General features: G+C 41.7%; 2 protein-coding genes across 4 annotated transcripts; one reads left to right on the forward strand and one right to left on the reverse strand.

The window, feature by feature from the left end:
* Positions 1–11,712: 11,712 nt before the first annotated feature.
* On the forward strand, positions 11,713–15,710 carry LOC143110414 (uncharacterized). Of its 2 annotated transcripts, XM_076273306.1 has the most exons (7): positions 11,713–11,832; positions 11,965–12,028; positions 12,169–12,293; positions 12,665–12,734; positions 13,054–13,284; positions 13,893–14,069; positions 15,300–15,710. In XM_076273306.1, exons 1-7 carry the CDS (start codon positions 11,761–11,763, stop codon positions 15,530–15,532), a joined length of 972 nt encoding a protein of 323 aa, XP_076129421.1. In that variant the 5' UTR covers positions 11,713–11,760; the 3' UTR covers positions 15,533–15,710. The 2 variants fall into 2 exon arrangements, with proteins under 2 accessions (XP_076129421.1, XP_076129422.1); XM_076273307.1 differs by lacking the exon at positions 12,169–12,293.
* coq8aa (coenzyme Q8A, genome duplicate a) lies at positions 15,699–55,662 on the reverse strand. Of its 2 annotated transcripts, none has more exons than XM_076273305.1 (15): positions 55,571–55,662; positions 49,035–49,217; positions 45,030–45,407; positions 44,298–44,364; positions 35,394–35,474; positions 32,723–32,848; positions 28,219–28,304; positions 27,735–27,875; positions 26,660–26,741; positions 25,763–25,856; positions 21,583–21,724; positions 20,577–20,684; positions 20,323–20,388; positions 18,304–18,390; positions 15,699–17,474 (listed from the first exon to the last, which is right to left on the reverse strand). In XM_076273305.1, the coding sequence occupies exons 2-15, from the start codon at positions 49,197–49,199 to the stop codon at positions 17,181–17,183; spliced, it is 1,917 nt and encodes a 638-aa protein (XP_076129420.1). In that variant the 5' UTR covers positions 49,200–49,217; positions 55,571–55,662; the 3' UTR covers positions 15,699–17,180. The 2 variants fall into 2 exon arrangements, with proteins under 2 accessions (XP_076129420.1, XP_076129419.1); XM_076273304.1 differs by having other exon boundaries at positions 55,568–55,662.
* Positions 55,663–56,682: the final 1,020 nt, after the last annotated feature.

Genomic DNA, 56,682 nt, shown 5'->3' on the forward strand with positions numbered 1-56,682 from the left:
CAATTGTACTCTGTAGGAAGTGTTGTAAAAGTTCATACTTCACAAAAGCTAGATGGACGTTGGAGTAGGCCTATTTTGTAAGAGGTAGTGTGGATCATAAAAGGGCCTCCCCGGGCATTTTTTTAAAAATTCTGGCTGTTAAATAGACTACACAATTTTAGCGCAGTTTGGGAGGGACAGAAACAGAGCAGGGCCCGTCTTGGTAGCTTATTTCTGACTCCCGTGACGTGAACACTGGCTACCTGCAACTGCATAGTGTTATCACTTCACTGACACTATGGAGACATATTTCACGCCAACAATAGAGATGAAAACTAGCTTTCGGTTAATGGAGATGCAGATCATCTGCCTAATTAATTTCTTTGCGCAAGAGGCCACATTCTACGTTCATTTCAGCGAGATGAGTGAAATAAATGTTTTTTTTAAGCTCCCATCGCCGTAGGCTACTATTTGCTACGATATTCATCTGTTAGAAATAGAACAAGTTGCTATTTCTTTTTTTTTTCATGCAGTATATTAGGCTATCAAATCGCTCGTTTGAACAGTAACAGTAATCCACTTCATTCGTGGTTTTAAATATAGTTGTTTCTGGCCTACCCACGAGAGGTTCAGTTTGTCAGTTTCACTTGCGCAGACACGTAGGCCTACATTGACACGCTACATGGACACTCTACTAGGCAATTTAATGTTATGCTTCTATATTTTATGACACCAAAATTAAGAAGTATGCTATATCTTGATCGGGAAAACTTTTAGTTTATTTTTCTTTCGATCCGATAATAGCCTGCTGCAAATTAACAGACAGAAGCACGGCAGGGCACGCCCCAAATGAAAATTAATGAATGGAACCTGTTCACCAAGTCACGATGATCAGCTATCCAGCAGCTGTGTGTGATGTTTAGCCTAGGTTGAGTGTAATCTTAGGTAATGTCATGTCATTTTGGAGAAGTAATATTGCCTGGCAATACTACACTGACATGACGACGGCTAGGCCTATGTCTCCAGGCATTTTGGTGTTAAAGTTAACGTTAGTTTGCTTTGCATGTGAACATGACATGACTTGTGATGTATGACACGAAGCAGTAGCCTAACATTCCCTTGCACTAAAATTAGCATTACACATAGCCTAATTTAGATATTAAAATAATATAGCAAATTATAGCCTAATTACATACTACAATTATAGCCTTATGATATATTACAAAAAAAAGTCGAGTCCTTGATGAGTCATCGCGAGTGCAAATGCACGAGTCCGAGTCCAAGTTCGAGTCATTCAGTGCTCAAGTCCAAGTCAAGTCACGAGTCTCTAAATTTAGCTAATGACTCGGACTCGAGTTCGAGTCTCGGAGTCGAGTACTACAATACTGGCAAGTGTCATAACAAAGGATCTGAATACTTAAATAAATGGAATATTACAGTTTTTTGTCTTTAAAAAGAAAAAAAAACACTCCAAAACTTTTTTGTGTGGTGATGGAGTAGGCTACTGTGTGTAGATTGATAGGGAGGGACATTGAATCCATTTTAAGATGAGTCTGAAACATAACGAAATGTGGGAAAAGTGAAGCACTGTGAATAGGCCTTTCCGCACTGTGCGGTAGCCTATTTAATTATAGTGGATGGAATCCACTATCTTGAAATCTCCTGGCTTCTTCTTATTATTATTATGATATATTTCATTTTTTCTTTCTTTTTCGCATGGCCAATTTTCCGTCAAAGATTTCCGGAACAGTGAAAGACCGGAATGCACGAAACTTGGTGGGCATGTATCCCCACAAGGATAGCATGGAACCATTGTTTTTCGTTTTGATCTGTAGCCCCCCTGCTGGACTGGACCCCCCGAAAGGAGCGTAGGGCGGACACAGTTTTTCTGTGAATATCTTGAGAACCGTAGGGTTTTGGAGGACCACCTTTTTTTTGTATGTTGATCTTAAGGGGCCATGTCAACCCATTCCATAACCACTCATTTCATGTATAGCGCCACCTAGTTAAAAACTAAAAAGTAAAAATTAGGTGTTGTAATCGCAGGTATCTGTGACCTAACATGGTCAAAAATGCACGAAATTGGAAGTGTAGGATCATTATGACACCCTCTGAATGCACGCCAAGTTTCGTGGAATTCCGCTCATGGGGGCCATACAATAAATTAATTTATGTTACTGTACACCAACTGGCCTGTAGGTGGCCGGACACAGTTTTCTGTGAATATCACGAGAACCGTAGGCTCTAGGAGGACCACCTTTTTTTAGTAGGTTGGTCTCAAGGGGCCATGTCAACCCATCCCATTACCACTCAATTCATGTATAGCGCAACCTAGTTAAAAATTAAAAAGCAAAAAAATAGGTGTTGTAATCACAATATCTCTGGCTGACATGGTCAAAACTAACCTGACTCTCACCAGATGAATTTCGTTCCGCTTAGCTCTGCCTAGCTTCACTCACATCCATCTGGGACCTCTTCCGTTGAGAGTGATTTCTGCACCAGATTTTATGGTAGAGCCAATCAGGACGCAGGGCATCATAGATGTGACATAGCGTAGAAGCGACTGTGAGACTGTTATCAGCGTCACGGGTTGGCTTCGATGTGAGTGGTTAAAGTAGCACGTCAATAGATGATGGACAAGTGGCTTATCCAATCATATGCAAGCATTTTTTGATTAGGCCCAGCCTTCTGAAGCAATATTTCAATGGATTGATCCCAGATGGATGAGTGGAGCTAGGGCATAAAAAAAAAAAAAAAAGGTTTGGTTCCTGTTGGTTGTCAGTTGAGGCCATGGGTTGGTAGGGAATTTTTTCCCAGTGGCAGTAAGGGATAGGTAGAAAATCTGCTCCTCCAGGATTTCGCGAGTTTTTTTGAGACTGTTGCGACCTAAAATGCCTGGATGGATGTTGCTGTGTTTTTAGCTGTTTCTTGTGGAGGAAGTGAAAATTGCAAAAATAGTTGCGATTTTTTTTTTTTAAATGTAGGGCAATTAAGGTTAGTAAGACCAAAATCACACTGATCATCTTGATGCTTATTAAAAAAGGATAATCAAAGGTAAACAGTAAGGATTACAGAAAATCAAAGTAGGCCTACTTTATTTGTGAAAATGCTTTGACTGAGGCCTAAAGAGATGGCATCATGTCATATGTTTCAATACATTCATATATTTTGTAATTCATATTAAGTTCATATCTTTTTAATAATTCATAGTCTGTGGCCTGCATAATTACTAATAGCAAGTAAGTATCTAGTAATTTCATATTGATTTAAACTATTTGACTACACTTCTGTTTAATGTCATTACATTGGTGGTGTACGTCTAATTGACTGCCTTCTCCTTTAAGGACGCGAGAGTAGCATTTCTGAGTGGATTGGAAGGCTTGCATCTCACTGTGTTCGGCTACGAGTGTAAATCACTTTTTGCATAGTGCATTACGATATGTGGATGCAATTGGGAATGTCTTCTATGTCATTAGTTAAAATAAATGTTAAAAAAACAACTCGAATGAAATCATTCTTGGATCATAGAAGAGGTAAATGTCTTGCAATTGTATTAATTTCTATGATTTTGGTAGCACTACTCAAACTAAGCCCACAAGCTAGCAAACATGACATAAGCTAAAAGGACATATCCAGGTAAACGTTTGCCAATGGGTTGCATAGCCTACTCAAATGTCAGTAAACCAAGTAGGCTTACTTACTTTCATAGCCTAGGTAGGTTAGCAACACCAGGTTGTAGTGATGGGGACGAGACCGCCTATGCCGAGTCCGAGACAAGACCGAGTCTTTGAAGGGTCGAGACCGAGTCGAGACCGAGTCCGTTGGTTTTCAAATACAGTCGAGTCCGAGTCAAGACCGAGCCTTTGAGGAAGCAAGTCCGAGTCGAGACCGAGTCCTTTAGGAGTCGAGACCGAGTCGAGACCAAGACCATAAAAACATGTCAGTTTTCATATTCATGATTTAATATCACCCCAATTAATAATCAACAGTTAGGCCCAGGCTTGGAATTTCACCATTTTAGGGGCAAGGCCACTTGGCCTTCAGTTGGGCATATTTGGTGGGGGGCACAAAGGCCACATGTCAGGGCACCAAGGCCAAAGTTAACTATACAGTAGTAGGCTATAAAAATAATCAAAGTTGTATAGCCTATTCACAGCAGTAGACCTGAATCACTGTATGAAACATTACAAAAACATGAAACATGACATATTACATAGAACTGTAAATCATCTGATCATCTAATATTTAGATGTCTAGGCTATATTTAATATTTATATTTATTTTATATTTGGCCTGTTATGGAATCATGTATTGAACAATTTAAGCACAGCTCAGCTTTAAGAAACTGATGCAACCTAGATGCATGCTTAGCATTTTTTTTATCATTAAGACTCCTTTCACAAACTCTTACTCAGCTGTATATCCTCTGATTTTATTATTTACCTATATCTAGGCAATATTTGTAACATTTATTTTGTATTTGGCCTGTTATGAAATCATGAAGAACGATTTTAAACACATTTTGAAACCTAAAGACCAAAGTTGGAGACATGAATGTAGACCTTGCTGCAGATTACATTTTTAATTTAACCGGAATACTCTGGAACGGCTTACTGTACAGGGGACTGCTTTACAACTTTGTGTTCGGTAAGGTCTGCTGTTTATTCTGATATGGTTTGTCATGTGTTGAACTAAGGGTTCGTCAAGTATTCCACCCAGATGAATGGGTAGGGAGATGGGTGTAGCACCTTATGTAGATGTTATGATTAAATGTAATTATATTATTTACTTTTCTCGCGAACCGTTCACCACAGCAATTAGCGGCTAACATTGTTTAAAAGCTGAGAAAAAGCTCTTTCATGTGATGTGATACATGTGCCTGTGTGATGAGTAGGCTTAGCGATTGCGAGTATTTCAACTGAGAAGAATGGGTGAATTTGGACGCACTGTCTGTCTTGCCATGCACTGTCATTTTCTCCACTGTGTAAGACTGAATTAGTTTGCGCTGTGATGCTAAGATTATTTTGACAGGCTATAGGCTAAATAAAAATCGCTATTAAACTGACGCAAAGCAGAATATTGAAAGAAGGGGGCACCAAGGCCAACAAGGGGCAAAGACGTGGCCGCCGTGAAATTTCATTTTGATTTTTTTTTTTATATGAACATAAAAAAATACGTTGGTCTCGAGGACTCGGTCTGAAATTACGAGTCCTTCTCCCACTGTGGTCCGAGACCGAGTCTTTGAAGGAACAAGTCCGAGTCGAGTCCGAGAAAGCAGAAATCGGTCTCGAGACCGGACTCGAGTCCAAGACCGGACTTGAGTACTACATCACTGCCAGGTTGAGAGATGCAAGTAAGCAGATTATTAATGTTAGCCTTCTATTTATTGTAATCAAAACTGCAGAGGAACACGTTAGGGCAGTCTTTGGTGTCATATGCAGAAGGTGCAGAAGTGTGCCATCTGGCTCAATATTCTGCGCGGGGGACTGTTGTGGTAGGTGAAATTTCACGGTGAAACTACGATGATTGGTCAAATTTGCAAAAAAGTTGCGGTGTTTGGACAAAATTGCGAGTGCCTTGGTAAATGACAAAAACAATCGTCTTCGTGAACAGCTGTGCATAGGCTACTTTGTAAAAGAGAGAATACGCTCATCCCTATACATAACGCAAGGGGTAATTAATGTAATTAATTTTATTTGTGGATTTATTTAATGTAGCCTAGACTATTTAGTGTTATTTCTTCCCCAAGCTCATAAAATAAATTTGGGTCGCACATAAATTGACATGGTCGGTTCCGAAACCGGAACCCAAACATTTTTTTTTTATGCCTAGGCAGAACGAAATTCATCTGGCGAGAGTCAGGTTAAGTCAAAACTGCACAAAATTGAAAGTGTAGGATCATTATGACACCCTCTGAATGCATGCCAAGTTTCGTGGACTTTCATTCATGGGGGGGCCATACAATAAATTAATTTATGTGTACATTTAGTGACCGTACACCAACAGAGTTTTCTGTGAATATCTTGAGAACCGTAAGGCCTAGGATGACCAATTTTTTGCATATGTTTGATTCCAGGGGTCATGTTAACCCACTCCATGCACACATGTGCATAAACAGATATTCACACACACACACATACAGGGTGCGATTTGTGTAAAAACCAGAGGGGGGGATGATTTTGAATAAGTTTGTAAACCCCCCCACCCCACCCCAAAAAAAAAAAAAAAAAAAATGAACGAACGATTCATAGCCTAGTAATGTCATGGCTAATAATACCCTATATTATTTTTGCCACCTTTGTAACATTTTAGTTTTAGGGCCCGTCCACACGGAGACGCTTTTTAGGTTAAACGCAGAGGTTTTGCTTCGTCTTGGCCGAGCGTCCAAACGAATCCTGTAAACGCACTGCCCGAAACCGCACTTTTCTGAAACCTGGTCCCAGAGTGGAGAAATCTGAAACCGTAGCCCGTTTGAATTCGTTTAGACAGCGAAACCGCACATCCTGCTTGCGTATCGATGATGTCATCGCCACACCTCAGCTGCCCCGGACTTGCACTTATAGTATTGCCTAACAATACTAGTTTTCATACATGACATTACCTACGATTAGCCTACACTCTGCGCAGCGCCGATAGCTTATGACTCGGTGGACTGAACACTGTTTTTCCCGGTGTTTTTTTTAATGCATTCTAGCTACTGTCAGTGACGCGAGAACTTAAGTTATTAGGAAAGTGCGGTGTAAGTTTAGGCTACATTAATTTGTGCGTAGTGCCAGTGTCATTCATTTTTTTTACATGTCTTCCAACATATATACATGCATTCACAGTCGAGTGAAATCAGCATACAAAGACGCTTAGAACTCACGTTAAGCCGATGGTAGCACACTGAGTGCGAATGCGCGATTTGATGCAGGCAAAAGTATTGACTGTTACTAACGAAGGTTTTATAGCAATATTATAAATGTGGCGACAGAATAGCCTAGAACTTGGGTAAGCCTTGCGTTTAGTAGCCTAATTGCAGTGATAGCCAAAACTAGGCCTACCTGTGTTAGCCAAATAAAGGACGGGACTGCACCCTTCACAAACCGTAAAATAAAGTTTATTAGTTTTACAGTTGACTACAGTTGACAGTTCACCATCAGTCCACACAAACAATTCTGGTTTCCTTGCACTAGCCATTTCGTCGTAGCCTATTCTGTCTGTTTGTAAAGCCTACAGCGTGAAAGTTTTGGTAAATTACTGTAAAGAAACAGTGCCACCTATAGGCCTGGGATATGAAATAACGTGTTGAGTCGTGTTGAAATGGATCCGTTTGGACGCAAATATTCTTGATACGGTTCCAGGGAAGACGGAGGAAAAAAAGATCGGTTTGGTACGTGTGGACTAGGCCTTAGTTTACCGTGGTGTATGACTTTAAACAGCGAGTGTGCTTGGTATGATGATCAGCTCCTCTAATGCAGGGTAGGACTACGTTTTGACAAGCATACAAATTCACCTTGTTCTTGCCCCATCTGAAATGACTTCTCTACTTTTGCTGCCTCCATCCTTTCTGTATTTGTTGTGTAAAAAAACGTTGTATATGATGGCACTGAAGTCTTAAGTTAGTGAATTGGCTAACAGTGTTAGTTGGTAAACAAATAGCCTAGGCCCTACACATTGCGCTACACGCTGCGTAGGCTACGTGCATTCTCTCTCCTGCTGATTTGCGTTCAGTAGCCAAGTGCGTAATATCGCAAAAGTTGAAAAAATAAATGTGTTTATTGTAGCCTACAGAAAATAAATAGCCTGTCATACTGTCAGTTAATTGCCTACAGTGGAGTGAAGAGTTTGGAGAGTAAAGTTATAGGGCAACTTGAAGTTTTATGAAAATAATTTACGAACCAGAACATAAAGACCATGAAGCTTCTATTTCTTGCAGCTGTTAAAACACCCGCTAGATAGTTTAAATACCCACCAACATTCGTTTTTGCAGTACAGATTATTTCTAAAAGTTATTTGTCTACTACTGGCTGATTTATCTAACGAGTGCTTTCTCGTTCGTCCTCCGCAAACTACAGGTGTTTCGGTAGAGAGCCATTGATTAAGCGATGCCAAGCAATTTCTGTAACACTTTTTGTGACATTCAGCAAATATCTCCTCATTTAATGTAAGTTCCTTCGGACAATAGGCCTACGTTCTACTCTACGTGCAGTCCTCCATCTCAGTTGCATCAGTTTTCTAATTTTGAAGGTTCTAAAACATTATGCTTCACTGAATCCTTCTCGATTTCTTTCATTTGTCCAGCTAACTTTTCCATTGAACCTAGCCATTTATGATGGATTACACACTCGACATTCTGAAATGTCGTGCACGATCAAGGCCAAATAAAGTTATCACGCAGCCACTGTGTCAGCAGCATCAGTGCTGACGGTGGAGGTGCGTTTCTGATGTCAGATTATTATGTAGGCTAGCCTACTAGACTGTTCTTAGTTGCAGCCAGGGCCTGAAGTTAACTTTTTTGGCCACCAGCCACTGTGGCAGGTGAATTTTAAAATCCACCTGCCACAGTGGTTTTTTACCAGCCAAAATTATTTTGTGCCCAAAATAAAGGTGAACGACTCAGAAAATGCATAAGAATGGTTCTTGAACTTGTACAGAATACACATTACAGTACTCAAGTAAAAGTAAAAAAGTACTTTGTTAATAAATTACTCAAGTAGGTCTAACAAGTTACTTTTTTGTAGGCCTACATTTTTATATTTTTGATGGACCTTTAAAGGGATACAAAAGTATCCTTTATGCCTATTTGCTTTTCTCCTCCTCTGTAGGCTAATCATATAGTCAAACATATTTTAAAAGCCCAATTCAAATACATTTTATTTAATATACTTTGTCATAGCCAGAATAAGCATTACGTGGCTATGGATTGAAAAGCAGTCTTCCAATACATTGCAGCTGATTCTTCTGCTTTGCATTGCTAGAAGTCTGGTTATAACTCCACCATACAGACAATGTAACCTAAAAACAATGGCTATATTATGGGTAGACCTATATTTAGGCTATAATAGCCTAGGCATATCCACTCGGGCAGAGCGACAGAGCAGGCTATCTGTTTTCTCAGCCGACCGGATCATGTCATGTCCTGCAACATAAATGAATGCTAGGCTTTTTCTAACTTGTATGCTCGATTTCCAGTGCATTTGATTTGCTTGTAAATTAAGTTGTAGGCCTACTTTCCTTGTCCAATGTGATTGTTAACGATGCTGGCCAGAAATTAATATACGTGAAAGTTTCCGTGTCATGTCATAGCCTACCTCTAGTCTCGTTGCTACTCTGGCAGCCTCGCCAGAAGATGCAGCAACTGTACGTCATTGTGTTAACTGAGCTGTTAGCTAGGCCAGGCATTACTTTTATAATCGTGGGCTAACGCATTCTGAAGCCCTGTTTCTTTTCTCCTGGGAGAGGTGCGCTTTTCCCTCTTCGAGATACTTTCTCCAATAATAAACTTGTACTCGTAATGTAAGGCAATTGAAATGTAGCGGAGTAAAAGAGTAGATTATTGGCTCAAAAATGTACTTGAGTAAGAGTAGAAGTAGGCTACCGTTTTAAAAAAGGAAAGATGTTTGCCGTTCCTCGAAAAAAAAATGTAACGCGTTAGGCTACTACCCACCCCTGCAAATGGGTTTGATCTCGCTTTCTCCGAGCCTACAAACGGCAATCTGGACAGTGCATCTCCTTGCTCAGTGTTGTGTTGTCTTATTGGCTACCCGCCAACGTGGCAGGTACATTGACAGTTTCACCCGCCAATCCCAAAAGTTACCCGCATTTGGCGTGTGGGCGGGTGCCAATTTCATGCCCTGGTTGCAGCGCTTTACTTATATGAAGTAGCATAACTGACTCACCATGGTTGTTAAAGATCCCATGGCACTTATCGCAAAGAGTAGGTGGTTCCCTGATTTGACACACACACATGCGCAGTTTTGCGCACACATAAAGACACACACACATGCGCACACACACACAAAAACACGCACACACACTACACATGCAAACACACATACATGCACACACACGACATGCACAAACACGCACACACACACAAACACACATACACACACACACACATGCACCCACACATACAAACACACCTACATACACTCAATTACAAACACACAAAAAAGGAACAAAGTAGGAAATTAACACAATTTGACAAGCGTGACTTATTTTTCTGGAAAAAATGTGCTGGACTGGGCGGCGGTCATATTTTGTACCGCTCTGAGGTACATCTAGTTAATATAACCTTTTCTTTTTACCTTTTCAAGAATGAATGCGGCTCTAATCACTTAAAGGAGAATTCCGGTGTGATTTTGACCTAAAGTGTTTTGAAAAAAAAATAATTCTGTGGAAATGCATGGATTACAGTTTCTTCCAGTAGCAGCAACTGGAATCCATGCATTTCCACGGAATTATTTTTGGAATCTGATCCCTTATCATACCTGTTCATTCTTACTCGTCGCTCGACTTATCGTGACTAAATTCAAGATGGCTGCAAACGCTAAACTTCGAGAAGATACTGTCTGTATATATCGTCTTGTAAGTAAACTACCAGTGCTTTTTCAAAGTTCTCAATGTCTCGTTTTAAATGTCAGGGCCCTTGGAAGTCTGCCAATGAAGTGTGGAGATACATTGAGCCTCGTAAATGGTGTAAAACAGTGATTTATTTGCATGGCTATGCCGATGCCGAGGCACAACCATTGACCGCCTTGTTGGTAGCATCGGCTAACTAGCGCCAGATTTCGGAGTGCAGGGGACAAGCCGAGATGGGCTATGAGACATACGTTCACACTCGGTATCATGTTTCAAAACACTTTAGGTCAAAATCACACCGGAATTCTCCTTTAACGTACAGACATGTTGAAATAACCGTTCTGAAGGTCTGGAGTGGGGCAAGAGAGTTGTTGTTTCTCATTTTTTAAAAAAGTTTATACTTTTTGAGAAATAGGGGATTCAAAATGTTAAAAAGCTCATTTTCCCCCCATAGACTTTGAATGGCTGTGATGTCATAATGGCCTAAAGCCAGCTGCACTCGTTAAGCTCCCAGAGTAGTTCCCGGGCTAATCAGAACACTGGCAAAGGTGTCACCTGTGAATCCAACTGTCTCAGCTTCTAATGCATACAATCCTAAAACTACACATCCTGTTTAAGTATTTCCCGTGTGTCACAATAAAAGTCACAGCCATATCTCATGCTTTGCACATTATATCTCCAGAACGGCTTGAGGCATATACTTCAAATTTGGTACAAGTGTTTGTATGGACTCAAAGATGAAGTGAGTTGATGTTGGAGGTCAAAGGTCAAGTCCATGAATACTCTGAGCGCGATATCTCAAGAATGCCTTGACATACATGCCTGAAATTTAGTATGAGTGTTTGTATGGACTCAAAGATGAAGTGAATTGATGTTGGAGGTCAAAGGTCAAATGTCAAGGTCAAAAACACCTTGAGTGTTATATCTCAAGAACGCCTTGACACAAGGTATTTTGGTACGAGGGTTTCAAAGATTAAGTGATTCAATGTTTTTTTTTCCAGGAATCTCCCCACCAACATTAAGCCAGCAGCTTTCCATCCACTATTGTAATTCCTCTGGCATTACATTTCTAGTTTCATTTTTGATTTGGCAGTATTTGTGAAGCTAGGGAAAAAATGTGACGGAACGATTGGTTGGCTGTGAATATAAACATAACCAGCGTACACTTTCAGTTTCATTTCGTCAATAACGCCGCGCCTCCGATAGCACAGCAAAATGTTTAGCAGCATTCGTTCATTCGTTCAAGACAGCGCAAATTCACTGTTCACACATCCAATGTCTAGAAAGGTAAGTTTAAAAAGATGAAAGGTCCTGTCTGTTGCTTAGCCTACGTAGTTGCTCTCCCGAACATGAATGGATGCAAAAAAATGCTGTTCCTCGACGACTGGCCTACACACTCAAGTTTCATTTTTTTGACAGGAAGCATGTACTCTGCGGGAACAAATAAAACAACTCTCAGGTGACGCAGCTCGTGTATTTGATGGTAGGTGCATCTTAACTAGCCAGTCTTGTTGCATATTCTCTTATCATGTCATGAACTAACCTTTTACACAAAAGTTAGGCTATCTGCTTCCGTTGTGTAGAGAGTTTGGAAACCAACCATATTCATTTAATTTGTCTTAGCTGCAGGCCTTGATGAATCAGGCATACTCACTTTGACAAGGCAAGACTTAAACGAACTACTCCCTGGGCCTCAGAACTTCCAGATTCGGCGAAATATTGCGGAGTTGATCAACTCAGCTACACAAGTGAGGGAAGGTGCAATCCATTTAATTTATAGCCTGTCTGGAATTACCAGTTCAAAAAGTAGGCTATATTAGGCTACTCCTATCACTCATCATTTCAGGGGGTCACCATGTCTCGCTCTACATATAGGCCCCTATTTTCTTTACAGACCAAACATAGGGGTGTGTGGTTATTTTAATTTCTGCCATTCAAATTATATATAAATTTAGCTTTTTTTTATATATATATATATATATATATATATATATATAATTTAGACAAATTATTGTTTAGGTGTGGATCTCATTTTATTTTTGTGCATAGGCTTGCTATTAATTATGTTATGTTTTTATGCATGAATATTAATAAAAAAATTTTGTGAATTGGTTTCAAGGAGTCACCTGTTTCTTCGAGCTCCTTAATTGAAAGACTGAAGGATGTGATTTCGAGAGAGGATGTTAAGCGTAAGTTTTTTATTCAAGTAAAGAAGGCCTTATGTACAAACTATCTATACTATAAATTAACATATTTGCAATGAAATAGATCAAATTTCATTTGCAACTTTCCCTTACTTCTCTTACATGTATTAATTTATCAGCTGCTTTTATATGAAGTGACTGGTGTACATTTCAACACTGCGTGAACACTGTTATTTGTGAATTATGATCACATGACCGTCACATAATCAGTGGAGTTGAACTGTAGGAACTTGTCATGGTCTTATATTCACATGATACCTAACTACCACATATACTGATAAAATGTTCTGTACGTACTTTCTAGATTTGCTCGTCTCTGGCGGACTCTTGGAGGACTACCTTCACGTTCTGCGCGATGCTGAGACGCGGTTGGCGTGCTCCCTGGACTGTCTGCGGCAGCATGTGAAACTGCTAGAAAGCCTGCGAACTCTATCGCTGGAGGAGCCCAGCAGCGATGTGGCAGCTGCAAAATGCCCACCACAATCTCACAGTAAAGATCAAGCGCAGCCTCGTCTGAACAACTCAACCACTCCAGGTAAATAAAGAACTGTGCCATTATCACAGTGCATTTGTATTCAGACATATCAACATATAGGAACCTCAATGTAAGGGTAGAAGATATAAATGGTATATGGTACAAATTATACAAATTTTACTATACCAGCAACATACCTGCAAATGCTAGATAGCAGGGTATCACTGTGGCCATGTAAAACATGCACACTGAGATGATACAAGAAGTTATTTTGGAATGCAGAAGCAATTATGCCAATACACTGTATTGCCATTGGTTGATGACAGTGTATGGGTGTGGGTATTTAAGATCTGTGTGCAATATATACTGCTCAAAAACTTACAATACAAGAAGGGGCGGGATATGTGTAGACAACTGCCATATTGGTGTTACGAACTAACCCCTTATACATTTCTTTGGAGGATTCTTTGAGTGCGGTCTCCTCATTTTAAAGTCTCTGATATACCGACCAGCCCGACCTCAATTTATTTCCATTTTATCGCAGGACTTCACTCGGTCAACTCAAATCTGCTTATACAGCACTTTACATGCTGCATGTTCTGTGACAGTGCACTTTATGTTCTGTGGCAGTTGTTTCAATTTAACGTTTTGTTTGTGCCTTCGTCTAGTGAAAATCCACTCACTGATGTGTGGAAAGACCCTGGGTTTCCACAAGGACATGCTCCAGCGTCTAGGTGTGCCCACACTGGAGGTCAGCTTAGAGGAATGCCAAGTGGTCCTTGTGTTTTGCCCAGTGTCATCACGAGCTGGGACAAACATTGCTGCAGCAATGAAAGATGTTCCTGGTAAGAGGTTATCTCTGTCTCACTCCCTCTCTCTCTCTCTCTCTCTCTACACACACACACACCAGTGTTGCGCGGGTTTGGTCACAAGCGGCCCGCAGTCGCCCGATATTTTAATCAACCCGACCGCAACTCGGACCGCGAATATTAATTAGGACAAAATTATACCCGACCCGCGATCCGACCCGCTTATTTACAAAATGTGTGCTTTTGGTTATAGGCTGCATGCAGTGTGACAGTAGGCCATTTCTGTAAAAACAAACAAATTTATTTACGAAACTTGATGCAGTAGAACTACACGCAGTAAGCATGCAGGACATAATGTTTGCGCAGGAGAAAGAATAAGAATAAGAGCGCAAGCACGCACGCAACGCACAAAGGATAAGAACACTAGGATAAGATTTGAAGGCCATGGACATACATCTTTCTTTCGAAAACAGAAATGGTGAGGCGAGGTAGGCAAGAGAGATACATTGCTGGTCAAAACGTTAGCGTAAGAACTGGTTTATAATGCTGAATGAAACACAAAGCTTTACTAAAGCACATCCACTGTTTAAAGTCACAAACACAACGAACTAAGGTAACTTTTATGCATGCGCGAACCTATACATACCGGTAGATATGGCTGTGTAGTCTGTGCCATAACATTTATTCCTGCAGGCTGCCCGTTTTGGCTGTCATACTTTTAAATGGCTTCGCAAGAAGTAGGCCTAGACCATAACCATAGCCTATATCGCTTTTCCTGAAGGGGTGTCTTTATTATTTTAACTCGCGTCTTGCTTCTTTACTGTTGACTTTACTGTATTGATGCTTTACTGTATTGATGCTAGCTTTCTCGTGATATTTTAAGTAGGCCTATTTGTAGAAAATATATATTTAATTAATTTTAACTGACCCGCCCGCAAATGACCCGAATATCATTAAAATATTTTGTTTATGACTCATAACCGCGGGTGACCGCGGTCATCCGCGGGCGACCGCTTAATTTCGGGCAGACCGCGCAACACTGACACACACACACACAATATATATATATATATATATATATATATCCAAAATGTGTTAAGGCCTCTATTATGTTTAGGGTGACTTGGGCCTTGTTAAGATTTGTATCTCCCTCAATTATAGAAACTAAAATGGTTATGCTTCCTTCCTGTGCTGGTTCATTTGTTTTGTTTGTAAAAGCATCATAAAATGTCATGTGTATTTCTTTTCTCTGATGTTTCCCAACAGGAAACAAAGATGCCATCCTGTTGGTAATGCATTATACTAGTAGCCCCAAGCAAAGTGTGACTGGAATAAGACCAAGTCTCCCAGAGAACGTCAGAGAGGTTGTACACATATTTTTCCATGATTCAATGGGAGGGATTCTGAACTGTGAACCTAATAAGCACGCAGTTGCAGTCATTGAGTCTGCTTTGAAACATTACACAAATACAATTGAAAACATACATATCATTGAATAACAAATCTTACTCAGTTTCTTCTGAGTTTCACCGATGTACAAACATTCTAGAACTACCTAATACTGATTAAACTGGCTAAACCAGTTATGACAGACTGGTATGACTTTTCCCCTAAATTGTTTGTTAGTATTATCCAAATAATGAACACAATAAAAATAAAACAGTCTTTCAATGCAAAGGTTTAATATCATTCCTCTCAATGCTTTGTAAGAATGACATTGACGCTGTATGAAAATTAAAAACCATTCTTGCCCACAATTTTCTTTTGTGTATTTAAGTCATTATGACCAATACTTGATTTTCTAGGGAGAAATGTCCTAGAACTGCTGTAGGCACATTCGCTTTTTTTTTTTTTTTTTTTTTTTTAAATCTCACCTTAAAAATAAGAGAGGAAAATTCAACAACCAGTTTCGTTTTACCCTTTGTTGTTACATTTCATGACTACTAACAAAGAAGTTACTCATTGGTTACATAAATCAAACACACAAAACCAGCACATTGGTTGCTGATGCTTGGTACAGTAGTGTTTCTCATCACATAACAATTTCATAAAACAAACAAACAAAAAACCTGAAGGAGGTCTATCGTACTCTGGTGAACATGAGGGTATCTTTCACCGGTTGGAGACACAATTGACAACCACGGAATACACATATCTTTGCATATCCGTGCTAAAATATGCAATTAACATCATCAATGAGGGTTGTTTAAAAAAGGAAGTCAGGCCTTGGAAGAAAAGATACCCTGACTCCCTCCTGCACCATCTTTTACCCTTCCCTTTCCAATACTTAGAGAGAAAGCGCAGTAGAGTCCTTTCAGCGCAGAAAAAGAGGTTGCATTCACTAAAGCTTAAAAGCGATTGTGCGCATTTCATGCGGAACTGTGCCGTTGTCTCTCTCCTCCTCTTCCTCCATGGAGAACTTGGCCATTACCCCTACAAACACTTTCTTGTGTGCAGATTTCAGTAAATACGGAAAAAAATGGAAAATACTGCCCTTCCCATGAGAATACGAGTCAAACAAGCTGCTTTTGCTGTCCTCACAAGATGGGGTTGCCAAACTATGGCAAAAAAAGAAAAAGCTGCAAGAAAAAACAGCTCGAGGTCCATTATGATATGTATGGAGATTCAAACTACTCAAAAGTGTTAAAATATTCCCACACTGCAATTAATCAACTTGGTTACTCTACGTGGACCTTTTCTGTGTAGGCACGTGGACTCCAATTGCAATTTGCAAAACGCTTTCGTTACAGCACCTTGTCCAATCCCATTGACAAGGTGTGAAAATGTTGTACTTGTACCACAGAGGATAATACGCTGCTCCCAAACAACGCGCAAAATGCACACAAACACACACACACACACACACACAAAAGATAAAACAAAAAAAGATAATGCTTTAGGGAGCATGGGAAAGGAAAGGAAAAGAACAAAAGAAAAACTAAACAAATTAAACAAAACAAACAGAAAAAGAAACAAGAAAGTGCTATCTCTATACATTCAATTCACAACCAACCCTCTTTACGTGGGTCTAACTTCCCGCTTCCCAGAACGAGTTCCCGAACCAGCCTTCCCTCCTGGGGTGCGATGCGCTCACGCGTCATGGCGATCGCTTGGCTCCATGGCAACCTTCTCTGTTTCCGCCAGCGGTCACTGGCTTGGTCCCTGCGGGCGCTGGGCCCAGTAGTCGCTGTAGGCCTTGTCGAACATATTCTTGCAGCTCAGCTTGGCGTTGAGGCGCGAGCAGATGAGGAAGGAGCCGCCCATCTTGCGGTGCAGCGAGTAGGTCTCCTCGGGCGGCGGGGTTAGCCGCTGCTTCAGCATGACCGGGATCAAGTTGTGGATGCGCTCGGTGGTGCTCTGCGAGCCGAAGTTGAACGGCTCGTCCGCAGCGAACGCCTCGCCCAGGATCATCACCGCGTCAACATGGGCGTTCTCCATGGACTGAGGGAGAGGGGAGAACACCTCAGATGAGTGGGGGTCTATATGCAACATTGGGTACATACAACACCATTTACTAATTTGGGCTCACTTACAAACTTCTTTGTTTTGATGAAAGCAAAGTTGGAGTCAGTGGCACACAATAATTATTTCAATCAGGGTTCCCACTCTAAGTCAAATGTAAAATTCCATGACTTTTCCTGACAAAAAAAAAGAATTTCCATGACCTACTATATAATGAATGGTACAATATACCAACCAAAGATTTCAGAGCAGCCGCAGAGTGTTCAAGAATCTTTTACTTTCTTTTAGAGTGGGAGATGAATTAATGCATAGGCATTGAATAAACAAAGTTTGACTAACTACAACTACTCAAACAAGCAGTAAAGCTAATAACCAGATATACACCAATTCGGCAGGGAAATATCTGTATTAATGTCTTTTGTCAAATCAATTTTAAACTGCTACAACAAAATTCCCTGAAATTCCATGACTTTGCCCAAGAATGATTAAATTCCCTGACTTTCCATGTCTGGAATAGACTTTCTAAAATACTACTACTACTACTACTACTCTTGGTTAACATATATTTGCATACTGTGTGTTTGTTCATTTGAAGTGTGTTACATTTTTTTGGAGATGATAGGCTCTGTGTGTTGCATCTGTGTGGACATTCCTGTACATAGGAAGTTCCTGACAGAGACATTGGGAGTGTGTGTGTACTGTATGTGTATTTGTGTGTGTGTGTGTGTGTGTGTGTGTGTGTGTGTGTGTGTGTGTATGTGTATGTGTGTTTCTGTGTGTGAGTGGGGACTCGTATGTGGGCTCTCACCTTAGACTCGTAACCTGTCAGGAACTTCATAGCTATGGACTTCTTCAACACGCCCTCTCTGTTCCCGTCAGCTGCTGCCTTGATGATCTAAGGCAACAAAACAGCACCATCATGTGAGTGAAAATGGCATCCACTCATTACGCTCACAAAACAACACCAGGCAGACTAGCCTTAAAAGCTTTTTTCAGAGGCCAGACACGATGGATGACAGTGAATCGGTAACGCCTGAAGCATCAGGTGTCCGGTCAGCTCCACTACCACCAGAGAAAAAGCCGAAGTGTCGGGCGTATCGGTCGGAATCAGTGAAGTTGGAAGTGGAGGTGCCGGGGGTGCGGCCGAACCCCACCAAGACACTTGCAGGGGTGATAGTAGAAAAAAATCCTGAGCCTGAACTTTTTTACCTGGGAGGCCAAGCCAAGATATATGCCGTGATCAACATAATTGTCAAGCGGGATCCAGGGGTGTGCTCCCCTGGGAGAAGATTTTGATAAATAGTCCCTTAAGTGATAGATTCTGGTGACTTTTGTGGATATAAATGGACATCATTCAGACATGAGATGAACAAACCCAATACAAGTCTATATTACAGTAGCATCTTTGTGTAGAGCACTAGAGCTCCTGGGACCCTGGGCCTGGTAGGCCTTTTCATTAAGTAGTCACTTACCTGCATACTTATTGCTTGTATACCATATTGAGACCACACATACAGTACTATAGCCAAACCAAGAAAGGTCAGTGGGTGGCAATTATAATACTCCAAAGTAAACTAGGAATTGATTAGTAGCCTAACCATTGACTAAAGGGCATGAACAAGGAGACATTATTTTTTCTGCAAAATATGCATAATTTATTTTAAATATTTTTTGAAACAGTGCTGAGGCATTTGCAACATTAACCTTTTTGCTGGCAAGGTGCTGTTCTCACACTGACTGCCTGCATCCTCGTCATAAAATCGGACCAGTACATTTAGAATCTTATCCACGGTTTTGTCCGTGGCCTCATCAATGTTAAGTGAAAACATGTTATTTTTAAGCTTGTCGGACAGATTTCCTTTAAATTCTGGCGAGATGCCGTGTATAATAAGATAGCCTGCATGTTGCCTCGAGACAGACAGATGCATTAGGGCGAGTTTATCCACGCTAATTTCTGACACAAAGTGACGAATGGATGAGCAATTGTAAATGACAGATCAAACTCGGCAATGAAGGAGCACAATCGAATGTTTAAATCAGCCACGCGATTTAAACATTCCCACGCAGTGTGGGAAACACATTCGTAGGGTATGGGAAACACAAAACAAATTTGCACGTGGAGTGACTGCTGAATCAATCTGATTGGCCAAAACCCCAAGACCAGCTATGGCCTATTACCGATTGGCTTAAGTAGGCCTCTCAGATCACGCGAACGCAAAACTGATTTTTTTTCCCGCAGACATGTCGGTAGGCTACGCCCGAAATCCGGCGTGGCGCCGGAGTGCTATCAGGCTTGCACTTGTCATTTTCCGTGTATACAGACCCATCACTACACTGGACATGCAACTGTGTTCTGTTCCTAGAGCATGCATTCCTCTGTCTATGATCTGCAGGTTTAGGCCCTCCTAATAATTGTTGTATGTTAAGCTACATAGCCTGCCTCCAGTTTTCCTCAACTTGACTAATTAAGAAGTGACAATAGGACATCAAAATGTCCGGAAAACGAATCATTTTTGTTAAGAGGAAACGCTGCTATATATTCAATTCAATTGAATTTTATTTGTAAGGGACAGTGTGCTATTAAAACATAAATGTAACCATTTGATGCATTGCACCAGAGTTAGCCTTGGGCTAATTTACATCTGCAGTCCCACAGTACAGTACATCTCCATCATGTGTATCTATCTACCCCCTACATACATTATTGATATACAGGTACTGTTAAGAAACTTTGAGGTAACCCATCAAAACAAACTCCATACATGACCTCAAATATGCATATTCTTCTACATATTAGTTTTTGGGAGAAATATGGAAATAACTTTACCTCAATATATGTGTCAGTGAAACTCTTATCAAAGCCTCTCGTTGCACCAAAGTCCAATAACGCAACCTGGGGATAAAAATATTGGTGTCTAGTTATACTATTTACTATCTAGTTATATACTAGTTATACTATTAAACTCATCCACATCCAGTAAGTAAATCATTGGTACAGTAAGAGGACACATTTCATTTAAAACTATGTTTACTAAATAAGGTTAGCTAAAATAATCATAACCTGCGTGAACACATCCTTACCCTGTGTGTCTGTGGATCATAGAAGAAGTTCGACCAGTTAGGATCCGTCTGCATATACCTCCACTCAAACAGCTCACGTAGACAGAGGTTCAAGATGTTTTCACAAATCTGCAAGGCAAAGAAAGAAACCGAATAAGAGAAAGAAGACTACAATACTAATGGAATCAATACCCAACTCGACATCAAATCACCACCTCTTTGTGCTCCTTGTAGATCAATACCTTTATTTCACCACTAGATGGCGGACACTACCTCAAAAATGCATTGCCTGCAACTCATGTGCTGAACACTGGCATCACAATCAACCTCTTCACATGATATGTAAGTATGCACAGATATTTCAGACATACAACATACAGACATATCAAAATCTCCCTGGCCCTGTTCAGCTGTGTTAAAGTCTGTAGAAGTTCCCAGATCTGGCTCCAGCTGTCAGGGGCATAGGGTGTGTGTGTATGTGTGTAAATGAATATGAGTGTGTGTTTGGGTGGTGGACACAACAGGGGAATGGGGTGAGTGAGTGTGTGTGTGTTTGGGGGCGTGGCGGTGACAGGGGCATGAGGAGTGTGCTTGTGTGTGTGTGTGTGTGTGTGTGTGCCGAGGGCATGAGGAGTGTATGGAGCTGCTTGGTGTTGACTTTGAGGTCCACCAGTGGGAGCTAGAAGAGCCAGGAACATTCTGAGAGCATGCAGAATGAGGAAATACTGTGTGTACGTGTGTGTGTGTTTGGGGCAGGCATTGTGTGTGTATATGTGTCTCTGCATGTTCCTGTGTCTGTAGGGCGGGGGAGGTAGGGAGGTTAGGCTTTGGTCGTATTGCACCTCATGGTGCTGTGTGTGTGTGTGTGTGTGTGTGTGTGTATATATGTGTATATATATATCTATGTGTGTGTGTGTGTGTGTGTGTGTGTGTGTGTGTTTGTGTGCATGCATGTGTGTGTACTTGTGTGCATGAGTGTGTGTGTCTGTTTTTGTGTGCATGAATGTGTGTGTGTGTGTGTGTGTACCTCGTCCTTGAGGTCCTGATGGAGGTCCTCAGCCTTGTCAAGAGGGAAGCCGGGGACCAGCTCTGTGGTGAGCACAAGTCGACCGCTTAGCTCGTCCACCACGTCAGGCACGTAGAAGAAGGGGTGATCCTTCAGCAGCTCCCTGCAAACCAAACACACATCACACATACACGGGCGCACACACACAGGCACAAATACATGTGCACACACACACACACACACACACACGCACGTACACACACACACCACACTCTGAGTCAGAAAACCACAGGAAAATTGGCAGCCCAACCACATTTTTTTTCTTTTAAAAGAGGGAACTGACAAAGTTAGTCGTGTCTTTCCAGACATTTTTTTTTTACGCTAGTTTTAAAAATGTGCTGTATTTAATCAAGGTCGTGCTCCTTTCCCGCATGTGTGATATCTACACAAACACAGACAGCCACACAAGCTCCTGCTCTTGCTTAGTTGGGTGAAATATGTGATTGTACACTATCATTTCAAAGACTTGCGGAAAACTGAGTTGAAACCCATTAACCTTATACCGCCCTCCTAAACTATGGGCTGGCTTTCTCGAACAGTTTTCTGAACTTATGTCGCTCATCATCACTAGCTATGATCGGATAATTGTAAATGGCGACTTTAATATTCATGTCAATAAGACAACTGATGCTAAAGCCAGTAAGTTCCTTAATGTGTTGGACAGTTTAGAGCTAAAGCAGCATGTTACAGGACCCACCCACAACCTTGGCAACACCCTCGATCTAGTCATTTCTAGAGGGATAGAAGTCACAGACTTATCAGTAAATGATATAAATATGTCTGATCATTATTGTGTATCTTTTAATATAGTACTACATACTCCAAAAATTCATCCCGAAATTGCAATCAAATCGCGACTCTTGGACATTAGAGCAGAACAGCAGTTCATAGCTCTTATAGACTCCATAAATTTAGATATTTTACATCATCCCATTGATCAAATGGTAGAGGCTCTCAATCATGAATTAGGCGCTATGCTTGATAGAGTGGCACCCTTAAAGACTAAAAAAAGGCCCTGTAGCAAACTGACACCTTGGATGAACGAAAATATCCATGATCTAAAAAGATCATGTAGAAAAGCTGAGAGAACATGGAGAAAAACTAAGTTACAGGTTCACCGTGCCATTCTAAAAGAAAAAATAGCAAATTATAATAGAGCTATTCGGAATGAGAGAAGGAACCACTTCTCTAAGGTAATTGCTGAAAACAGTGGAAACTCTAGGGTGTTGTTCTCTACCATTGATAGGCTATTGCATCAAACACCTTTTGATACACTCAGTCAGGCATCCTCTCTAAGATGCGAAGAATTTGCAGACTTCTTCGAAAACAGCCCCCCAAAATTAAGGTCCTTTAGCACTATTACTCAATCTGAGCTTGGTAAAATTATAACTCAAACCGGCTCCTCAACATGTGTTTTAGATCCAATCCCTACTAGATTCCTCAAAAAACTATATGATAGCTTAGCTCCCTTTATTCTCAAGGTAATAAATACCTCATTAGAAACAGGTATATTTCCAACTGCTTTTAAAACCGCTGTTGTGAAACCTTTACTTAAAAAGTCAAATCTTGACCATACCAATCTGAGCAACTACAGGCCTATATCAAATCTACCGTTCCTGAGCAAAGTACTTGAAAAAGTTGTTTGTAATCAGTTAAATACCTTCCTCAACGAAAACAGTATCCTTGAAAAATTCCAATCAGGTTTTAGATCAAATCACAGCACAGAAACGGCTCTAGTAAAAATAGTCAATGATCTCAGACTGGCTACTGACTCAAACAAAGTCTCAATCCTTATTCTTCTGGATTTGAGTGCGGCATTTGACACCATTGATCATAGCATCCTAATTCACCGCCTTGCGAAGTGGGTGGGTCTCTCTGATAATGCTCTAAACTGGTTTCAAACCTACATTACTGGCAGAGATTTTTATATCAGTCTAGGAGATCATGTATCTGAAAAACATGACTTGCCTTTTGGTGTGGCCCAGGGGAGCTGCCTTGGTCCCCTGCTATTTTCCCTATATATGCTTCCATTGGGAAATGTCATAAGTCAGCATAATGTAAACTTCCATAGCTACGCAGATGATACCCAATTGTATATTTCTGTGGAGCCAACTAACCCAGATGGCCTTTGCTCCCTCACTGCATGCCTAACCTCCATTAATCAGTGGATGAGCAAAAATTTTCTGAAACTAAATGATGACAAAACAGAGGTACTTTTGGTGGGACCAAAACTAAAGCGAGATATTGTTCTTAGTAATCTGGGGAACTTGGCACACCAGGTCAAACCAAAAGTAACAAGCCTCGGTGTCATCTTAGATGCAGAGTTAAGTTTTAAGCCCCATATCAGTAAAGTTACTCAAACAGCCTATTTCCACTTGAGAAACATTGCCAAAGTGCGGCCCTTTTTAACTCAACAAGATGCAGAAAAACTAATTCACGCCTTTATCACTAGCAGGTTAGACTACTGCAATGCACTTTTCACTGGTCTTCCCAAAAAACATCTAAAGAAATTGGCACTCATACAGAACTCTGCGGCTAGACTTTTAACTAAGACTAAGAAGAGAGAACACATCACCCCTGTGTTGGCTGAACTGCACTGGCTCCCTATTTCCTATAGAATTGATTTTAAGGTTATGTTAATTACTTACAAAGCTCTGAATGGCACAGCACCTTCATATATCTCTGAGCTTTTAATATCTTATCAACCACAAAGGAAACTTAGATCATCCAATTCTAATCTTTTAATCGTACCCAAAGTGCTCCACAAACAAAGTGGAGAAGCTGCTTTTATCCATTATGCCCCCAAACTATGGAACACCCTGCCTCTGTACATCAAGCAGGCGAGTTCAGTAAATATTTTTTAAAAAGATCTGAAAACATACCTGTACAGGAAAGCTTTTAGTTAACTCGTCTTATCCTGTAGACTACTTTTTCAGATTATTCTACATCTGCTGCTATTGGAGGGCGCAGCCAGCCAGAAGCAGATGGGCTCCCCCTATTAAGTCAGGTTCTGCTCAAGGTTTCTTCCTGGAATATGGGAGTTTTTCCTTGCCACAGTTGCCATATGGCGTGCTTGTGGGGGGTAAGAGGGTTAAGGCTGCCAGTCTTATGACATGTCATTTTCTATATTTTTGATATGTTGCTGAGTGGATCATAAACGGCCCCAGCAATGAAGAAATGTGATTGATAATGACTGACTGACTATTATTTTGTTACATGCTTCAAATGTAAAGCACTTTGAGCTGCATTCTGTGTATGAAAGGTGCTATACAAATAAAGCTTATTATTATTATAAGAATCCTATGCTGATCTGTATAACATGTACTACAGACAAGCTCCATTAGCTTTGGGTCTCAAAGACGACATGTTGAGTGACATCCATGCTAGCCTGCTGCATGTAACTGAAGCACCATGCTCTGAACCCAGAATCCCTCAGTCCTCCTGTCATTACAGGCTACGGAGCCGTGGCACTGCCACCCTAAACGTGAGTGTGTGTGTGTGTGTGTGTGTGGTGGGGGATTTTATTTGGGCGCTCAACACTGTCTGAGCCAGACAACTTTCACCCTAAAGGTGTACGTGTGTGTATGTGTGTGTTTGTGTGTGTGTTGTAGACTTGGGCAAGGGACTTGGGCAGGTGGGTAAGGAAGGGCACACCGACCTCTATCCACACACGTGTGTGTGTGTGTATGTGTGTGTGTGTTTTCAGATGGGCTATATTAAAGGAGTTGGCGCGGTACAAATGGTTTGTGCCTTCATATCTACTGGGCGAAACTCAACACCAGCACTGGGGCTATTCTTGGTCCTCAGTAGCAGGCTCTCCAAGCAGTTGTTGGGAGAGGGATCTGTGATTCCATAATTGCTAGATCATAGTTCTTGTTGTTGAGTTTATTTTTAACTTTCAATGATAGGCTATTTTAAAGCTTAAAAACAGTATTTGGAAGGGACCTACAGCCAGACCACATCAACATCCTGAACCAGTGTGTGTCAATTGCATCAAACAGATAAAATATGGGAAAAGCTCGTTTTGAGTATGTGTTTGAGCAGACATCATCTTATACAGTATGAGAGAGAGAGAGAGAGATGATGAGAGAGAGAGAGAGAGATGATGAGAGAAAGTTTCATCGTCTCGTTCGTGACTCACTTGAATTTTTTGGCACATTTGGCCTCCCTTATGTAATCGCACTCCAGGGCCAGCTCACGTCTCATAACATCGATCAAGTGCTCCGGGAACAAACCTACTCCAACCACACACACAAAGTGTTAAAAAAGAAATAAGTAACAACATAGAGAAAAAGAACATAAGCCACAAGTGATGATTAACAGGGTCCAAATAGTATTGCAGTTGTTGCAACCACACAGGAGCAGTCTAGCCTGACAGTCATACTCAATTCTAGTCAGAATTTGAACTGCTCCATTTGGACGTGATTATGGGGTGTGTTTCAACCGACATAGGGAAAAATGCCTCTGCACTCAATTAGATGCACCTAACCAATCAGAGCAACAAAATAATCTATCGTGAATCCTGAACCAAAACATCCTTCTTCTCGCTGTTCTGGCATGGTTTTATTTCAGTTAGCCTAAAAGCTGGTTTAATTTGCATTGAGAGATGATCTTATGGAAAGTACCCCATGCCAATCTCTAGGTATGGTGAAGGGTGTGATGATGTGGGGCTATTTTAATTCCAAAGGCCAAGGGAACTTTATCAGGATGCATAGTATCCTGGATCCATGAAATAACTGGCCTTTAAAAAAAAATAAAAAATCTGCCTGCCTCTATGGGAATTTAACACGTACGCCCCCTCCCCTGTATTTTAAGGAAGAACATTTATTTATTTACGATACATTGTTAATTCACAAAGAAAATTGGTGTCCTTAAAGGTTGGATTTTTCCTCATTTTTTAAATTAAGGCATTTAGATACATTTCCAAAAGATCATTTTGTATTCCTCTTTTTTAGTCACCTTTAGCATGGGGGTGTAAACTTATGCAGAACTACTGTAGCTAGAACACGTGTCGTGTGTAATTATCAGAGACAATCACCTTCAGGTAGAGCGTTGCTCATACTCAGAACAGTCATCAGGTTATTCACATCACTGTTGATGCTCTGTGCCACCCCGGGGTACTAACAAAACAACAGAGGAGAACGGAACAGAACATTCTGAGAACCGAAGACATAAAAGCAAACTAGAACATAACATTTATTTACTTTAACGAGTACAAACTAGAACATAAAATGTATTTACTTTAAAGAGTACAAGCTAGAACATAACATTTATTTACCTCAAAGAGTACAAGCTAGAACATAACATTTATTTACTTTAAAGACTAGTATGTCTCAGCACGTCACCACCATATGATACCTCTCTGTAGTATATACTACTCCGTTCTATTGTTCTATAGGATACTCACAGAAGCAACTGTGGAGCAGATAAGGGTGTTACACACCCAGAAACATGCTGAGACTTGACTATAAGGAAGTCTGTTTATTGGTGTGATGGAAGCTAAGCACAAATCAGTGCAACACTTGGAGCCGATACGGAGTTAAAAGAACGTGAGGACGACAGACCATGGAGAACGCCGCCCCAAGTTTAAATGTTAGCAGTATAACCTACAGCTGTGGTATGCCAGCAAGAAATATAAGAGATATATAAGAAATATTACATTTTCAACCACTTACATTGACGTTTTAACTCTGGTTACACAGTACACAGTTAAGCATTCGTAGAGCCAGTTCTACCATGAGTGTACTTGGCAACAGTCCATTCAGTTAACATATCTGTTTGGCACAGTCAGATCAGATACTGAGCAACTGCAGCCTTCGAGTCTTTATACTTAAAGAGATTCAAGATTACTTCATTACATCTCATGTAAACATTTTGAGTTACAAGATTGGCAAGAGATAAAGGTGCTATGAGCTAAGTTTAAAACATTCAAGAATGACCTAGAAATAGCACCAGAACGTCTGGCAGCCTCTCTTGTAATAGCACTTTGTTCCTGTGTGGCGCTGCATTAAATACTTGTGTTGTGGAGAACGTGATGATGTGTTCAAGACACCTTGAGTACTACACATCGGCCCTTTAATTGTGAGCTCAGGAGACACACGCGCTCGCCTCACCTGGATCTTCATGGCCACTTCTCTGCCGTCCTTCAGCCTGGCTAAATGCACTTGGCCAATGGAGGCCGCGGCGAAGGGCCGATCTTCAAATGACTCCAGCTTGTCCCTCCAGTTGGGCCCAAGGTCGCTGTTCAGGGCTTTCTGCCAGAGACAGAGACAGAAAAGAGCTTTGACTCGATTTGACTAAACACTGGTCACTGGGCTAGTCACCTGCTTTATAATAAGTCAAATGACCTCAGGCCGGCACCTGGTAGAAAGGTCTACTCTATCAGATTTAGGTCATGAATTTATTTAGCCGATGATTTGCTAAGTGTGATTGGTCAGTATGCAGGGATCCTGTTTGGATGTTGGTTGGATGTAAATCACTCAAGACCTCTTCATTGTGACTAATCGCACCACGTCCATCGGGGAATCACAGGCTTACCCAACAGTCATAGCATTTCACAGTTATGACCCCACAGCCAAGATTAACAGCAGGTCTTACCGTCATTTGTTTGATGGGCATGAAGTCAGCACTCTGGCGAACGCGCTCGAAGATCTTAGCCAGCTGTGGGTTTATGAAGGCATCATCTGAAAATAAGCAGACATAACAGGCAATGGAACAGTCGGTTCAGCCATTAAGAGAGATCGACCTTATTCTTGTGCGATGAATGAGCCAACAATCAACAACAAGATGGATATCGTAACACCCCCAATTATCACCACTTTTGTTCGGAAATTCTAAAACTGATGTTTTTTAACACTTCAAAATAAAATTTGCTAAATGAACCTTACATTTTTCTACAGGTGTGTAGATTTGAACAAAATCTGGTTTGGTTCTTAACTGGAGCATTTACTGCCTGAAATATCCCATTTTGTTTACCACGCTCGGAGTTATAGTGCTGGCCTGATGGGTCGCTTATTTACGCCGTTTCTACGGCACATGAACGGTTAGACTGAGAATTCTCGTCATGAAATTAAAATTCCACTGGAGCTCCAAGCGGTTGTGTACATGCAGCCTTACAACACTGTTTACAGCTCTTTAAGTCACGGTAAAATGTCATTTTTGGTACATAGCTAATTTAGATACACCTATGGTGTGGGTGGTTGCGTTTCTTTAGGAGTCCGCCGTCTTGGTTTGTATAGAAATGGATATTAAGTGACACATACACGCAAGACGGCGGAAATACGGGACCGACGGTAATAGGGGGAGTTCTGATACAAACTGCAATTCTAGGGCAATACTTTGGACAATGGTAGTGATGGCAACAGTAAATAAATAAATAAATAGTTGCACCTGACCGATACTACGCTTTGGCATTAAACATTAGTTTCAAAAGGAAGCATTACCATTAACACATAAATTCTGATAGAGAAAACAAGAAAACTGCCTTTATGAAACACACCATCATGTTATGTAACTGTAAGCATAATAGCTTTAGCTTCCCAAAAAATCCGCTAGGGGCATTCATCATTCCTAAGGCCCAGCTTGATATGACTGACCGTTTACAAACAACTGTGACCTCTGCTATGTAAAGTCGAGCTGCCCTCTGCACACAATGCATGTTATGATCTAAGCATGTTGACACAACCGCAGCAGATGCAGGTGTTGCTGGAAGGAAAAGTGTGGGGCTGCTCTTGAAAGCACACATACAGTACAAACACAGTTCGTCATGAGGGTGTCCATACTACAGGACCTGCATGTGTGGCCTTAGTGTTACAGACTGTTTTCACACACACACACACACACACACACACACTTCTTGTTGTCAATTGTTTCAGTAGCAATGATAAGAAGCCTCTGTACACATTATTTGCATGAATTAAGTCCATCCCACAGAGTACTTCAAAGTGTCTGCTGAAATAATGATCTTGAAGGTTTCGCTTGTACCACAATGTTTTAACTGCTGTTTTGACTGCATACAGTGTAACATCATGGACTTTATCTTCTAATGAGACTGAATCCATGACCTTGATCTACTGCTGGACGAAAGGCCTTTGCCAGAAGTCCTGTGTACCCTCACCCATGGCACCCGTCTGTCCATACACACCAAACACAGCTCTTTTGTTTTTCTCTTGTGCGTACGTGTTTGAATGTGTTTGGTGGCCACTCACGGTTGCTACATCTCAGCGGGAGAAGGTCACAGTCCTTGCATGGCTGAGGGCTTATTTTGATACCTCCTCCCCCCCAACCCCTTAGCTGTTGCTGTCCCTCAGCATGTAAGCCTGGGCTCCAGCCCCTCACACACACACACCACCAACAGGACAATGTTGGAAGCGTGCCAAAGGGGACCTGGCCATTTTGCACAGAGGCGCCTGGTGGTTTGCTGGTAGACGTACACGCTGGATGCAGAAAGTGGACTGTGTACACACCCACATTCACACAAGACATTGATGTGGTAGAGTTGCTTTACCGTTTTAACACCATCATTATCTTGTGCAATATATTTTAATAGTATCATATTGTGACAGGATTTCAACATGTAATGGCTCCTGCAGACTGCCTGCGTGGCGTGGCGTGTCAGTTCCGTGGTGGCTGCGTGGACCTTTCTATGTGTTCCGTGTCTGACGCTGCGCTGCGGCGGCCCCTCTGTCTATTAAAACATCTCTTCACTTTCCCTTTTGAATGGAAACGCTTCCAACGCGCTTGCGTGTCGCGTGAAAAATAGGCGTGGGACCTCTTTCTAGCGTGCACACTTTTTCGGCGTGGCTTGAGCCGCGCGTGCCACGTGGGCAGTGTGCAAGCTCTAAGCTGTTACCATGGGAGCCGAAATAAAAACGGACACGCCATGCAGCAGGCACACTCACGCCACGCAGGCAGTCTGCAGGAGCCCTAAGAATCTACATGTGCATAACAAGTACAAAGTGCCATGTGTTGTTTATCTATGTGCATTGTAATGACTAGACTTAATATGAAGTGCAACCTAGTGAACCATGGCTTTCCTCAGAGGATAGACCTAAGTGAGACAACAGGGAGAAGACTCACTAGCGTCTCTCTCTCACATTGAGACAACAGGGAGAAGACTCACTAGCGCCTCTCTCTCACATTCCAGTCCACCCAGTACCAGGGTCAATGTCAGGGGCAAGACCATGTCAGTGTTTCCCATACATTGAGTTATTTGTGGCGGCCCACCACAATATCATCATTGACCACCACACAATGATTTTCCTGGTTGTACTAAATTGTGCTTAAATCTGGTTAGAATCATAACCGTGCTGCACTAATTTGTTAAAAACTGTTGCATTCGAGTTAATTCTGCAAACCTACCACCACAAATAGAATTCAATTCTGTGGGAAACACTGCATGTCAATGTCGGTCAAGATCGTATCAACTTCACAGCAGCGAATGAGCAAATAAGAGGTATGGGATAAAATTTCTTGAATGACGACCTGACAAGCAGGGAACGCAAACTAAATTCAAGGGTGCCAGTCAAGAATCCGGACGATAAGCGTACACAGCTTTTTTTTACTAAAGCTTTGCCCTGATCTGCCATCTTTTACTCAGTATGATTTACTTTCTAAGTAATTTACTAACTAGCACTGCTCACTGAGGGGCTCACTGAATCAGCCCCTCACTCTTGGCCAAAACAGTCACCACCGATGCTGACTTATGACACTGTCAATGACAACACAATGATACATAGGGAACATACATGGATGACTACATTCAAGGTTGCCAGCCAAAAGATGTTTTTTTTTAGTAAGACAGTCATGTCTTGATCTCTCTCACTCTCACTTCATTCCTCACTCACTATCACGCTCCCGTCAGACCACACCACCTCATTGGCACTTGCATGTCCAGTACTAATGACTGGCATGACACTGAGAAACACAGTCCAGTCATAGACATGACAGGTTAGTCTCAGGGACCGTTGGAAAACAGGGCACCCATGATAAATGAGCCAGGGCTAGGCTCCACTATGTGGGTGGCAATAGTGGGTTGACTGATGGGGGTAGTTTTACCACCGGGCTGCTGGGCATAGCCCTTTGAGGACTAGGAAAATACAGGACAGTTAGGAAACAGGGGCACTTATGATAAACATGCTGGACAGGAGTAGGTGATGGGGGTTGTGTAACGCACTGGAGAGCAAAACGACATTTACAGAACTGTGTCATGACCTATGACTAGGCTAACACGAGGTCCATAGTGAGTGACCATAAATAATGAGGGACAGGCCCTAGGGTCCATGATAACAGACTTCACCATGAGAACTAGGCTAAGAGTGAATAAAGTGAAAAGATTATATGCGAGACTCAATTTTAATTCAATAAATATTTTTGTCAAATCCTGCGTTTGTACGCTCCAAAAAACTTCTGGAAAATTCCATATTCACAAAGAATTTTAAGGCTAAAAGTAGCTCCTAACTGTCAAATTAAGAATCGTCGAATTGAGATAAATAATGGGCGTGTCACTCATAACTTTAGGAGTCATATTTTTTTTTTAACTAAGAATAATTCACGTGGCATTTTAGCCTTAAAAGTAGCACCTAAGTCTGGGACAGCTTAGAAGTCTTGTTTTGAAATGCACATGCGGCTACAGGAGTTCTCTCGCGAGAGAACAATTGTGCATTGTATTCCTACCTAAGGGATGCAATAATGCCACCAAGGTATGTACCCTCTTATCTAACACTGTTTGATTCCCTGATAACACTATAAACACTTAAAGGAACGGGCCAATTTTTAGGATATTATTTGCCATATACCCCAGAGTTAGGTAGGAGGATACATGCCCTTCTCTTCTCTGTGCCGGCAATTACTAGCTAGTTCACTGGCTCACTATTACTTGCTAATTCACTGGAAGTGGGTTACACCAGTTAAGCTATAGCTCCATAGGCTAACTGGTGTAACCCACTTCCAAGGTATGCATCCTCTTATCTAACACTGGGGTAGACAGCAAATAAGCTAATTTCCTAAAAAAGTTGGGAAAAAGTTGTTCCTTCAACACTGGAGAGGAAGGTTATAAAAACGACACTGGGCCCAACATTGAGGACCAGGCTTGAGGACTCACCCTGGATGCTGAGCATCTGGCCAAGCTTGAGTGCGGCACCGCGCACCTTGCACAGGGTCCGGACGATGCGCTCTGCGTTGGCCTCCGATAAGAATGGACTGGACTCCAGCACTGACTTCTTGTTCCCTGAGGAGAGGAAAGGAGAGAAGATGTCCGTCAGGTTTGTTGTCCATGTTGTCAAATCAACCCACACACAAAATGTCAGACTCAGAGAGTGAGTTAACTCTTTGCTGCTTAAATCAAGGCGTTCATAACACTCAAAAACAAAGTTACAGTATTTGGTGTCTTTAGACATCAACAATAAAGAACAACTACCACAGCTTAACATGTAATCATATTGTGGAAACGCATGCTTTATTTTTCAAACAGCTTAAGAGGCTAAACATAGCCATGTAGCTGTTTTCAAGGCTCAAGGTTACTTTATTAGGTCTCACAAGGGAGAAATTTGTTTTGGATAGGGGTGAAGGCTGCCACAAACACAATACAAAAACATGACAGGACATATGCATATGTGCACATATAACACAACAGGCAAATGGTGGGTCGGTGTCCCAGACTTCATGCAGTGCCCACAGGGACCCAGGCCCGCGTCCAACCTGAGGCCAATTCCCAAGCCAGCTCTGCCCCCCTCTCCCACTCATTTCCTGTCTACTCTCCGCCATCCTGTCAATAGAGCCAAGAAAAGCTCAAAAATAAATCTAAAAAATAAAAAAAAACCTAGCAAATGAAATAATGCAGTAGCGTGTTTGTTGGAGTAGCAACAGTTGTTTGCCGCCATTGCACTGATCATTGGCTGCACTGCATGTTGTTGCATTGTGTGCTTATTATTATGCAATGCAAAATGTGCATGTTAGAATGTTTGCATAAGAAACCTTTGCACTGGGCACACTAGAGAGCAGGACAGCACTGTTTGTTGGTAAACACTGCCTGTAATGAGGGTCTATGGTGGCCCTGGAGGATCCCCTCAACTTGTTTACAGGATGGCACTGTATAGTGTGTGTGTGGCTGTGTGTGTGTGTGTGTGTGTGGCTGTGTGTGTGTGTGGCTGTGTGTCTGTCTTTGCATCCTTGTGTGTGTCTATGTGCGTGTGTGTGTGTCCAAGCATAAGCTATTCTTGGACGTGTTTATGAAGTTACTTGTCCTCATTAGTCTCTCTGTGTGACATCTGAAGGCTGGATCTCATTACTGGTCCTGTGTGTGTGTGTGTGTCATTACTGGTCCCTGATAACTTCCTGGGCACTCTACAGAGCTGCAGGCCCGTCCATCACAGATGTTTTGTGCGCAGCCACAATTCAATTTGAACAAACACACCTTGTTTTGCTCAGTTTGATTCCTAAACGCAAATTCAAGTGGGCATTTATGGACACACAGGAAGAAAACATTTTCTTTGATTCCCCATTTTCTATTACAACACTAGGAAAAGGATGGACACAAAACCATCTCTAGTGGTCAACAGCAGGCGTTATACAAATGTGTGTCAGTGGGCCAGGACTTGCAGCATGGTGTAGACGCACACTGTGCGAAACTTTAGCCGACTTACTACCTTGAGCCCGGATTACTCAAGATCTGTAATCTGCCAGAATGTGTGTGACGTTATCCAGGCCACTGGGAGTTGGGAGTTACTCTACAATTAAACACAGGCATATGTTTACACCTGATCTGTTTATATAATGTATGCAATATACATTTCCAACAGATGGTGGTGGGCAACTGAATCATTTGCATGCCAAGTCAATGTGACGAGTCCTGCTCTATTCTCAACACACTTAAGACAGGAACCCTTTAAATGTCCCTGATGTTTCTATGACAAAGGATTCTAAGACAGCACAGGTTCTAAAGTTCTAACACAGCACGGCGTTCTCAGCCTTGGTGACGGACTCCTGCAACAGTGGGGCTTTAAAGGTCAGCTGAATATATGGCCTGTGGCTGGTCCTGCTTGGCAGCTGCCGGCTGAACTTTACGGACAAGAGCGAACCTCGGCCGTCCCGTCAATAAAAAGGAACCGACCGCACGAAGGAGGAAGAGTCACAGGTTTTATAAGAAGGGCGAGAGAGATGCTGCAAACAAAGAGTGACCCTGGTGTCTCATTTTATTGCCACCAGGTTGTAGAGTGATTCATCAAGATCTTTAAGGATAGCGCAAGGAGTGGCAGCATACGCATCGTGACTCAGGAGAATCAGGAGAGCCTCATAAATGACTGATTTCAGGATCATAACACAATATACTGCTTGTAAAGCAACACCGAGCAAGGACACAAGCAAGGCACCTCTCAGATAAGTTTCACTCTTGTCTCACCTTGTCTTGTTATCTGGCAATCCTTCTGCTAATAATGTGCTTTCAACATATCCCTGTATCTAATCTGGTTAGTAAGCGCCCTATTGTTGACAGGCAGCACTAACATCAGTCCAGCAGGCTTCAGTATGACCTACTTTTTCTGTAGGGTTGTGGAATTGCCAATCTGCAATGAGGAGGGCTTTGCATTGTTGTTGTAGATTGTATTGTTGTTATTTGTATGTCGCTTTGGACAAAAGTGTCCAAAAGTGCTAAATACTATAACCACCACATTAATTATACTAACATATCAGACTGGGAATAGTTAGTCTATGTTAGAGGGAACTATGCAGTAGTGAATGCTCAGAGATTAATATAAAAATCTTGATTATTATCTTACCATTTTTCTCCTCATTTTGTCCTCCCAAACTCTTCTTGGCCACCTCAGCCAAAGCTCCAAAACCCAGACCAACAGCAAGGCCTGAAACAAAAAAACACACAAGCAGACATAGGTTTTTTTTTTATATATAAAACACACAAGCAGACATAGGTTTTTCTATAAAGGATTTCTGTATTCATTATTTTGCCACTACACAGAAAATATCTAAATATATTTTTCATGGAGTAATCAGACATCTGGGATTTCTGGGACAACATACAGGCTTCAGTGCTTTTCTATCCATGCGACTGCAACAGCAGCAGCATCCGAGTGAGTAAGTTTGGCACGGAGGTGAGAGAACAGGTCTTATCTGCAGCTGTCACAAACTGTTCTCCGTTGGAGGGAGCGTACAAAAAAGCAACGCACATGGCCCTGCCACAAATACCACAGCATACCACTATATTCTGAGGTGGGGGCAACACGCCAATAATATGCACAGTCTCAAACAGTAATTTTAACAGTCAGCACTTTCTCTTTTCTCCTTACTGGGCAATGGCAGGAAAAAACAATAACAAGACTGCGGTGAGCGCGCTTTCGTGTGCTGGGGTGTTGCGTAACGTCAGCCATTACATAATACTCCCCTAGCTTGTGAAATTCAGCAGAGAAGGAGGAACTGCAGAGCAGAGCAAAGCACAGTAACGCACTGTACGTTATCCGCAGTTCCTCCTTCTGTTGGAGCTGTGGAGATCAACAAGCAGCGGACGGGTGAACGAAGAGGACTGCCTGGTGTGTGCGAGGGGGCATTTAGGGGGGAAACGCGGAAAGAGCCAAGGAAAATAAAGGGAGTCCGTCTGAACTCGAGGTCCATCAAAGCACGGACCACAAGCCTGAGGAACAGTGTGTACCCCAAAGCCACACTTAACTCTGCACCAAAATCACACACCTTATAGATACAGCTGTGCAACATTATATTTATTATTATATATTTATCATTTTAACCTGTGCAATACACTCTTTTTTAAAAGAGTTAGTTTGCATATATTGATAATTGTGTATGTGTGAATGAGCTGCTGTATGTGAATGATTGAGGAGTATTATTTTGAGCTCCATTTCAAGATAGCTGAATTTCATTGTATGTGTCATGCAATGAGAATAAAGAAATCTAATCTAATCTTTTTCCTGGCACCGTTGCCATAGCGCTCGCTCTCAAGGGTGTGTGAGGGGCGGTCAGGCCCTAGACTCTGTAAAGCACCTTGAGACCATTTCCATTGCTCTTGAAGTGCAGCCAAACGATAACTCTCTGCTGGTACCATCCTGCTCCAGTTTGCTTATACTCCCAAACTAGCGACCTTTAGAGCAGGCAGTGCAGTGCAGTGCAGTGCAAACCTCAGGCTCTGGAGGCTCTGCTCTGCGCAGCTCTACTTGGCTGGCAGAGCGGAGGTATTGATTACACCACTGGTTACCGTTTCCCCTGGTAATACTCACCACAGCAGGTAGAGCTACAAGGCTGTGGAGTCAGACATAAACCGCACCTGCTCTGGGAAAACACTATTACTACATAGCACGGCTAGTGCAGTGTGTGTGTGTGTGTGTGTGTGTGTGTGTGTGTGTGTGTGTGTGTGTGTGTGTAATTGGTCTACTGTGCCTGAGGGCATGCAGTTCTGTGGTTTACACTCCATAAACATCCCACAGAGACTGGTACTTAGCATGGACCGAATAGAAACATGAAAAGTGTGTTAGCCCACTATACCGAAGCACAAAACAATGCAACAGTAACCAGTCTAGCCTCTTCCGCATAAAAGAAACTGGTTTGTTGGTGTTGAACCAATTCTCCTCTACACACAATGAATTTAGAGCATTCCTCACTCGTGTCATTGTCTGTTGTTGTGCAAACTTGACTCCTCCAGCCCCCACCCATCCCACACCTTTCCTCCTTGATGCCATCCACCACTGAGGTGACATTGAGTGGCCTTTTGGGCCATTCTCCAGCTGCCTGGGACACTCTTAAGGCAACCAATTTAGGACAAAAGGCCTGAGCTACCATGGCACAGAGGGTTTACAAATATAGATGGTAAGACTGGGAATAAATGTGACAACAGGCAGCTATGTTGTTGATGGTCGTTTGCAAGCTGGTCCCCACTGGTCATTTTGATGCATCTCGAGAGACATGCTTTAATGAGATATCAAAAGTGCGACAGGTGTTAACGACAAGATGGTGGTGGTGCAAGCCAGCCAGTACACCTTCGCTAATCTCAGGGGTCAATCCTTCATCGTGTTTGGTTGCCTTCCAGTGCTGGGGTTGCTACACAGGCATGAGCACATGAGAACCAGGACTGGATATCCTGTGAAGAACTTAATCTTGGAGAACCAGAACTGGATATCCTGTGAAGAACCTAATCTTGGAGAAAGTCGGTGAGGCTGCAGTTTTCTCAAGGCCGGCCAGGGGCAGGTATTCAGGTTCTGCTGGTGGAGACAGGGCCTGGTAGTCAAGGAGAGGTCAAGGGTGAGGGTGGGGGGGGGTAATTCCACGTCTACATGTGTAGGGGACGACAAAGTAACCTGCCCCGACCTAAACACCTCCACAGATGGCCACACGATCTGCCCTGGGTGCGCTACAATTCCAAGATGCTGTTGGACTGCTGGGGACCGCGATGACGAACTGGCGTTCCTGTAATGTATACGAGTGGCGGCGTGGCCTTGTAAGGGGCCGATGTGAACAGGTGCCGGCGGGTGTTTACCTATCCACTTTTGGCTCTTTTTTTTTTTAAACGCGTCCGCGTTAAGATTGAGGATCTGATAACGGAACAACGACTGGAGGAGGGGAGAAAAAGCGACACATATCGTCCTTCCAAAGTGCCACACGTGTTCCTGCCACCAGGGTGGGAATTTAGCAAGTAATCCCACTCTGTTATCATGTACAGGGTATCAAGTGGCAGTGGAAAATAAACATTAGGGACAGAAGACTGCGAGAGAGATGGAGAGAAAAAGAAAAAAAGAGAGAAGAGAGAGAAAGGAGGGTGCTGAAAGGAGGAGAGCTTTTCGCACGAACGTTCCCACACTCTGAACAGTCCGTTTGGCCTGACAGTGACATGTCCCTTCGCCACCTACAGTACCAGCCTGAGCCCAAGTGACTGCACACACAAACACCCAAACAGACTCGCCCTCCCTCTCCTCTCCGACTGAGTCCAACTCCACGGAGAAAGAGGTCACTGAAAGCCTCCTCTGTGAGCGAGACAAAGGCCATGTTCAGATACTCAAGCCTAATATTCAATTCTAGTTTTGTGTATTTGTGTCTGCATGTGCCTCGTGCCCGTCGTTACTGTGAATAGAACCGTGCCCTGAGGAGACCCACATGGGCATATTTAAATAAGTTAAATTCATTTTAAAGTTATGGGCCATACGAGTCATTACCAACAACAGAAACAATCAAAAACCTGCATTATGGAACATTACAAGCACTACAGATACTATTACGTAATAATAAACACAATTATGTGGTAAAATGATGAAAATTATATGATGACAAGCAAAGATAAGTGATATACTATACATACTGACATAAACAGTGACTGGTCACATACTGTATATCACTGTGTATATATACTTAAATCCTTATCAGTTTTCATCTGAGCATTCACACTGACAACTGCATAGCCTACACAAAACAACTGTATTTCAATAGAACGGACACATTTGTCTGAATAGGTGAACGACCAGAAACATTACATCTGTATCATACATGGAAAGGCAAATCAGAATAGGGTGTTTTTTTTACGAGTTTCTATCCTCAGGCCCTACCAGTCTTCAACACAACACCATTCAATTTGAACAAAACTAGATGGAAACTTGACATACTGCACTTAAATGTCTGTCAAATGGTTGGGTTCAGATGCCAGGGGGAGGACAATCTTATGTTGGACCAGGAGCGTTGTTACATCATGACCCTGAACTAGTAGTCCAGGCAAAGTAAGGTCTGACCCAAAACTAATTGCAACAGAATTTATTTTCACATTTTTATATTTCAATTGGTGATCTAAACACCATAGTAAAAGTCCATGAAAATCCAGTTGGTGGAAATATGTTAAAATGAGGGTTGTTTTAGGCATTATCCTTCAGCAAAAACTGACAAAACTGTAATTAGAATGTTGTAAAATAAGCATTCTAAAGAATATCTGATCCCATCTAACTTAACATGGAATTTTAGAATATTGCATTGTTGAGGAACATTCTTTTATTTTCAAAGAGTTAGTACATTTCTCAGGCTTATTTCAGACTTGTTTGTTGCTAATTGGTGTCTATTTTTTTATTTTGGCCCTTTGAATCAATGGAAATGGTTGTTCAGTCTTTAAATAGAGCCAGTGTGTTTTTGCATTTAAGTGTTCCACAATGTTAAAGTTGTACAAACATATAGTTAAGCATTATTCAGCCTAGGAAAGTGTTTTTGGTGGTCTGATTTAGAGGTCACTGAATCATATACAGTATATCACACGAAAGTATCAGTCCATTATTTTCCAAGACTTATAGTAATTGACCTCTTGCCCGGGGGGTTGACTGATCTGTTGAGACTGTCTGTCCAATCAGAGGGGCCTGTATGATGCCTCTTTACTTTGCACAATTTTGGCTAAAACAGTAATCAGACAGCACAGTATGTTTATGTAAGTGAATGAATGAAGGAAAATTGTAAAGGCAAAGTTGAAGATGTACATGATAATGTCCAAATTCAACAGACAGGTGCAGATAACTGCAGCTAGCCTCCAAAGAGGTGACTATTGTTGTGACGTCTGGCAAAAAGTGCATGCTATACTAATAAATAAAGTTTAAGATTAATAATTAAAATGCATGCCTATGCATGGGTCATGGTATTACCAAAATCATAGAACAGCCAAAATTATACATATTTTAAAAGCATATGCCCTACATGAAATATAGCATTAATCAGCTTATGTCCCATCTTCCTCCATACCATGCATAATACATACTCCTCTATTCTGTATAGGTGAATTAAGTGAACAGCTGATACATTTTGGCCTGCACTATTAAGGGAAACAAATTAAACATCATAAACTATATATTTTCTAAAAGCATATAACCTCTAAAAGTGATATGACACCAAATAGGACATGTCCCATCTTCCTCCATGCAATGCACAATACATTGGCCTCTATTCTGTATAGGCGAATCTAGTGTAAAGCGGACACATTTTGACATATACTGTCTAGGGAAAGCAAATTAAACACCCTAAACTATATATTTCCTGAAAGCATATTACTTGTAGATGAGATATAACACCAGTTAAGACATGTCTCATCTACCTCCATGCCTTGCACAACACATCGCCCTCTATTCTGCATAGGCGAATCTAGTGTACAGTGGATACATTTTGGCATGTATAGTCAAGGGAAAACAAATTAAACACCCTAAACTATATATTTTCTGAAAGCATATAGCCTTTAGATGAGATATTACACAATTTAAGACATTTCCCATCTTCCTCCATGCCATGCACAATACATTGCCCTATATTCTGTATAGGCGAATCTAGTGTAAAGCGGATACATTTTAGCCTATACTGTCTATGGAAAACAAATTAAATACCCTAAACTATATATTTCCTGAAAGCATATTACTTGTAGATGAGATAGAACACCAGTTAAGACATGTCTCATCTACCTCCATGCCTTGCACAACACATCGCCCTCTATTCTGCAAAGACGAATCTAGTGTACAGTGGATACATTTTGGCATGTATAGTCAAGGGAAAACAAATTAAACACCCTAAACTATATATTTTCTGAAAGCATATAGCCTTTAGATGAGATATTACACAATTTAAGACATTTCCCATCTTCCTCCATGCCATTCCTGTATTGCATTTACTCTGTATTAAAACACATAGATTTTAATATATCGCTGAAAAAGCTAGAGCATTCCAAAATGTTCAATGTTAACATTTAAAATCATATTATTGTTTAATTTGACCATCATTTGTCCTCAGATTCACCCCTGTGGGCTGAATAGTAATTGAGATATAGGGCTATATTTGTCTAATACGCATGGTCACTAGCAAATAGCTTAGGGGTTTGTCCAGTCCACATTGGGTGTGGTTTTGTTTTCAAAAGTCCGGCACCTGGCGCAAAAAAGTGGATCTTATGTTTCTTAGTTAATCATGGGTGTGTTTTGGGCGTTACATCCTTTAAACCAATGCATTTAACAGCAAGCATTTGGACTTCAAACAGCGCATCGGTATTGTAGTAGTCAGCGGCCCATTTGAAGGAATTTGCTTGCATGCGAGACTGTATGGAACAGGTATTCCACTAAACCATGCTTTAAAACCTAGCAGAGTATAGCCTATAAACGCATCTGCACTCGTCTATTATTTGAACTCATTGGCAAAGTAAAACTAACTTCTCTGTGGTGTCATAGTCAACACAAAACAGTTACACAGTTAATTACGCTATTGACTGACAATAGGTTACCATTGACAAAATAGCCTGAAAAAGGCAACACTTACACCAATAGTGTTTAAATGACTGAATAAGAAACCTAAGGACATTTATCCTGCAGAGGAGTTGCTTAGATCTCGTGACAGTGCGTCTTCAGATGTGCTCCATATGTGCCTCTCGCCTATTCACTTTTAACTGTCATTAACAATTTGCAAATGATGGTGAATGGTGAAACTACTCATTGTGAGACGTATTTCCTGATATCTTTATTATAATTATTATGTTCCCCATTGTAATCATGTAATTTGTAATGTTTTGCATGGATGTGCGCTGGTTCACGTTCCTGTGGACGAGAAAAGCAGGGTGTAGTTGTGCACCCGCCCATCACTGTTGATAAAACACTCTTAAAATAACAGATAAACAGCTCGCCATGGATTTCTGACCAGGTATTTCTTGGTCAGTGGCGTAATGCGTTTTAGGTAGTGTACGATAGTGATTTTTAGATAATGCGCTAGACCCCTCCTTAGGTTGTTAATGGCTACACCCCTTGGTGCATTGCTCAATAAAAGAGATGACGAAAAACTCTAGTGTACAATAGAAATATGTGTTGCATCATGATGATTATACACTTTGCGCTGTGCTGTTGACTGTCATGATAGGGCCCATAGCCAAGCTCTAAGTCAGCCCAAGTCAGTTATGATGTCATCACATCACCAAAAGTATTGGTTTTACCAAAAATATTTGTCAATATTCTAAACTACAAAAATGCATACTTATAAAGTATTTTGATACAAAATACGAAGCCTTTTTTTCAACCCAGTCAAATACAAATTACGAATATACGATATATTTTGTATTTGAAATATGGAATACATGTAATAAATACTGCTCATCCCTGTAGGCATCATTGGTTCTGAGATACCATGTTTGTTTCAGGAGATATAATGAAGAATAGGCGTAATTAAGTTATAGTGGAACATTTAATGGTTGCCACGGCGACCATTAGGGTTTTTTGATAATGGTTTTATATCTGAAAATGTTCAGGGCTCCAAACTGTACAAGTTCACCAAGTTTCATGCCTTTATGAAAGAATTTGACCTAATTTTCACATATCCCCTGTACTATGAAAGTTCAATAAAACTGCCAAAGGTGCAGCTTTTTGCCACTGACCTATGCACAAATAATTCCAATTTTGACAATGTTCCACCACTTGGATTTTCATGGACTTTTGGTATGTGATATGAAATAGTTTCATAAACTGAATACAACAAAAATAATTTCTGTTGCAATTAGTTTTGGGTTGGGTGTTTTTTTCTCACAGATTGCCTGGACTATAGTGAAAAGTGGTCCCAGCCAGTGAGAACTAAAGCTGAAGCAAGCCAGCCAGCCGAGGGCCGGGATCCCAGTGGGGAAACAGGTGAGCCTGCGTTTGGCCACGGCCAAAACAGTCTGCAGCGTCACTTGCCAAAGTGCCCTGAGGGCTCTATCTCTCAATCTTGTGTTGGTTGCGTAGGTGTACTGTACTGTACCTGTGCGTGGATGTGCTACAGTGTGTGTGTGTGTGTGTGTGTGTGTGTGTGTGTGTGTGTGAATGAGTGAGTACTGTACTGTATGTGTGGGTGGGTCTAGGATGACGATTTATAACAATGGTGGTAATGGATCTGTTTGGGTAACACTGAAAACAGAAGTGCAGAAAGGATGAAAAATAGTACAACACATCTCTGGGTTTCATTAGACCTGTCTAAACCTGTAACATACTTCAAGCAATGTTTGGGTCTGTACATTCTTCCTCTGTGCTAAGATCCAAATAAAAGCATTAATGTGTGTGTGTGTGTAAGCATTAGTGTGTGTGTGTGTGTGTGTGTGTGTGTGTGTGTGTGTGTGTGTGAGTGAGTGAGTGGTGTATTATGGACCATACTTATTCACCGTCACCCCAAAACCCAAGACACCCCAATATCTCCATCTGAGCAATCACACTGACAGCTGAAAAACCCAGAGAGCAGGGAAGGTGTGACAGAGAAAGAAAAAAAAAAAAGGAAAGAGGGTTGCAAAGGTTAAGTTGCAACCTTAAATCCAGCTCATTAAAACAGGATCTGAGGTAAAGCCCCACACAAACACAGGTCTAAAATAGAGAGGTGGTGCTGCCAAGACAAACACTGGCTGAGTCAACACACAAGGAGAGGGCCTTTGTCTGACTTTGTTTTGTTTCCCAAAGGTCAGATAATGTTACAAATACGCTACAACCTTATAAGGATGTATACAAAAATGAAAGGGAGACTCAAAACTATCTCTTAACCAACAACATATTGAGAGAGGATAAATATTAAGCACTGAATATCAGATACAAATTTTTGATTCAGCTAAAATTCAGGGGAAATAATTTCTCTCTCAGATTTCCTCTGAGGTTATGTTTGTTAATTGCAGTATTTAAAAAAATTATAATAAAAAGAATGTATATAACAAAAAGCTGAAAGGTCCTTACCTCCAAAATTGGCCAGCCTTCCTAATCGTGTGACAGGCACTTTTCGCTCCCTGGCCCTCTCGCTGAGCTGAAACGAGAAAGACTGAGAGGCTAAGAGGAAGCCAGTGCTCTGACAGAGATCTGGTGTGGGATGCATTAGATTGAGATCATCTTCAATCTGTCTCTGTGGTCTCACAGTGGAGTGAGCTGAGGTTCTCTCATATCATCACTCTGTTGACATCGAGTTGAAAACACAGCACTAGTTCAAACTTACAGTCTTACACAGGGTGCATCTAACTGACAGCAGTGAAAACAGTTTTCACAATTATATATCATCAACAAGTACACAACAAATGTAAATTGAGACAGCTAGAGTACATTTACACTACGTACACCACCACCTCAACACAGATAGAAAAGATATAATTATTGGTGTTGTTTCAAATGGCATGCGGCTTTTTTTATTGCTTTTTATTAATCATTACTGCATTCCCACTCAGTTATAATGGAGAACAAGGCAGGACGACAAGCAGTGTAAACACAGCTGATATTGTTGGCTAACTCATGAGAGTTTATAAGTTGCCAGAGCCACAGGACATAATGAGTAAACTGTTTGAGTATTTAGAACTTTAATCTTTTTTATGTGACCGAGATCCTTTCTTGTGCCAATACTGAAATGTCATCAATTAATGACATTTTCGTGTGTGTGTGTGTGTGTGTGTGTGCGTGCGTGGGGGGGGGGAGCAGCCATACCATCTGCTTATGGGGCTTCCCCTCGTTGCGCTTGGCTTCTCTGGCCTTCTGAATGTCCTCGGCTGTCAAGCCGCCCACGGATGAGTGGTCCTGATGGTAGCAGCGGACCTGGTGGAAGGAGCGGACCTGGCTGGAGAACTGCCTGCTGGGGTCCTTGTAGCCCTCGAACAGGTTGGACTTTGCCCCCGGCGCTGCGCGGCCGTACGACTGGGCCGCTGCGTCATCTGCTGCCGTCGAGCCCGCGTGGTGCCTGAACTCGTCCTCCATGCCCCTCTGGCCGGAACCAGAACCTTCCATGCCCTCTTCTGCAGTGAAGTTGTACTCTGTGTCCATTTCGGAATCAAACTCTGACATGCTCTGCTGTTGACCACTAAATTCCTGGAAAAAAAAAAAAAACACACATATATTATGTTATAATAAACATAATATAAATGAAACACATATTAGTTGCCAGTATAAAGACATTTCTAAATATTTAATGAATATTTGAATATATGATGACACCACAAGTAGACCTTGTGTGACAGAGACCGTGATTGTTACTACAGTATATGCATAAAGGAAACACTTTGCACTACCTCCTACAACATAGACAAAGAGGTTTCTTTTTGTCATGTTAAGTCAACAATAAGGCTGCAAGACAAAAGCGACATCCAACACTTGCAACCTTTCTCGACAAAGAGATGTCCACAATGAGAAGGTTGTTTTAAAGTTTGGGGTTTACAATTAAAAATTCATGCAGCAATCAATAGGTCACTCTAAATCCATTCTTCAAGCGTGGTCAGAGGCTTAAGGCATTGTTCAGCGTGGACAATGTAATGGGGGGGGGGGTTAATTAAATCTTTTTATTACATCATGCCCCAGCTCAAAGATGCAATCTTTGCCAAAGCTGTCTGCGCCAACATTCCTTTCTGTTAAACAGGTTCCCCTTCTTGCCTGTGTATGGGCAAGTGAAGCAAGCTCCAACCTGCGACTGAAGCTCCATGCAGGCAGGACTGGAGCAGGTTTATGTCAGATTACACAAACAGCAGGGGCAAATACATAAGAGCAGCACCCACCCGTCCCACATCACTCTCAACCCCACTCCACAAACGCCACCCTTTCCCCCCACCCCATCACTGTGTTAGACCGGTCTCAAGATCACAGTCTTGGTCTCGTCTAGGAATTGATTGTATTGTTTGTATTGTCTCGGACATAGAGGACTCAAGGTTTTATTTCAAGACTAGACCACTAGGTCACAATGCCTGAAAAAGTATTTGTAAACACATTACTGTGATTGGATATAAAGCATTCTGCTTCAAATGCAACGTCATTAATAATTTGATAATCCTACTTTTCAACAGCTGTTCTCCCCACCATTCACACACGAATGCAACTGAATACAGGGTATAGGTAAAGATCTAGAAGAAGCTCTTGTTGTCTAGGATCAAGCAGATGTTAGCCAAAGTCTTGCCCTCCCTTGATGCTTGATACTCTGGTCTCGGTTTAGGTGGTCTTGACTAGACTACAACACAGCTCCACCACCAACAGCCCCACCTCACCTCTTCTCTCCAACAGCACCTTCCCAACACCACACCCCTCTCTCCTCCACCCCTCCAACAGCACTTTTTCTACAGGGTTTGTATACCTATTCCAAGATCAAATTCAAGCACTTTTCAAGCACTTTCAAGGTCAATTTTCAAGCTTTTCAGCACTTTACAGCGATGGCAAATGACATATTATACTAATACTAACTCAAAATGATTTTTACTTTTTTATCATTTAGCGATGGTTTTAATAGACAAAATTGTGTTTCTTAATAGCAGGAAAAGAAATTAAAGGAAAACTTGATGAGTCACCTGTCAAATGAGTCACCTGTCAGGAAGTAGACTTTGCTTGCTATCTAACTGGCTGAGTCAATATACAAAAATAAATAAAATAAAATAAGAAAATAATCACTCAACAAATAACTATTCTTTGCTGAATATGTGAACTCAAACTAATGTTAAGGCTCGCTCTTTCATGACAGTCAAGACTGATTATGTCTCTTTCTTGCCTACAACGGCATGCAGACAGGCCTACATCTGTTATCATGAGCTACCAACCAGTAGGCTAGCAATGCGGAGATGTGACGTTAGGTGACATGAAGATGACCGAGTTGTCATATAAGTGGATACATTTAACTTCTTGCCAAACGGCACGATATGCACATAATGCATGGTGTTTTAATGTCCTTTCCACTTGTAGGGCCTATAAGCATTAAACCACAAAACTAAGCTGAAGTTTGAGACCTGACCAAGGCCGTAGCCAGGATTCAAATACCGAGGTCAGGGGTGTTGATAGAAATGTTGCCCCCCGCAAAATATTATGGTGGTCCGGGGGCATGCCCCCAAGGAAGAAAAATTTGAAAAATAACCCCTTAAATGATGGTGAATATTGCGGACACTAATAGATAAATAGACATAAATATAATTTATACATTATATCATAAATCACACTTAGAAATACAGCCTATTAGGCATATGGTACATTTATAAAAGAGCAAAGTAGCCCTATATATGCCTATGAAAGACTTAACCATAGAGGGCTGTAATATAAAGGTGATCATGATCATTTATGACATGTTATGTTTATAACTTAAACCAACACACTTTTCCACAATATTATTCTACTTTTTTAGATGCACCTGTACAGTATATTTCAAGAGCCTTTTCTCCAATTGGTTTTGAGGATATTGATCTCTGCTCCATCTTTAATTAAGAATGTTCTGCTTCTTCTCATCAGAGTAGTGAATGTTGCATTTATAAATTGCAGGGTCATAGGCTGCTGACCTTGAACGTTCTGACACCGTGAGTGTCACATCTTGACTCTAACTCACTTGTTAGGGCACTTTGCCTATCATTTCCCTTTCTTCTCTTAACTCTTTCTCCTCATTTCCACCTTTCTGCCTGATTTCCCTTCTCCTATCTCCTGTGCAAATAACTGACCAATAATCAATATCATGCTTAGATAATATCCATATAAATATCTAGGCCTGCTATTATCTACTATCTAGGCTACTATCTATATGCTACTATTTTCAGTGCAGGTTAGCTAGCTGCAACTCCACTGAATTTCAGCATAACATTTTGAGTAGGCCTTGAAGTCAGCCTTTGTTCAGGTCTGACGATTATTTATTTTGGACAATGGATTTGTGGGTATTGAAGTTTATTTGAGCTGCGTGAGACACTGTGTTGCGTTTGTTAGTTAGGACATAGCTCCGCGATAGCAGAGTCAACTCTACTTTTTATTCTGACATGTCAGAGGTATCTACAACTATGTGTTGCGTGACGGTGCGTTGATGCAAGGATAATTGTTTTGTCGGCTATTTTTAGTTAATAAATAAAACGAAATTTGAAGAAAGAAAGGTGACCTCTATGGTAGATACGGCCATAGCATGACTGGTGCGGTTTTGCATTCATATACCATAAAGTTTCGTCTCCCTCTTCAACCTAACTTTCTCCTTGTCTTCCAATGATTGGAGCTAAGTAGCCTATTCAATAATATGTTAGCTTTAAATGGCGACCTAGCTAGTAATGCATCTGTATGACCCTAGCCTACATGATTTCTGTTCAACAGTCTGAAATTGCTGTTTTCTAACCAACGCTCATTAAAACAGCAACCTCACTTCATGTTGATGGTCATCTCCGACGGTGTGCAGGGGGACGTTGTCACGCATGAAAACAGACTGGCAGATCAGTCACACACGCAGAGGCGCAAGCGAGGACCATGGCGGAGAAGTTTTAATTTTAAACTCTCCGACTTTCTGCATCTAATAGGCTAAGCTAACTATTCCATCAAATAGCTATTTGTCAATTTTAAGCATTTTTTTAAGCACTTTATCTGAAATGCAAGCACTTTTCAAACCTTGAAAACGCAACATTAAAATTCAAGCATTTTTTAAGGATTTCAAGCACCCGTACGAACCCTGTTTCTAACAACACACCCCTCTCTCCTCCACCTCTACTGCGTCCCTCTGCTCCTCACCTGTATCTTCTGCATGGCAGCTCCCATGCCTTGCTCGGCAGTCATCTGCATGCCCTGGGCGAAACCCTGGGCGCCGCCATTGCGCAGCATACTGGCCTGCGTCTCGATCACCGCCTGGCTCAGCTTGGCCAGGCCCCGCATCAGCAACATCATGTCCCCCGCCATGAGGAGTCTCCTTCACACCTGACGGACACAACATAAAGAGTCAGACAGACAGACAGACAGACAGATGGATAGAGAGAGGATCTGGGTTGGTAAGGGGTTTGAGGTTGACACAAAATGCTAATACTAATAGTTAACGCTGTGATTGTGTATATGGCCGACACTGTAAACTGACAGATACGGAAAGCACATTTGAAGTGACCTGATCCATTGTCCAACTACACAAAAGGCTTCTCTCATACGCAATAAGAGTGTTGTACTATGTGACACTATTGCGTAAACAACAAGATACATTGCAGGCATATTTCAGTGACTCAGTTCACTGTTGCAAAGGTAAGAGAGCAGACCGCAGCAAACAACAGAGCCACAAAGTGACGGTCAGTGAAAACACACCAAGCAAACAAACAATGCAGTGCTAAAATTAACTCTCAGAAATATGACCGTCATCGGCTTTAGGTAACCGTAAAATGAGCCGAGGGTGAACCGAACTAGAGATTCCATAGGCCGTAAGAAATGTTGTCATGGTCATGGCGATCATGGGGGCATATGGCCAGCAAAGCACTCAACACCAAGGATCAACAACCTAGGAGTGCAAGCACAACACAGCTGCTATCGTGCCTCACTGCGGCCAAGACATTCCCTCAAAGGTTAGGCCAATTTCACACAGCTCAGATAAACGGCTATCCTTAACCTGTGACTGACCAAAGTAGCACCAGGTACCTGAGCTATCTAGCGATAAGGCTGGGCCATCATGTTTTCACCACTTAGACAGGATGGCAACCACTTGTGAGGGTGTTCCAAGCGAGTGTTGTTTATGCATTTGACTGCATGTCCTTGATCCTAACAGACGGAGTATCACATCCACGTATCATAGATAACTAGCATGTCTGACAGCATGGCTAACCCACTACTTTAGTACTGTGCTGACATGGTGAATAAACTATTTTGCCTACTGAAACACTTCTTCCTTATCCATAGACTAGTATCGAGTTTGAGGATGGCCCTTTTTCCTTTCTGGTCACAAGGTTTAGCTCTGCACTGAGATGGAACTACATGGGTGACTCCAGCCTTCACATTATTGAGTGAACTAGCCCTTGAAAATATATAGAGAGAAAGCCTCATTCATTCCAGTACTCGGACGGGGCTGCTGTGCACTTCTGAAAGTCAAACATTGTAAGGGCAAATAATAAGACGCATAAAACAGCTTGCTGACTGTCGGCTACTGATCCAGAGACAGCCTCTGCCTAATAACACAAACCGACCAACCAACTGTGTGCAATAGTGTATAAACAAAACGCGAATGGTCACAACAAGCATGAATTGCACCCCTTGTTTTATGCACTCTTGTTTTACTTGTCAACCAAGCAAGGCTCCTGTTGTCCTCCATGGGGTACATGCCAAGAAAGCAATTGTCCTCTCATCAAACAGGGCTCGTTGGCAATCGCCCTCGAGCTAAGAATAGGGAAGAGACGAATCGGTGCTGTGCAGTTATAAAAGTGCTAGAAGGGCACCGTCACTCACGCTTCCCCCTCTTTCGGGAGGCCTGGAATTGCTGGATGCCAAAGGGAGGATTGTCTCTGCGGCCAGACTGCTCTGCCAGTAAATTTGCCCACTGCCCACTGCATGGCCTTTCCCAAAGGCTTAACAGTTTGCTCACACACCGAGAGCTGCACAAGGAAATGACCTCAGAGTGTCTGTCTTCTTGACATTGTGTGTTATTGTATTACTGTATAAAAATGGCCACCACGGTTTTGATTCATTTTCCAATAGGCAAACAGTAAGAATGCACATACAGGATTCTGTGTTATTCATCTCTGAACGTCTTGCTAAGCTCTGTAAAAGGATTCTGGTGGAGACGGCACTCTTTTCCATCACCGTCTTTGATGGCACACTTTACAGACGAAGGACAGACACCACACACACACACACACTCACTCACAAGCACACACCCACCCACGCACAGGAGTCTGCTCCCGTTAGCCTGTAAGTCTCTCCGGATGACTTTCTCGCTTGGACAGAAATAATCCCCCGCACCCCTCCCATCTCTGCAGCACACTGCTGTGTTGACCTAGACTCTGCTGGGAGAGCCTGACATATAAAACAGCTAAGAGGCAACAGCAGTGACCAACTGCAGAAGAGCAAAGAACCTACTTTAAACAGGAAGGTGTGTCTATATGTCTCTTGTTCGTTTGCAAAGACAGTGTGTGCATGCGTGTGTGTGTGTGTGGGTGAGCGAGCTCTTGATTAGTGACCATGCCATGGCGTGACGTCTGCATGTGACATTTGTTAACATTAGAGGGCTGTGGTGGACTCTCTTTAGACTTTATAATTCAACAAGAATGGTGTCTCTGTTCACCTGACCGAATGTCTCCGCTCATTCTCATTTGCCCTACGCATTCCAAGTCCAGCAGCATACGTAATTGGTGGCGTCATGCCAGATGAGTTAGTATGGCTTCGGCCATTCGTCCTCAGCATGCAGACCAACAACACTGTTTGTAGCAGCCAATGTTTACATTGGTCTACTTAGACTATGCCTGATAGAGTAACTAACCTAATGCACCAATGTGTGTTGTTCACAGGGTCCGAATTCCACACGCTGGAACGAGGAGAGCAAGGATGTTTGCCTTCCTCATCATAAACCCAACTAACTGACGCCCTCATCAGTGTTATCACCTAAACAATACTTTTGATTAAAACACTTTGATCGTATCATGGAATTCAGAGAGGCCCTAATGGTCAAAGGCTTGTAAAATAAAGGCACAGTTAGGCCTGTCGCGATATTCAATAAATCAATTAATCGCATGATAATTAAAATTAGCTCGATAATTTTTCTGGCCACGATAAATGCCATTTGCATGCTTGTTTGTTTTCTTCGTCTCTCTCTCCCTCTCTCTCTCTCGGGTCCTTAGAGTAACCATGAGTGAACCCTCATGTCAGTCACTTGTCAGTCGCATGGTGTGTGGGGAGGCGGAACTACTGGCTTAGCCTACCACAGAGAGCTAAAGAGCCGCGTGAGAAGTATACCGGTAGGCACTAGGCAGAGAGAAAGCTAGTTGCGAGTTCGAATAGGCTATGCCTTTTCGAGACAAAAAAGATGGAATTGGTTTTTAAGCGAAACGCGACAGCTGCAGTGTGGGAGCATTTCGAATTTAAACCGAATGCCCGTGGTGAACCACTGAACGTGTGCGAGTCGGTGTGTCGCATTTGTTGGAAAACAGTCGCAATTAAAAGCGGCAACACAACAAACATGCATATGCATCTAAAACACAATCATGCGCTGCAGTTTTCCCAGTTAGGGGGGAAAAAAACACAACAAGTGGGCCGTCTTCCTCTTCCCGAGGAAAATTCTCAGAACGACAATATTATCGCTTATCGCAATAATTTCTGAGACAATTTATCGTCAAGCAAAATTTGTTATCGTGACCGGCCTAGGCACAGTAAATATTACATGCACTGTAATGATGACGGTACTAAGCACGGTACAACCTGAAGCACAAAAGAAAAAAGCTTTAAGCTGAATACTGGGGCATACTGGCACTGAGTCCACGAGTGTTATTCAGTTGTCTTATCAACAAACAGTCAAAGCGTTGAGATATCACCACAGCCATGCTTCCACAACAGGGCTGCAGCAGGACAGGGGTGTGGAGGCCAGGGGCGTGTCGAAGCAGAGCGGAGACGCGCTTGAACGCTGACATCGCTTGTTTACGCTAGAGATGAAGTGTGTAGGTGGTGGCATGCCTGCGCTCATACCCAACCCATATTTCTTTTTTATTAAGTTTTATGATTTGTTTTAAACCTTACATTTGGAGGTCTAGGCCTATTGATTTATTCTATTTAGGTTAGCATTTCAACATCAGCTGGTGGAGGAGTTTTATAAAATGAACATAGAAAATCTGATTTTCCAGTGAGCAAAGCCTACCCATAACATAGCCCAGGCAAGTTCATGATCAATCAGTGAAGCTTCCTACATCAGTTCAGTCACAGGTACCCTTTTAAAATGTGTATGGAATATTGTAAGCTTTAATAAGGGCCTGATTGTGTAGGCCTATATCACTTCAGTTGCTGAAATGCACCATTGCACAACTTCCCTAATTTCAAAACAGGAACATCAGCATAAACATCCATGGGCCTGGAACACTTGTTGCCATTAAATGGTAACCTACTGTAGCCAACAGATTTATTATATTACATCAAAATAATTTAATAAAAAGGGATATGATTATCACATTTAGAAGGAAAATGTAGATGATGAATATAGAACCATCTTCTGCTAAGTACCATAACCATAGAACCATCTTAGAACATAACAATGAGTTAATGTGAAAATCAGAACCCATCCTAAAACTGTCCCCATTCCTATCAAAAATGTGACCACATGTCAGTTTCCAGGACGTCAACTTCAGTAGAGGTCTCCCTCGGTTCCCACGACACCGGACACACACAAAAGTGCATGGAAGAAAAGAAAAAAGCACTGCCTTCTAAACAAATGCCGATTAACAGATGGAAAATGGCTGCCGTGTACAAATGATTCTAACAGATAGGTTAGAGGCCATTTCCTTTGCACTGTCCCTTCCACAGCACTACTACACTCTAGGAGGCTGAGAGGTCTCTGTGTGTGTGTGTGTGTGTGTGGGGTGTGTTTGTGTGTGTGTGTCCGAAACTCACAAATTGAATAAGAGGACATTGTAATCACGTCCATTAACAATGTCTCTGAATATGAATAATGTGAACTGGACGGGATGGGGTACTCTGGTCCAGTGCTGGAGATGATCCAGAGAGCCTGGGAGGTCCCGATGATGGGTGGTATGAGGAACAGCATACGTCTTTGGTAAGGTGATGATGACGTGTGCTTAGGACTATGTGTCTGTGGTAAGGGGGGCAAGGGGGTGGCTGTGTCACCCAAGGGTTCAACTCTCTGGTGAGCAGAGATGGGGACAGAGAGTTGCAGGAGGGATGGAAAGGTTTTGGTATTAACAGCCAATCAGGGATCAGGAATCAAAGGACTTTGGGGCAACACCCCTGTCTTTCCTGTTTACGATTGCTCGATTAAGCATTCCTAGCTAAACCACATAGCTCCATATTAATCATTATCAAACTGAGCTGATATGATATAAAAACTGTTGGACTATACAAAGCAGTAGGTTAATACAGAAAATACAGATAATAAAACAATGTAGGCTAGTATTCATGGTAGCCTAAGCCCTAATGCCTTAGTCATCAGTCAAAGATTAGACCAGACCAACACTTCTGATTATGATAAATTAGTTTACATTTGAAACATGGCAAACCTTACGCATGCCATCCTGACCATGTATTTTGCATTCTAAAAATCTGATTGTAAAAAAAGAAAGTCTGAAATCTGAAATTCTAAGAATCTGATTTCAAAGGGGGAAAATCTTCCTGAAAGTACCATACAGTACACATCTTGACAGGCTTGTGGCTTGTTGATATGGAAGCGACACAGGCCAAGACCATGCTGAAGTGAAGTTTGGCACCATCAGAATCGGCAAGTAGCCTCACCTAAATAGTGCTACTTTGCTGAGGGTGATGAGTGGCATTTGAATGTGAGGTTTACACTTAAATGTAACTTTGGTCTATCATGCTTGAAAACATGGCATAGTAGGAGAGGATTTAGTTTACTTTTGAATCACAATAATGTTTTTTACAGCTCACAAGTTTACACAAGTTCAAGCATCGATTGTCAGATCCTGAACTTCCCACCACACAGGATGTAGTGCTAGGCCTAAAACACGTTTAAAATCAATTGCCCTGCTCATATGATTCACAGGGGACGTGACTACAATCATGCACCACATCAACTTTCCAACTGCTGAGAAAGCACTGAAAGTAGATTGTAGTAACTGGCCACAGGCAAATCAAATCACTATCTACAAAAAACTGCACACCACTAACTAAATAGCAGGTTAACTTAGTCAACTTAGCAACCAAACGCTCATCAAGGCACGTTAACGTTACACTTAAACAGCTTAAAAGGTTTGAATCAGTTTAACGTTGACGTTAATACATTTAACCGTTAGCATCACTATACCACTGAATCAGTATGATAATTTTAAGTTTATGCATTACTTTAGTCACACATGTCCGTATAGATTTGTCTAATTTATCCACATCCACAATCGAATTAGAATTCATCCGTACCATTCTAACTAAAAACATCAGAAATCAATCGACGACAAATAACAGACACAACAACGGCGCTAGCGAGAATAACGTGGGCATAGCTGCAGATCCTGTCATCGTTAACCTTGACGTGACATGTGCCTCCATATTCTGAACAGTTTGCTATAACGTTAATATCTGCTACTTTGTCGTCAACGTTGCATATAAGAAGACTAAGATTCAATACCTACCACCTGTATTAGCGAATATCAGTGTCGTTCCGCACTCTGGCTCGTCCCCTTCTCTGGTAAAGCTTGCACCATGAGGTCAGGCCAGCCAGCTTGTGCTGCTGTTTACCAATTTTAGACTGTGATTGCTTGAGTTATTTTAACCCGCCTCTAGCAATATATCATTGGCTAACCTCTTATTGGCCACATCACAAACAAAACGTCAAACAGACCTTTTAACCAATACGAAGACATCTGGATTCGAGGGGTTGTCCATGCTTGAATTTGACAGGCTACGACCTTGTTATTTACATGTCCTTCAAAACCCAGGCTGTCCCACTTTCCAGACTGTAAAATAAAACATAGGTCTAGCACGTGCAACGTACGTGTTCAAGTAATGCAAAGTTGTGGGCTGCATGAATACATAAAAAATAATAAAACAAATAGCCTGACGATGGTGATGATTAATTTAAATATATTGTTGTTGTTGTTGTTGTTATTATTATTACTATTAATTTGTATTGTTAAATTCCACTGAACTGAAACAACAAAAATATCGAATAAAAAAAGAAAGAAAGAAAGAAAGAAAGTAAGAAAGAAAGAAAGAAAGAAAAGTCCCATGGCTTTACAGTGTTTAGTGTTCCATCTGCATAATCTGCTGGGTTGTCTACTCTATTTTTTACAGTCTATGGTTGTACCAGACATTCTCTGGTTGTACTGGTACTTTTACAATGGATGAATCTCTTCCACCACTGGCTATCTGCTGCCACCTAACGTTGACATGAAGACATGGCATTGAATTGTACTGTTCCTTCAGTATTAGACCTATTTAAGCAGGCTGTGTCAAGTATCTTTGAGAATGAGCCTCATGGTCTACAATTTCAAGAGTAGGCCTATGTTCGTGGAGGTTAGAGGACAATTTGACTGCACAACTGAAATATAATTAAACCTCAAACTCACAATGGGGCTGCATCACATAGTCCAGTAGTCTGTCAGTTCAATAAAATGTAAAATAATAAGAATAACAACAATATTATTATTATTATTATTATTAATAATAATACTAATACTGTAATAATAATAATAATAGGCCTAAAACGTGTCTCCTCCATGTGGTCACTGGTAGAATTGCGTATTGT

The sequence above is a fragment of the Alosa pseudoharengus genome, unplaced genomic scaffold (genome assembly GCF_046254945.1).
Source record: "Alosa pseudoharengus isolate Yale_2024_CS ecotype anadromous, Long Island Sound unplaced genomic scaffold, YU_APseudo_1.1 YU_APseudo_1.1_scf_7, whole genome shotgun sequence".
NCBI lineage: Eukaryota > Metazoa > Chordata > Actinopteri > Clupeiformes > Clupeidae > Alosa > Alosa pseudoharengus.

What these genes read in the sequence shown, in the direction of transcription:
- coq8aa (XM_076273305.1), bottom strand. Translation starts at nt 49,199, where the DNA reads ATGGCGGGGGACATGATGTTGCTGATGCGGGGCCTGGCCAAGCTGAGC. An exon ending in ATCAGGACCTCAAGGACGAG is followed by an intron (nt 20,685 to 21,582) that starts GTACACACACAC and finishes TTTGCCTTGCAG; the next exon opens with ATTTGTGAAAACATCTTGAA. An exon ending in TGACAGGTTACGAGTCTAAG is followed by an intron (nt 17,475 to 18,303) that starts GTGAGAGCCCAC and finishes CCTCTCCCTCAG; the next exon opens with TCCATGGAGAACGCCCATGT.
- LOC143110414 (XM_076273306.1), top strand. Translation starts at nt 11,761, where the DNA reads ATGTTTAGCAGCATTCGTTCATTCGTTCAAGACAGCGCAAATTCACTG. An exon ending in TGATCAACTCAGCTACACAA is followed by an intron (nt 12,294 to 12,664) that starts GTGAGGGAAGGT and finishes ATTGGTTTCAAG; the next exon opens with GAGTCACCTGTTTCTTCGAG. An exon ending in AGCAATGAAAGATGTTCCTG is followed by an intron (nt 14,070 to 15,299) that starts GTAAGAGGTTAT and finishes GTTTCCCAACAG; the next exon opens with GAAACAAAGATGCCATCCTG.